The sequence below is a fragment of the Excalfactoria chinensis genome, chromosome 11 (assembly GCF_039878825.1).
Source record: "Excalfactoria chinensis isolate bCotChi1 chromosome 11, bCotChi1.hap2, whole genome shotgun sequence".
In the NCBI taxonomy this organism is placed as follows: Eukaryota; Metazoa; Chordata; class Aves; order Galliformes; family Phasianidae; genus Excalfactoria; species Excalfactoria chinensis.
In genome coordinates, this window is record NC_092835.1 from 15346181 (window position 1) to 15418269 (window position 72089).

General features: G+C 39.6%; 1 protein-coding gene across 1 annotated transcript; it reads left to right on the plus strand.

The window, feature by feature from the left end:
- Positions 1-25487: 25487 nt before the first annotated feature.
- MMP2 (matrix metallopeptidase 2) lies at positions 25488-57826 on the plus strand. Its single transcript, XM_072346272.1, has 13 exons — positions 25488-25808; positions 29831-30057; positions 31935-32083; positions 34165-34293; positions 35841-36014; positions 41746-41919; positions 43840-44013; positions 45079-45234; positions 46009-46162; positions 50826-50962; positions 52758-52917; positions 55382-55491; positions 56770-57826. Exons 1-13 carry the CDS (start codon positions 25665-25667, stop codon positions 56871-56873), a joined length of 1992 nt encoding a protein of 663 aa, XP_072202373.1. The 5' UTR covers positions 25488-25664; the 3' UTR covers positions 56874-57826.
- The last annotated feature ends 14263 nt before the right edge of the window (positions 57827-72089 follow it).

Below are 72089 nucleotides of genomic sequence, written 5' to 3' on the forward strand. Positions count from 1 at the left end.
ATTTTAATAATCTGGAACAATAGGAATTTTAACAATGTGTTGTACTGTTCAACCTCAATGAACTCCAAAATTTGAATGGGGACCAGTCAGTAAAAGTGACCAACACCAGCAAAACTGTACTGAGCAAATGAATAATCAACCCTGAAGAAGAACAGTTAATTGAAACTCAAAATAAATACAAGTATTTCATGGCTCAGTTTATGTGGCTTGTCATTTGAAGGAAAGCTGCTCATTTAATTGCCAATGTAAAATCTGATTGCCACTATTAAAACATGGTCACAATATTTTTCCTAAACTACATGAGGCTCTTTGTTTCAGCTGGTGTTGTTCTCAAGGCAATTAAATGTTAATATTTCCAAAATGCATGAAAAATGCATTGTAAAATGCTTAAACCTGGAAACAAGTTACAAGATGTAAACCTTTATTGCTTTCAAAACCCTGCAATTTTAGATGGCCAAGTCACCATTTGTGAATGATCTGGGTTGGCAATATCTACTTCACCACAATGTTTTGCGGTGCTGAGCAATAAGTCCCAGATTCATGCACCGTGGAGATAAGAGATGTGATCAAACTTCAGAGCAGAAAAGCTTCCTTAAGGATAGCTGGATGACTGCTCAGTATCTAACTTACAGAATGCACTCTTCCTAATGGTCCTTAGCAGTATATATATACATATGTAACTATATTAAGATTCACATCTACAACCTGCTGACTACCTGTCTTTAATCAAACTCTGAACCACTTCAGTGTCACACTTTATGATAGTGCCCCTTTGAATAAGCATAGCCTGATGACAAATAAAGACCAAAGAGCAAGGAACTGGGGACACCACACATCTGCCTCTTCTGCTCTTCTAGGGCAGAGGGCCCAAGGGCAGAGGCAGCTCAGGCAGTCACTGATCCCATGGCCCTGCAGGTCTGTATGTGAGGTCAAATGCATGGAACAGTGAAGGCCCCTTCATCTGAGATAACATCTGGAAACAGAAGGATCTCTTCTTTTTTCCCCTCACACAGATTATTTCTGGAGAAAATCTCTCTCTAAGCTCACAGCTCACCCATAAATGTTTGTTTCCTTGTGTTTTTGGTGTGCCCCACCTCACAACAGTGAACTCCTTGCACTGATGGCAGCCCATTGCTGCTAGTAAAAGAGACATTTCACACAGCCAGGAAATTCTTGCTGCTTCTCCATGTTTATGGGAATCACAGACTGCCTTGTTTATCAGCAAGGGCATCATAACATACCCCACTTCTAGTTCAGCTACAGGTGTTGGAGTTGAGTGAAGGCAAACGCTCTCACATTATCAAACAACAAACTCATGGGATGAAGCGGGCTAAGGGAGGCTGCTTGCCAGGACTAACATGGACACAGACGGTGTTGCTTCAGCTTCATCACATGCAGATTTTACTACAGACACTATAACAACGGTACTTTGCAACCCTACAGAGACTGGGTAGCCTTGCAGAAATCTTTACAACAGCAGAAGACACTTCGAGCATCACTGCACACATTTAAAGACACATCAGTTTCTTGGCCAAAGGCCCCAAACAAGACTTGTTAAGCATGGAGGAAATTACAGTTCTAGGAAAGACCCAAGCCAGTTTGTGCTCAGTCAGGTTTGTCTGAGCACCCTCAGACATCCACCCTCTGATGCAGAATCATTTCCTATTCAGCTCTACTAATCAGCTCCACTGTGCCCAAGTTTCTTCTTATTTTTCCTAAGTTTAGAAGAATATTTTATCAGACAATATTTAATCAATTGACCAGATAGACCTCACTAGATGTGCAAAGCCAAAACCACTACCTTTATGTATAAAAATAGCACTTCCAATGGGGAATTAAGAGCAGGGAGATACTTCCATACCACAATTCAGTGGAGCACAGCGTGTGAATTCTGAAGCAAGCTGGACACCCAGCCAGGTCTCCTGTACCACCAAATCCCTTTACAAGCCTGCTATGGAACACATTTTCAATGTGCATACAGATGCGATGCCCTGTAAGGAAGATTTTCATGATAGGAAATCCCCCACAGGCCAGTGAGAGCAGTATTGAGGCCAAATGACTTCTTCCCTCCCAGGTTATTTTAATTTCTATTTATTTCAGCACTTTCTGCATAAGGATTTTATGTCTTCTGTTCCCCCAGCTCCACTTAAGAGCCAAATTACGATTTATTTTAACAACATCTCTCAAAAGAAAATGCAATTTATCCATATTAGAAGCAGCAGAAACAATACTACAAATATCCCTTAAAGATTCCCAAGCATTCTGTTCTGAAGGTCAGGCAATTAAACTAGAGCAATAGCTCATTAATTTTACTCCAAAGGCTGACCACAGCTGTCCGTTTAATACTGTATATTCTGGGGTATGTGAACTCCTAGAGAACATGCAAGAAAGAAAAGGGGTTAATTAACAAAAAGTGAAACTTCCACAATTAACATTTGATGAGATGCTGAAAAAGCTCAATTTCATGATGCTGTCTGAGGAATTAGTGCACTTGACATCTGCACGCATCAAATTTTATTCCTTAAGTTGAATGACATAAATATTGAGTTTTAAAAATGTTGGGAAGAAAAAGTTATGCCATGCTTTCATGTATCTCTTTGTTACAATAAATTCCCTGGATTCATTCAGAAGACCTGCCCAATCGACCTGCCCCTTCATGGCATAGACAGTATTCCTCCAGAAGAGCAACTCAGTAAGTATTCTAGTGAAGAGTTTTCTCCCTTTTCTTCTCTATGTCTGGACACATGTAGTTGAGAATGGAAAGAAAGCCACATCCTGCTTCCTGCCTTCCTTTATTTCATTCAGGATAAAGCACATTTGTCAAACTGTAATGAAGCTTTCCACATAGCTTGGTTAACTAAGGCTAAAGCATAAACCCCGCAAAGAGAAAAGTAAGACCAATTCTAACATTCTCCCCGTGTTTATAAGCAGCTTTCAGACTTTTTGCCACAGTACACAGTAACTTAATGAGGGCCCCAACAGCTCTTTTAAGGATGAAAAGTACCAGCCAGCACCAACCCATGACAAAGCAAAATATCTCAACACATCTGCCCACACGCATTAGCCATGAGTGCTCTTTGGGTTTTTTGAGGTCACAGGCTCTGCCCCTTGTAGCAGAGCCACATGGGGTTACTGACTACCACAGCAAACACAAAGGCAAAAAAGATTTTGCTGCTATCTGTGAAGTCATGTATCTCACATAGAAGTGATGAGAAGAATGCGAAACACTCTACAAACCCTAATTCTGTTAAGAGGTGAAATCTCAGACATTTTTGGGACAGGAAAATGCTTATACACTTTTACACCAAAACACGACGCTGGACCACATTCATACTTTATATCAAAAGTTCTCCTAGAAGAGAGGCCAAAGAAGAACCAATGACTCACATGGAAGTTTCCCTATCGTCCTGGGGCTGGGACAGCTCCATCCTCCTGTCATCCCAGCCATACATAGAGGAGTAACTATCTCAGTGAGCCCAATCATTACAGCCACCTGCTAATTGTGGAAGTGATCAAACACTACTTCAAATGCAACGCCCAAATCAGGACATATAAGATTAATGAACACTTCCATCAGCTGTAGCCAGCTGGCATCTCGAAAGCTGCTCATACTGAGTTACTGCAGCCCCAGTGTAGGACCACATCACCATCACCGGGAGTGGGGATGAACTTTGGGCTACCAAGCTCTCTTAAAACCAGCCTTTGTTTTCCATGCTCATTCTGACAGAAGGTTTGTGAAATATCACTGCAGAGTTTACTGCAGGTATCTGACCTTGGAAAGGGCATTTTAGAGTGTCTATGATGTGCTAAGTAACACTGCACAGATCTGACAAGCCATAGTTTGGCTGTGCTATGCTAGAGAGGAACTCCAAGTCAAATGGCAAAGCACCAGCTCTGCTTCTTCCCCTCCCACCTGCCTGCAATTCTTACCAAGAGGCATGCAAAGCAGAAAGCAACCATCATGACGGGACCAAGGGAGAAACTGCTGCATTTCAACATTTCAAATATGGCGAGTTTGGTTTTTTTTTTTGCTTTTAAGCTGAGACCAAATACGCACAGAGGCTCTTTGCTTTTAAAGACAAAATAAACACTCACAAAGGCTCTTTGAAGGTCTCAGGAAAAGACCCAAACAGCAAACAACTTTGGATCATAAATATTGACTGAAATAACCCTGTGGCTATACAATGTCTTCAAGCCTGGAATTTGAAAGCACTGGTTCCAGTTGCAAGTATATTTACTGAGTTGTTTCTTGCCTAACAGCATCCTGTTTGGAGGTTCCCAGATTGCATCAAGAAGTACCTTTAGTTTAAGATGATCTCATACCTGCTTTCACAGTTAGGCTTTTTTTTTAATTGTTTGGGGTTTTTTTTCCTGGTTGTTTTTTAATAGGAGCATTGAAGTTATCACAGCTGCTCCAAGTAGCAGCTCAGGTACACAGCCCCATACATTTTTACTTTTATTGTAACTTTTTGACATTATTATGCCAAATCTTTTCCTCTGCACTGTAATAAAATATTTAAGGTTGGCCTGTGTTTAAAGTCAAGGGAGAGAAGTGTGTAAAATAATCCTGGAGATAAACTAAATGCCTCTATCCCATGATAGTTTTATGCCAGAAAAAGCCGCATCTGATTTGAGTTGTCTGAAAGACTAAAATGACAAATCCCAGAAGCCTAAAGACGGGCCAAATCACACAGTTCAGACTGATGTTAAACAGAGCCAAAGTTTCAGTGTCTGTTATGGGACCCTGAACTGTCAGGCGCTGACCTGTATCTCAGAGAAAAGAGCTGTGGTTGTACATCTGCAGTAATTGGCCAGTACAAGTATTCCAAGACACCTCAGTTCCTCCATCTCATCCATTTCAGGTGTGAACAGTCAAGGAAAAAGAGCCATTTAAATTCCTTTACACATTTTGAACACAAATTTTCCTTTTTAAAAGTAAATCTACAAGACCTGTCCCTGGATAGTATGGCCATGAACTCATCTAACATCAAAGCAATACTAAGGTACACTATAACATGCAGGTCAGTATGGCCTCCACAAAAAATAGAAATAAAAGTAACAAAAAATGGTAAGGCACAATACAGACAACAGAAATCTCACAGTGTAATAACTAGAACAACAACTATCATTCACCTCAGCAACAGTAATATAAGATGATAATCACTTATCTGTTCAACTTCCGAAACCATACTAACACTCACCTATAACCCAAAAAGCTACAAAATACCTTAAAAAAAATAGAGAAGTATTGTGGAAGAGCTGTTGTGGTTTTTTTTGTTTTTTTTTTTTTCCCCTTCTCAGATGAAAATTGAATTGCAGCATTATTAAACTGGGCTTGTTTAGCTTGGAGAAGAGAAGGCTTTTGGGAGACCTCATTGTGGCCTTAGAAAACTTGAAGGGTACATATAAACAGGAGGGGGAACAACAGCTTATGAGGGTGGATGGTGGTAGAAGAGGGGATGGTTTTAAACTGAGATGGGGAAGATTATGTTGGATATCAGGGAGAAGATTTTCACCCAGAGGGTGGTGACGCACTGGAACAGGCTGCCCAAGGAGGCTGTGGATGCCCCATCCCTGCAGGCATTCAAGGCCAGGCTGGATGTGGCTCTGGGCAGCCTGGGCTGCTGGTTGGTGACCCTACACACAGCAGGGGGTTGAAACTAGATGAACATTGTGGTCCTTTTCAACCCAGGCCATACTGTGATTCTCATGTGCTTCCTGTGGACTTTTGATGAACACTTTCAGAAAATTAATGCAGGGTTTTGGTAGATCAATGCTTCTAAACATGACCACTGTGTTCAAGGAATTGCACCATAATCTATGTCTAACATACAAGAGCACAGGTATATGCTAGGGAATGTTTTGTTAATTGAAATCAAATGTCCACACAACAAAGCTATAAATAATAGTCAGTAGGAAAAGTAATCACCAGCAGTTTGTGAATTTCACATTAAGGTATCTATAATTCCTCTGTGCTGGACTGTACCAAGTTTGTTGGGTGCAAGACACAGGTGACCACATGCACATAGGTCCTATTCAGACCTGAGTGATCACATACTGCCAAATAAATGAAGTAAAAACAACAACAAAACCTAACTAATGATTGACTTCACTGCTATGATGCTGGATCACTTACTGCCTTGAAAGACCTCCCAAGAAGCTTCCTCAGACTCAGTATACTCAGTTTGGAAATATCAGCATTCATTGCTTGGAAAACTCCATTTGCTAAATTCTCTCCCTCTCCATCAACCTACTTCCACAACTTCTAGTTTAAGAAAAAAATATTTTAAATGCCAGGTGAGCTGTGCGTCACCTCCTAGCACTCCTAATACATTTGGCATCCGCTATAGAGCCACACACAAAATACTCCTCAAATCATTCAGTTAAACTAAGCAATGTTCTATCACTGCATAGAAATCTGCTCCCCAAATTGAGCAGAAATTACTACTTGCACATTGTAAACAAGGTCAGTAGTAATGCAACTTCCAAGAAAGATTCCAAGGCAATGCCAGAAGTACTCTGAGCCAACATCAAAACATTTGTTTCAGCTCCGTAAAGCAGATGTACATTTACTGACAGTGGTGTAGGGGAAGCTACCTTCATGCATGTGCATTTCTTCCCTTGCAAAGATATCAAAAAACTGAAAATACAATCAGAAACTCTCTCAGCTTTGTTCACCTTGCAATGTCCATTTCATTTTGAGAATTTATGTACTCCATGCCATTAAGTAACCCACATTAAATTTATGCTTCTCAAAATCCTGAAGTAATTTATTACAGCTTTCTCCCAACAGAGATGCAATCCCAAAAAGCAGGATCCTAAAGACCCAATTGGCTTAAGGCAGAGGCATCTAATGCAAGGCTGGTAGCACTGGGGTAAAAAAAACATGAATCACACTTAAGTAGCAACATGCTTATATTGCTCACATAACCAACCTGGTAGTGATATGCCTACATAATTAAAGGTAGCCCAAATAAACTACCAAAAGAGCAGTAGGACCAATCTCAGATATACACAGCAAGAAAGTGTTACAAAAAAGGATGCTCACCTGTAGCTGAAGATCTAGGCTCACAGGAAAACTCCACAAAGGAGGAATCTCAAGCAAGAAAACCTTCCCCCATAGCTGTCAGCCCGTCAATGAGGTCTACAAGAGGTGCAGCCAGGTTCCACCCCCTCCAGTCACACAGCTGAACTGCCTTCACCTGTGCTCCCAGGGCCGAGTTTCCCCAGGTGCTCAATCAGCAGTTCAAACCCTGACTCAACAGTTACCATACAGTGCTATTGAGGAACTGAGTAATAATTGCTATTCAAAACACGCAGATTTAGAATCAGCTGCTTTGACAAGAGTCTGAACTTAGCATTAAGATTGATTACACCAATCCTGATAGAAGATATAATTTTTAAATAGTAAAAAAAACAACACTTGAGACATAACATTTTGTTGGGAAACATTCCATTCTACACATTTGTTTTCTTTTCAGATGCTGAGAAGCCCAGCGAGTGTCTGCAGCACCTCCAGGGCTCTTGGCAGAAGTGCAGTCTGTGATAACCATCAGCCCAGCCTCAACCGTATTTACAAAAAGAAAAAAGAAAGATTGAAAAATTTCTATTTTCAAGATCACCACGCCAGATTTCTTTCCTTATTTCCTGAGGTTTGTTTCATGTCACCCAATGGCCAGCGACCTGCCTCTTGTCTCACAGTTTTGCATAAGACCTGCTAGGTAAAAGAAAATGCAACATACCTACAAACTCAGCAACCCACAAACAAATGCTTCTTTTTGAAATAGTGACAATTGCTACCAGGTTCCCTAAAGTCACTAACATGGTTTATAGTCAGTAGCCTTAAATTAGTTACCATACACTTTATTTTATATCCTTTATCCATAACATGTATCACATCTCATTTAAAGAAACATGTACTTACTTCATTTCTGTATCTGTGGCACTCATTGGAGACTGGCATTTTAGCCGGTATAAAGTAGCCATTGCCATTAATGAAGGCATGCTAGATGGTTTCAATTTCATGATGATTTTGATTAAACAAGCCCAAATATAGAGAAAACATTTTTCCAAAACATTTTCCAACTGAAGACCTATTTTCTATTTAAAAGCAGAGACCAGAGATGAAGATTACTTCTGCTTAAAATGACATTTTATTTTAGAGATGTATAGAAGTTTTTTGTTATCTGATGGGAGGAACTTAGAGCGAAACCACTCTGAAAAATTCTGCATTAATCATGTCTTTGAAACACATAGGAGAAGTCACACTAAAAATAGCTATTATTAAGTTAAACTCCACAGCAGGCTTTTTTTTCCCAACAATGACTCCAAGGCACCACTGCAGTGTTCATAAGATCCAGCTCCACCCAAGCAAAAGCAATCTCTCCGGAGTAAAGGAAATCTTAGCTCTGCTAAGCTTATTACTTATCTGCTAAAACAATCCCTTAGATTTTCAGCTGCTTCAAATGTAGGTAGCTCAAGTCATTTCAATGTCCTTTGCCTTTAATTGAGCTCATTTTGAGTTATGCCAAATGAGGCCGTCCCTATAGATGCTCATGAAGGCCTACTGCGACAAGTCATTTAGAGAGTGATGGTCTTGTCTGATCAATATTGAGTCAGCTCTGCACCGCTGTTAGTCAGAACCTATCAGCTTCAATAGGGATGCTCAGGAACTGAAATCATTTGTGCAGTTCAGTTCTTGGTCGTGTTTCTATGATAGATGTAACTCCGAAGTGTTTGAGTTGCTTTATCAAACTGTTCTGCTGTCCTTTACGTGGAAAACAGATCTACTGTTTTCTTAAGATACTTGAATAATACCTAAAACATTGAGATGGACTTAACGACTATTTGAAAACTACAGTAATAAAGCTATCAGAGAGGCGTTCTGTTACATTCCAATGAATAAGAGCCATCCAAGGCTGAGCAATAAATTCTGCCTATGATTACCCTGATGTAAATGAAGAAGTGAGGATGTTTGTATGTTATGACTAAAAGCTAGCCTTGATCTCATCAGATGTAACTGAAAATATAATTTAGCCTGAAGCTACAAAATGTCCAAGTTACAAAAAATAACTTCAGTCTCAGAAGCAGTCTGCACTGCACAGACAAATGCAATAACACGTAGGTTTGGCAAAGTGTACTACTAGAGAGGGAAATGTCCCAGAGCAGCCCACAACAACAAATTGTCACTGTTCAGGCTAATAAGAACAAGCACTTAGCAAAGTTGATGCGGAGTACCGGAGTGATCTTTACATGGCAGCAAATGACTGCAGCGACAGAGGCGGTTATGAAATTTGGAACAGCACACAGAACAAGGGGACCGCCATCCTCCCACTGAGAGTGCCTTAGGCTGTACACAAAAGCATCAGGCTTTAATCTCCTCTGTAATGCTCAGAACTGAGACCATCAACAGTATTAGATAAAGAGGCATTTTCATATTTATGGATGTTCTGAATGGCATAGAAATGTATGTCATCATTTGAAGCCTTAGGAATCGGAGGTACTGGGGGTTTTGTTCATGTGTCACCAAGCATTAAAGAAAAGGATCGCTCACTAATTTACTAAAAGTTATGCTAGGCAGTTATAAAACAATTCATAATCTTCTGTTTCTGGTGACTGCTTTTTCTCCTTTTGATGTTGCAGCCCAGATAGTACCCGACAGCAGAATACCTACTGGGATCGTCATTCTGCTGCCTATTCAGAGCTTGTTTGCTTGCTTTACTCTTGCAGTTATTTATAAGCTGTAAGGCAAGCCTTTGTTTCATTCATTTCTTGTCTGGTTGGTGCAAAATGCCCCTGTCCTATTAATGTATTATTATATCTAGCCTCCCATGCCTGCTTCCAATTTACTGACTGGTACAACAGAAAATGATCTCAACCTGAAAAGATTAGAGTGGTGGATTTCTGCTAAGTTTGAGAAACTGAATCTCCCTCTGAAGTAGTGTCACTCCCAATGAATTCACCAGGATATATGCAAGAATGTTCCCAAGCTCATGCCAAGAGACATTTCCAGTTTCCCAACCCTTGTATTCACATCCCTTCTTGGACTTAAAGTTAAGTTGAGTGGGTGCCTTTAGCATAACAATGTAAGAAAGGCTATGATAGCTCAAAGAAAAAATCCCATTTATCTCTATGGTGCTCTCTGTTGGTCAAAAATACACATTTAGGAAATAATATATGAGATGAGAAATGTATAGGCTGATTTTTCCTTGTGTAAAACTTAAAAGCTTCTTAAAGTCAGAGCTTCAGGGGCTGCCAGAGGTAGAGAATTCATTTAGACTACTTTGACGGCAACTAATTGACCAGTTTTATATGAATACAATAAGTTTAGTACTGGAGTTAATATCATATCTGGCATTATTCATCTGGCTCTATGTATATTAATTAACACAAACATTTCTTACTTTATCTGCAGACTGTGAACACCAACCACAGAGGTTGTATTTCACTGCTCAGTGCAAGCGAATGACATACATTTAGCAAGCTCACCTTGACAACCTGATTTTGAGGTAGTTCATAATCCCACTCATAAAAGCTAGTGCCTAAGAACTGCAGTATGAGAGCTTTCATCATCACATATACTCCTAATGAGTGACTCAAGCACCTGAGAAAACAACCTACTTGGTAGTTCTCTACAGCCATACTTTTGCATTTTCTTCTCATAGTTCAGTGAAGCATTATTTGCATACTCACCGTAACACAAAGGAAAGAGAATTTTCAATGCAGTATTTGGATCACAAGAGAGCTTACAAAGCTGAGGGGCTGTACTAAGCCACTAGCTGCTCTCTAAATGCGCTCCCTTTGCCATGCACAGCCTACATATGAGACTGTTGTAAGTACTTTTGCTGCCAGTGTAAGTGGAGTACAGCTCTTGTTTGTTTTGGACTCATTTTGACTTTTTAATAAGGAGTAAAAGTTGCAATTTCCTTTTTTTACCCTACTCAGTTGTGTCACCATCTTATGTATGTTTGTTCACCCAGTCTGATAGCACTACCATGGTTCCTTTCTCCTGACACTTCAGCAAAGAACCTTTTCAGAAGAAAACCAGGCTCAGATACCTCCTAAGAGTGAAAGCATTCGTGTTTTTCCCTTACGCAGAGTTCCAGCTGATGTGCAGTACACAGGAGTTGGCAGAAGAGGTGACAGATGCCTGAAAGTGACCCACATTTGGCTGTAACAACGTGTGAGATGACAGTATCTCTCACTTCAGACGTTTGTGACTCCTTCATTAATTGCTGTCTGCAGAGTGAAAACTAAGTTGCACTGCTCAATATAGAGGATGCAAAGTAGATCACAACACCACATCTTTAGAACATCACTTCCTTTTTTCTGTATAGATGACCCTTGAGTAAATATATGTCTACAAAATGTATATTAACAGTAACTTTAGCAAATTCTGGTAAGAATGAACAAATTCACTTTTGCCTTTTTTTACTTGCCAACTAACTTCACCCATGGAAGTATTTAGACAAATGTAACATTCTTGAATTATTTGGGCTCCATATTCTTATAAATATTTATACTCAGTATGAATCCAAGACAGTGTCTCCATCTAAAAATAGTGCTCTGATTTGTGGTTTTACAAACATGAGATGAGAAGTAAGAGCATTACAAACTATGTACAGTAAGCATATGGGATTATGCTCATTAAAAAACTTTAAGTGGAAAACTTGTCATTACCCTGGGATACAAGAGAAGCAGGGCGGACACCCCCTGGATACTAGTTGCAAGCAAATTTTGCCAAGATCGTGTAATCCCTGTTTGCTTGGACTGTCAGGGACTTGCTTCAAGCCCTGAAGCTAGAGCCTGGCTACACAAAGCAGGGGCAGATGCACTGCCATTTCCTGACTAAATCCCTGTAAAATTATTCAGTGGGTTTCAGGAAAGCTGATGGGGGAATTCTGGTCTGAACTTGTAAGAGTTAGAGTTTGAGAAATGCTACGGAAAAGCTCTAAGCGGGACATTCTGAGACCCATTCTTTCAAGACTTCATTGTTTGCAAAGCAATTTGCTTGGCTGTAAATGGAGGGCTAGTATCTGAGTATTCAGAGTTGCCCCTCCATTTATTCTATCTATAAGAGCTTCTAGAAGCAGAAGTAAAACCAAAAACTTCACCATCTGATAATTGCTATCTGTCTGATATTCTACAACTGTCTTTCTTAGAACAGACATTTTGTTTTCATTCTACTGGTGTCTGGTTTAATTTTAAAGCATGTCATTTCAACATACAACTCCTCTCCCACATATTTAGACTTTCTCTTTACCCTCCTCCAAACACCTTCACGATCACCCAGTGATCCCAGTATGATTCTGCTCTACAGAACAAGGGGCATCATGAGCCTTTGTACTTCTCTAAAGCGTAGCAGGAAGAACTCCTGCAGCAGTGTTTACTCAGCTGTGAAACAGGCTTCCAAAGGAAGTAGCAGAATTGCTAACACCTGAGTCACTTTTATCACAGGGTGATTCAAAGTATTGCAGAATGCATGCTCTCTACTAGCAGGGGCAGAGCTGATCTTGTACAGTCAAAAAAACTTTGTGAAATCTGTAACCCCACACTCACTTGCCTGGAGAATGCAAAATAAGATACAAATCAATTTAAAAAGGTTGTGCATCAATTGTTCTTAGCGGGTAACAAATATTTTGTCAAGCTTTTGAGTCTTGTTCTTTTCCAGCTTGCATTGCACGGAAATGCATTCAGTTTAATGTCTTCTCTCTTGACAGGTGACTGTGCATAGCTAGCAGAAAATGGACACTGGAGAACGCATACTTACAGAGTGTTTTAGAATAATGTAGTGACTGGAATTTAACATTAAATTTAATCCCCCAACACACATTCCTTATAAGCGCTTAGTTAAAAACTTATTCCTCATGGTAAACTATTCTCTCTCCCATTTCTCAAGGTGTTAGATACATTTTCAGTACCTACTCATTCCATAGGCACAGGTAAGTATCTAGAGCAAATATGACATCTACAGTGAAAGCACTCATAGTCGTAGTACATGTGTTAAATATAGTGCTTCTGCTGTATCAAAGGTATAATTCTTTGGCCTGGAGCAGAAGCAGAGAGAAAAGATGGCAAATGAGGAACCAGATGGCTCCATACAGCCCCTTGGCAATTCGTTTCTCAAGGTCTCACTCATTTGCAGCACATGCGTGAAAGAAACGTGCACTGACTGGTCGACCCAAAGAAGATGATCCAACTTGCACTATTGGATCGCATTACCATAAAACATTTTAATTATCAAAATGCTTCTTTTTAATGCGTTTTATGTTGGTTTAAGTGCAAAAACTTTAGATTATGCCTGATTTTTCCAGTTTGAATCTTCAGAGGGAGAAACATCACCCACGCTTACAGAACCAATTCAAGCTCCAAATAGTTAACCACTTCCAATAGGGAAAACAAAACAAAACAAAAAGAAGTAAAAAAAAAAAAGAAAAGAAAAATGAAAAACAACCCTCTGGGCTTCCTCGCTACAGCAGAAACTGAAAACAGAAGCGTCAGAGTACCACAATAAAGGCTGATCTTACTGTATTTTTTAACTGACTGAAAGAGACGGGGGAAAACAAAAAAATCAAGAAACCCTATGAGAGATAATGAAAGACAAGCACTTGAAAACTGAATTGTGATGTGGCCACCAGAAATACCACTCTCAGAAGCAAAATTACTTGAAAGTGCATCCCCAGAGAACAGACTGGCAAGTCCTGGCTCAGCTGCTCTGCTCTTTTTTTGAGCTAGATTATGCAAGAATCTTCTGTGAGAGCCTGGAAGGAGAAAAGCAGCAGTGGCTTTTGTCAAGCAGCAAGCTATCAGGAAAATCTAGGAATTACCATATTAGATTAGGCTATGCCCCCTATCAAATTCCTCTTAGCAGTCATCAGCACCAGATGCTCCAGAGGAAGCTGAGACAGCTCTGGTATATCGTATTCCTGAGCAGACATTCCTCCTGATTCCTGTAGTCAGCATTTGGATACAGCACTGAAGCATCAGGGAAGGACTGCCTCCCTCTGTGCTCAAAAGAGCTCAGAGGAAATGCATATAACTTGGCCCCTGGCTGGTAGGTCTCTGGATCCTTTCAGAGTAATTCAGGGTTAGCTCTAGTCCAAAGAACATTTCATTTGTAAATGTTTTTAATAAAGCGATGGAAACCACCCACATTCTGCTGGGACAGTAGGGTTTGTGCTTCTGAGCTTCTGAAGCACCTCATTGCAGTGAGGTGCTTCTCTTGCCAAAAATGGGTGCACACTAGGATCCTTTTAAATGTTGTATCAAGCAGTAAGGGATATCTTGCAGGGCAAGCAAATACATTTTTGATAAAAAAGGAGCTACGTTTTTGCTACAGAAACACACAGCAGTAGCCCAAGCTCAAATGTTTATGCAGGATGAGTACACAGCCCACTTCTTTCCCTATTACCTTTTGAGAGGCAGCAAGACAGCCTCAGGCAGGCCCCTGTCTCCTTGGGAACGTCACTGGGGAGCTGTACCACTTCAGACTTCTTCAAAATAAGAAAACATTTCAAAACCAACCACATACTTTAATTACTGGCAATTAGAAATTCCTGTTTTGTGTGTTTACAGCTCAAAAATGTTAATGTGTGCCAGTTGTGTCAAAAAGTTTGATTAAGCTTTTTTAACTGAGCTTGAAAAACTTAAAACGCTCCAACCACTCTATGATCAGAGTATCTTGGGGGCCTTTCCAAAGTGACTTGTGGAACTCAGAACCACTTTAATAGTCTCTTCACTGCTCCCAGAGGACCACAGCTTGTCTTACAAAGACACACACCCAACAGATTTTGCAGAAGACATTTCTGTTTGACAGTTTTACAGAGACTGGGCAAAGCTTAATTGCTCTGAAGGCCACTTCTGAATGGCAAGCTGGAGTTACAACTGAGGTTTAAATGAATACGCCTCGTATGTAACAAGAGATAAGCTGCTAGCCAATATGATAAAAGTAGGCTGTAAGGGTTAGTTACTTCTTTTACTAATCCTAGAAAATCAAAGTTTGGAAGAAACAGCATCAAAAAGAAATTGATGCTAGACTAAGTTCATAAGCAAAATACAAAGAGAACACAAGGTGCTTTTTCTGGCCTAATAGAGATGCTATTTCCACAGATAGGTAAAGGTTGACAATGAATGCTTGCTGAAGAGTTCTCTGTGTGTCACAAAATATGAGCAATAAAATTCAGTCAAAGAATTGAAAAGACAAATGACAAGCCTATGTGCATCATTAATGAATGATGAGAGTAGAAAGACAAAAGATAACCCTCCATGCATACAATAATGATGTCTTTGACTGGTGGTGCTTCTCTATGCTCACACATTTAATAAGATGTGTTAGAGTTAAAAATTTAAACATGAAGTCCATGTGCTCCATAAAATATGAGGAAAGCAGCAACTCTACCCTAAGTTAAGATCTTTGCATTCCACACTTTATTAATGAGTGAGATGTGTTGATTTATGCAAATACTCATAAGTGAAGCATGGCAGTATCCTATGCTGGTAACAGAACAAGCCACAAAGTCAATGACCTCACATCTCATCACAGGAAGAATGCTTGCTGATACACAGCAAAGAGTTGAGAGTTCACAGGAGCCCATGCTTTGTCCTATCCACTGACATTTTGCCAGCTGCTTTATACCTAAAGCTGCTACAGACATCTGGCTAACTACCAGGGTGCCTATTTTTTCCTGAATATCATGCATCATAGAAAGGCCACTAAGAGCTCACATTTTCACTGTGGCACTATACATTGCAAAGGAACTGAACATACTTGATTTCACAAGTAAAACCAAATGGCGCAACTCTTTTGATATCACACATACTTCCTAGAGGACAAAGGAAAGCAATGAGTGGCAGCTCACTTTTTTCACAACTTGAGGCAGTGTTTTAATGCTGTGCTCTATACCAACCCAAATTACAACATTTCTCAACTTGGAGTCAGCACTGCATTTTGAGCTATCTCCAGGATTAATGACATATTCCTTATGTTCCCATTGGCACCCTCAGACAGATAGCTATACACAGAATAGCTTTCTGCTTGTCAATGTTTTGAAGACTTCTGAAAAGTAAGCCCCAGAATGGAAATGCCAACAAACTGGCAGAGCAACAAATGGACCCCTCAGCCTCAAGCCTCAAAAAACAAGCAGACATCTGCCATGGGAGACATGCAGGGGCTCCTAGTAAGTGCCACTCTGTGCTACTGGCTGCAAGGGATCCAAAGATGCAGTCATGTTGCATCTGGATCAGATCACAGCTCGGTAAAAGGGATAAAGACCTGCCCACTTGCCTGCATTTTGTCTATCACAGGGAGGAAACAGAAGTATGTTTGAGTCATAGAGCCTATAAAATTGTGGTTTTAGCAGGATAATTGTACCTCTGTAAGATCCAGTTTGAGGGTGGTCACCAGCAGTCACTATTCCATGCCGCAATACTGGAGCTGTTCACTCCACAACTCACAAAGGGAGTGGAACAATCTCTGACACATGAAACACACCACACGAGTGCAAAATTATTCTATCAACCAATTAACCACATATTTAGTTTACCCAAATTTTGTTCATTAGACCAAACCAAACTATACCTGATATTATCCTAATCACATCTGGACTATGCTATGTTGTTTCTGAAAAATCCAGCACCATTGTATGTGGGTTTTTTTCCTTGTTATTATTATTATGGGTCTGTTCACAGATGTTGGGTTTCACAATCTCTTGTTCACTTCCTCACACTGCTGGAGAGCTATCTCCTATCTTTGCTGTCTGTCATATTACTACCCTCCCTGTGCCTTCATTCAACTACTGAAAGTCCAGGAATAGGCAGCAATCTCCAGGAAAAAATGCAGTGCTCCCTGTATTGTATAGGGACACAAATAAGGGTGGCAGTATTGCTCTCTGGGACAGACATCGCCAGCCTTGGCTTCTCCATCACCATAACCTCAGCTGAACTGGCTGACTAAACAGCGCTGACAATTGTTTTGCATTATAAAGCAGGAAAAGAAAAACAAAACCAAAAACCTTCCAGCTCTAGCTCTGTAATAGCTCTGTATATTTAAAGTCGTGCTGAACAGCAAACAGCAGCAAATGGCAGATATTTCATGTTCAAATGCTCAGAATGGCTCAGCTCAAAGTTCATTCGATGCTATGTTTTCAGACATAGCAAGCTTATATTGCAAAGCACTGCAGCAGTGTTGGCTTCCTGGAGTTGGGTCCTCCAAGTAACATTTGAGGAACAAGATAGGGATGTGGCTAAACCATGGAGTGGGAGGATCCTGATTCACCTTAACAACCATTTAGCAAGTGTGTTTGTATTGAGTCACCAACAACCCCGTGGTTAAGCCACAACAGCTTGGGTTTATTACAGCTGGTGCAAAGCATTCTTACCAAACTCTCTGAAACAACCAATTACTTGCTGAAAAGTGCTGCTAGTAGAAGTCTCCTGTATTAACACAACCAGAAGTAGGCACTGCATGACCACGGTGCTCAGAGATATCACTACACTGAGTTTCACACTGAATGCCAACCATGAGCTGTGCCTCTATATAGTATGCTGAAGGGGCAAAAGGAACAGCAACTTTATGCAGCCAGATGACTGGATGAGGCTGAAGTCCTAGAAAGACACATCACAGAATTGGTCACAGAGTAAGAGCATTTTTCCTTGAGCAATAAAAATTGCAGTTTACTACATGATGAGAAGAGTATTTCTAGTAGTATATTCTACATGTGAAGAACTGTTAAAAATCCATTCTCAGACATAGAGAAGGGAGAGAGGACAGCTAGCATCTTTAGCACACAGGGTCAGGGAAAGGAGTGTCCCTGATCTGCATGACCGAAGGTCCTGTCCATGCTTCGGGGGAGAACTGCATGTCTGTTATAGAAATGTGGCTGCATAACTCTCAGAATGGGAAGCAAGTAACAGAATTCACAGCTATTATTATACACCAGTAAGAAAGAAATGACTTTCCCAAGTCACAGATTTGTTTTAGCAGTGTACCACTACTGAACAAGTTGACTTGGCCTGCCCCATTCAACCAAAGTTAAGACTAGAATTAATGCAATAAAAATTAAATCCACAGCTTGGTGTCATAGGAGAGGAAAAGACAAGCTCATTTTAAAACAAAAAAACAACCAGCAACAATCAAAACTGGAAAATGATGAGAATTGTACAGAAATAATACTTAAAAATTACCCAGCTGAAAGGCAGAGTATGTCACTTCTATATAGCATAGATGATGTAGTTGGGATGAGCAATGATACCATGGCAGGTTGAGCCAAGCCACAGTTTGATTCTTAGTTCTGCTACCAATTCATGCAGATAAATCATTCAGTCTTTGTGCTTTGACTTTCCCATCTGAGAAAGGAGATACTGAGCTTAGTTCACAGAGCTGTTGAAATGTTGATCATTTTTATTCACACTGCAGTGTGAACTCACTGGGTGAAAGGTGCTTTGAAGGTATTAAGTATTTGCCTTGCTATTATGCCTGCTTTCCTCTTCACACTGTTTATGAGTAGTACTATTCTTTTGACTGAACTTCAGCACATTAGAAGTTGATACTACAGGATTTACATTATTTGCAATGCTAAATGCATTTAATTTTTTTCCCCACAATACATTCTAATCCATCATTTAAACATATGAATAATCTCTTTAGTTTTATGTCACTTTCCAGTAAAAGCAAGTGCTTAAGCACATTGTCAAACTGAGGCCACAAGAATAAGCTGCCTTTGGCAGTTGAACCCTAATATTTGAAAACAATTCTCTTTCAAAATTTGAGTAAACTATTAATAATTTGGTTACCACTCCACAGGAACCGCCATGTTGAACTTTCTTGCACATATAGGTTAAAAAATACAAAGATAAGTCAAGTCAATCACAGTCTTGATCCGTCCCCTAGAACTGCAACATTCCCTGTTACAGACTGTTCCAACTTCAGAAGTAAGAGAAGCACTGACTGCACTAACAGCGTAAGGAAGTTTGAGGCAACAGACAGACTCTTCCCCCCGTTACCCTTACAGTGACTGGGTTTTCTTTCACAGTTATCTAAGGTGTAGTGCATTTTGTGAAACCAGGAGAATCAAATACACCAATTGTTTGGGTTTTTTTTGCCAGCTCCATTCCTGAGAGCTCTGTGATGGACCAATGATCTTGTACATCTCTTTAAAGAAAAGCTGACCTTGACATCTACTAATACAAAGAAGGTAAGCTGCTCATAAAAGTCATGAGACTGATGTACTTTAGCAGCCTTTTCAAACAGCTCCTGCAGCACATGCACTGCCTGTAACCAGCAGAACTGCCTTGGTACAGACACTAAGCATACTCCTGCAGATCTGATCTTGAAAGTACTCCGAAGATTTTCTAATAGGATGCCACAAAATACTGTTCAATATGACTATGTTGAAAAACAGTGTTACTGTGCTCTTTGTATCTGTTATAGTTTCCATGGAGATAAATAGGAGGCGTTACTTTCAGAGCAACAATCACAAACTGTCCTCCATATGCATGATGGGGAAATTCAGCAATCCCAAACAATCAACTGTTGCCACAGAAAGGAACACCCACCTCTCAGTAGATCAGACAGCAATTCTTAAAATACATTGCACAGATGTAAAATCAAAGCCACAAGCATCCTCAAAGCCTTTACTCTAGGGAGGCAGAGCGAGCAGCAAGACAAAAGTCCGTTCAGAGGACTTTGGGAAGTAGGTGCAATAACAGCACAAGACCCCTAGATAAAAATGTACTTAAGAAGAAAGGTAGGTGGCTCAGGGGATACAGTAAGACCAACCTGAAACAATAAAACCACATTCCCTGGTACTACATGTTACTCTATGAGCAATGTACTGTTACATATTTGCTTAAGTTCAGCTAACATAACATAGTTGAGAAAAAGATTGATTACTGCACCACCCTAAATTCTTCAAAAATACATTAATTTCCCCTTCCCTGCCTGAAAGCAGTGCATTAGGTTCCTTTGGTGTGAAATAAGAATTTGGCTACTGCCTTGACAAGTCTTTGAGTACCTGATACATACACAGCATTTCACACTGCATAGTCTGTATAAATAATTAGTATGTAAACACACCAATTTCTATCCTTTTATCTTTTTTCTACTAATGCAGACATTTTAGAAGAAGAGAGACAGGAGGAGGAATCAAATGACTACCGGCCTTTTGGCCTTAGCATTTTCCAGAGTCTATAACAACAGGGACCAATCTGTTTCAAAAAAAGCCCATTCTGTTCTCTGACTCTGCTGTAATGAAATGGAATTCGCATTCAGCATACAGCTCTGGTGGTCAGAGGGAATCACTTTCTCTATCAAAGATTGTGCACTTTAAATCCTTTGCTAGTTCAACTGCTGTATATTTGATTTTAATTAAAGTTCTGTCATGAATTATAAAAGACCAGATCTTCAAAGTCATTAATTAAAGCCCCTTGGTGTCTGAATACTAACATTATAATGACAAGCGAGATGTACAGGGCCTATCAACAGGCAGCTGCTGAGCAGCAGCAGCAAAGCAAGCAGAATTATTCTGACATGCTTGGGACTGCACTAGCTGGTGGTTCCAACAAAGGTATTTCCCATGAAGACAAACAGCAGAGCAGTGGGAGAAGCCCAGCTTTGGCATGGCCCTGTTTGCAAGCACTGTGCATCCTCCCAGCGCTCAATAAATGGGTCACTCAGTGAGGTACTCCTTCTGAAATCTGAAAAGCTGAATTTATGTAGCTTGCTACCATGTGTCTTTGGAGCCCATCATACAAACTCAGCTCTCGCTCTTATTAATGTGTGCAGTAATATTAAGGCTACCTTACCAGCTATGGGCTGGGCAACATCATGCTTCCTCACATCCTTCACAGCAAAGTACCTTGATAAGATCAACAGGGTCGCTGACAAAATATGATGCAAGCCAACATCAATATAGATGGCAGGATCCACCCCCAGTGCTACTTATGACCATGCTGAGTTTACCAAGCTTAAGCAAATACAGCAGCATCAGGACTTCCTTCTTCTGTCAAGCCCCCAGTGATGTGGAGTTTTAAAGGCAAGATCATTCTGCATGCTTTATCCATAAGATGCAGTACATTTTCAAATAGAGAGGGGTCCTTCTCTCTTCACGTATTTATTTTTGAGACACTTCACAAAATAAAATGCAAACGAACACGCAATTACTAGCTGTTACAAATCATAAACTCCCTAGTAATTGTATGATTAGATGCTTGAGAATAGAGGAAGAGCTAATTGGTAAAAATGAAGAAATAGAAGCGTAGCATCAGGTACTAATAGTCAAGAAGGTTTGCTTTGAAACACTACAATAATGCCAGCAGAGTGCCTGTGAGTACATTGGAAATAACTCAGCTTTTCTCTGCACTTCACAGATGCACTGCCTTCAGAGAATCCCGATAACTCAAAACTAAGCCAAAAAAATCCTTACACAAAACCAGCTTGACTCGCTTTCCAAAATGAGGTTTCCTCATACTCCTCTGCAACTGAAAGCTTGACACTAATACTTTGTTCTTGTCTCACTGCTGAGGAGCAGCTGAACTCTGTTTTCTCTTTACACACCAGAAGGTGCAGGGACAGGCCAGACCCGCAGGAGCTGGCAAACAAGGCTCTCGAGAAAGCCAGAGACAACTTGGGTTGGCTTTCCTTGAGCAGCTTATCTTGACCAATCTGATTTTATTTACATTCAACATCTCTACAAGCTACAAGGGAATTACTTGAGCATGTGCTAAAATGATATCAACGCACTGTTTTACAGTAAGCCAGTATCTAAACAAACACACCTGAAATTCAAGGGGAATAAGCAGGTAACAACCAGCTTCTAGCAGAAGTGATTGAAATTCTATAGGTTCTAACTAAATTCACGAAGGCTTTCAAAATTCTGAACTAACTATCTAGCAGAACGTTCAACAACAGAGTAATTGTAATGCCTCGAATTCAAGTTGAAAAAAGAAACCCAAAAACCAAACCTCACCAAATGTCAATTTATACAACCAAATATTTGAAACAAATATAGTTTAAGTGGGTCAGAATTGCACTGAGCCAGTACGTCTGGATAAGAGAAATTATCCAACAAGTTGGTGTTTTAAACCTGAACATCTGGCAGCGTTAAGCAGGCACGAGGAAGTTTCTAGCAGGAACACATGCAAACATGGGCTGGGGTTTGATTGAAGTTGTTCAGCGTATTTCCGCTGAACTAATTCACCTAATAGAAGCACTGCAATGTCAATTAACACCAGCTGAGGACACAAGCAGGCAATTCTGGGTTGGACAGAAATACAACGAACAAATGCAGTGAAAAGTACCTTGTCAAGAGATAACAGACTTACTAAAAATTCATTTCTAATTCAGTAGTGAGCTAACAAACAAACTCCATGAGTCAAAGGAACTTCACATCTTTGGAACCTAACTTCCTAAAATGGAAGGCATGAGAGAAACAAAGGTAAGAATGTAGTTGCCACCTTAAATGCTGAAACTCATAACTCCTACCAACTGCTGACCATTCATATATTTTTCATCCCTCTCTCCTCTGCACACACACACACATGCATGCAGCAATTTCCAAAGTTTAAAGACTCCCTTATGTGGTGGTCAGACATGGTGAGTGGTACCACAGGAGTCTGAGCAAGCTGCTGAGAATGCTGAGAGCATATCCAGATAACAAGTTATATGAATATTTAAGGCTTATGCTATGTTAGGATCAACTTTTGACCATATTGTAGATCAGCTCTCTTGACTGCCATGCAAATGATTTCTTGCTAAAGTTATTAATCCTCCTAAACTCAAACGGGCACTGCTATGAGCAGTCATTGCTTTCTGAAGATGAGTTTACTAAAACACATACATTGCTAATATTTGCCTTTCTCTGTCCCTACAGAGGCATTCACCTCCATCAGACCACAGCAGCAAACACCCACTTCTTCTCTTACAGGTGCAGAATGACAGACACTTGGAGCTTAGTGTCTTGCCAGCACAAAACACCAGAAAGAATCTATTCCTCTAGTCTACTAATACAATTACTTGCATAGACATCTTCAGCAGAGGTGCCATTAGGAAACAGCAGTGAGTAGCTAATCGAGTCATACGCTCTCAGGTTCAGTGGAGCTTCAGTCTGGAACCAGTATGGGAGCTTTCTATTCTCTACTGCAGCACCCTACAAGTCAAACATATGGCAAAAAGCAATTTAAAACATAAAACCCCGCTGTTAATAAAAAAAACTAAGAATAAATCCATCATCTTCCTACAGACTGCGTTCACTGACATTTTGCCTAATATATTTCTCTGGAACCACCAGGAAATCATCCGTTTTTGATATAACTTTGGAATTGACAGTATGAATGACAGCAGGAATTGCTATAGTATATTTCTGGAGGGTTGACTACTGTGTCAGCAAATTGCCCAGGATGCCGTCTGAAGTCTAATCCAGAAACTGCTGCGTGTTCCTCAATCATTTTAAAATAATTTTCTGAAAACATAATAATCCTTTGATAAAAACAGCATGTTAATACATACTCATGTGTCTCTTATCACAGCCAGACCTCCTAAGAAACGTAGCTCATGGCTTAATAACACAAAACTTCACGATTCCCTTTTTATTGTTATTACTGAAGTATGTCTCAAAAAGAGGCATCTACCATCTCAGAATGTTTCTGGCATACAGTTCTTATTAATGCATGAAGATAGGCAGTTGAAATGCAAATCTGGCATCATACTTCTTGAAATAGATGGTTTTAAAGCCTCAGTATAGAGTGATTCTTACCTGAAACTAACATGATAACCAGAGAGCAACTTCCTATGATTCAGGAGAGATAATTTAATATACATATTACACAAATATCTTAAATTATATAGAGCTTATGTGCAACTTTGAAGTATTTTTTCCACAAATAGACAAAAGATGTAGCTGTGGCTACAACTGCGTTCACTCTATGTGGCTAATCCAAAGGTAGCAACTGTTTGTAGAGACAAAAGCTGAACCATGAGGAGAAAGCTGTCCACTGTAACTCAAGTGACTCAATGTAACATACAGGGAAGGACTGGAGAGTTACTTGCTTGCAAAGAAAGCCCTGCTCACACACAAATTACTGCAACCCTTATTTTTTTCTCAGACACTGAGGGCTGCTCCCCATGGCTGTTCAGCCAGTGGCTAAGCATACAGCTGCTGTGCTTTTCAGTCAAGCTCTATGGGCAGTAAAAACCCCTGTGAATGTTTTTTTTCCTGAATGTCTTGGCCCACGGTTTGCAACCCTTGTCTTTATATAACGTTCTTCAGTTCACAGGTATAGGCTTTAGTTAGCAAAACAACTCAATATTAGCGTAGGGCAATGAACTGTCAATACCAAATATTTCCAATTAAATATCAAAGTACTTTGAATAAATACCAAACACCAGCAAAGTATTTACTTTTCATTAACAACACTATTTGGTAACAGGAGTTATACCCAGAAACCCTTCGTTTAGAAACATGCAGTGGAAAGCTGTCACAGTCTCACTGCTGATGTACAGCTCAGAGGAACCCTGACGGCTGGACTCACCTTGAATAGAAACTGTTCTGTGACACATTTGGCTGGCCAGAACACAGTTTGCATTCATGCAGAATTGCCAGTCTCCTGTCTTAAAAAACCATGAGCCAAGCCCCTAGATTAAGGCTATTCAGCTAAAATAATATTCAGCTTGTATTAACACCTCAAAGCTGGCAGTATTATGAAGGAATAAAAAGGCCAGCCATGATGAAGGCAGTATTTGCAACAGAATTTCAGACATACAGCTGCACCAATGGGTCAAACCCATGGTGCAAGCAGACCTGGAGTTCTGTACAAAATCACCCTACCAACCGCTGGGCACAGTTCCTACTTGCTGCATCTGCCAGATTCTCTCTAACTTCATAGAAAACCAAAAGTGACCCACCACGCCTATTGGTGGCAAAGCTTTAAGCTGTCATAAAAGCTGCACCAAGCTCTCAGGGATCCTGTTCAGAGCTCTGGTTATTCTCCAGAGCAGGACTGGAGTGCTGGTGAGCCCCATACACAGGGACCAAGTTGTGCAGCCCAGGCAGGAGATGGACAAGAAGCCTTTGCTGCTGCTTCAGCCCATGCAGGGTCTGCCTCCAACTATGCCATCAAAATGGTTACCAAGAGGCGCTGTATAGGACTGTAACCACATCTGGCTAAAGCAATATGTGGCAAGAAAATAGGCTAAAGAATAACACAAATACTTAGGAAGGAGAAAATAATGTTTAGGGGTTGCTGTTTTGTTGTTATTTGTTTTAATTTAGAAAACACAAGAGACGCTTCATCTTCAGTATTAAGTCATGTCTTGCCCTTTGCTGCTCTCTGGCATAACTAAATGCTTCAGTGTATGCAAATAAGGAGAAAATGTGGCTTCTTTCAGCAGTAATAAGTATCTGCTCGTTGCTACCTTAAAATCACAGCAATCACATCTGGTAACTGCCCTTTTCTCATGTTTCCACTAGTTTTCAGACTTCCTCTTGTGGTAGCTTGAGACTGCGCATCTGGATGTTTTAAACATACAAAGGAATTGCTAGAGCAAGCAAAAGAGAAAACGGTGCAGAGAGTTAAGATGTGCAGATAAGCAACTAGTGCACTGTGCAGCTCAAGTAACTGACAGCCAGATAGAAAGATCTTTTTGCAGAGAGGATTGCAAAAATATAGGCAGAATGAAGACTCACAGCATATTTGGCTTCGTTTTTAAAGTACTATTAATCCAAGTCTATCTTTTTAACAAAACTTTAGCTGCACCGTCACCAATCATTAAGTTCCCTGGAGACAGCACTCCAAAAACAGACAAAGAGCTAGCAGTGGTAAGTGTTGGTTTCATCTTTGCTTCAGATTTGTTTTGTTTTTCTTTCATAAGCAGCTGTTTCTTTCTTCTTTCAGCTGAGGCTAGGAAATGACTGCAGCATTCTCTCTATAGTCTCTGGAAGTGCTCGCTAGCTAGCAAAGGTATCAGCTTTCAGAAGTAAAAGCTAGAGCCAAGTAATGTTTTTCCTCTCTGAAATATTTAAAGGCAGCAAAAATCTTCTTTTTCCTTAAGTCTGAGCGAACAAAATAGTTTCATTAAATCACTGCAACTGTAATCAACAGATTCCAATGGTAAGAGAGGAAAATGTCTAATTTTTGACTTATATCAAATAGAACTGTGAGCTATCGAGATTCACTTACAGAAATCTGGGCTTAATGCATGTATCACACAGCTTTCAGGATCTTGTTTTCCAGACTGTTTACTGTGCATTGCATAAACACAGCTTTAAGGGGCAATTACAATTGAAAGCTGGCTCGAGTTTCAGAAGCCATCGTGACTAGTTCTGACTTCAAAAAAAACCCTCAGAGGTTTAAAGAAATATTCTTTTCAAATTAAGAAAAAAAAAAAAAAAAAAAAAAAAAACAACCAAAAACCAAAACAGTTTGGATTTCTGAATGTGACATCAGCAAATTATAGCTATAATTCTACAGCATTTTATTCTAACCTCGTTTTAAGCCCTGTGAACCTTCATAAAAATGACTTTCAATGGGGAAGTCCATTTAAGGGGAGATGGATCATACTAATTTTATCATGTAAATTATAGATATTTCTCTTCTTCAGCAGTAACTCTATTTTAAGGAAGATTGAGATAACTTATTCTTATTTTAGAATATAGAGGGTTGGAAGTTGGTTGCTGTTCTTTAGGAGCTGGTGTGCATCTTGGGAAAGCTTGCCAGGCTAACAGTCTGGGGGAGGGTAGGGAGAGAAATTCCAGATGGGAGCTGAAAGTTGAGGAAAAACAGATAAACTGACCCCAAAAGGGCATTCCCCAGCCTTTAACAAGACAAATTCACCAGAGCTTTTGTCTTGGCAGCACAGCAGCCAGGGGGTGGGGGCAGCATGTATGGGAAAGGAAAGGGGACTCATACTTGTCTAATGGTAATTTAACCATCCTTAAACAATCTATTTTTTTTAGACACAGTTAGGATTTTACTAAATAGCAGCAATCCGCATCTCCCCTCATCTCTGCTTCTTTAGAACAACCTATTTATTATGTGTGCTCAGAGGAAAATTACAAGCTGATTTAACACTGCAGTTCTTCTTTGTCTCTCTGGTAGTATTCTTGGGCAAGGCTAACTGGCTGCTTTTCTCTCACACTCTCTGTCTGCACAGACCAACACTCAGAATCAGAACACAAATTGCTATGTTGCAGCTGGACCCTGTTTCATTAATGGGCTGGATCAAAATTCCAGATCACCACAGCTCCCTGCTGACTCTGGGGAAACTGAATTTTGCAGTCTAGGCCAAGATGTGGTTTACACAGACACTGCATTTTCTTCAAGATTCTCTCCTCATAGAACAGCTGGTTATGTTCATTTCTCATCTTCAGTAAAATCTCCATTTTAGGGAGAACTGACAGGAGGGTTAACTTTTACTTAGAAACATACCAAATACAATTCTTGATTGTGCCTCATTTTCTGTTTGTTTGGTTTTATTTCCACTGTCTATCATAAACCTAAAATGGCAAGAGCAGCATCCTCTTTCCTCAGTAAAGTTCAGTTCTGATGTATAGTCTATGTTATACCATGGTGCACCACTGGCAGATACAAACAAAAGTGTAAGACAATAATCAAGCTACATGAAAATTACAATTAGGATAACAACAGATTCTCCAGACTGTCTTGTTTATGTTCTTAGTGCCTTTCACATTAAGCCCTAGGCCCCATTTCCTCTGAGTACACAGAAACTTATTGACAGCAAAGGTGAAACCATTGCCTGCTCATTACTTGCCAGTGTTGCATTCTCCTCAGGAGAAATACCACATCAGAATATGATGTTACAACAACTAAGCAAAGTCTGTGCTTAGTCAGTAGGTTGATGGAGAACCTCCTGAAGAAAATGGTGTAACATCCTGATTAAATCTTTCATGATTCAACAATGAACTATTTCCTATGCAGGGTAAAATGAGGCACTCCTGGACTTCATGTTGATGAAATCCAGGTCCAGACAAACTGCAGTCATCAAATGACATTTCCTATGTTTTGCTGATGTAGTGGTCTTTTCCCTCTTCTTTTGGGTGAAATTCAGTTAACTGATTAGGTACACAAAGTAAGGTTTCCCTCAGGAATATTTAATGGCACAAGGACTTAAATGCACACTCATTTTGTCAAGCTTCTTAGAATCTTTGGTAAAAAACAATTCTCTGATATTTCTGATATGCTTTACCTTTACCTTATTTATTTGCGTTTCTTACCTTGGATTTGTAGCTAATACTTTGGATACAATACCTGAAGGACTTTCCTCCCCATGCTAAAGACAGTTTTGCCATAAAAATCAGTAATCTACAGCATTTCCATTTACCAGAATCAGTGGGAATGGCATCTCTCAGCTTTGTGCCATGCTACACCAGTCCAGATGGTCTACACATCAGTTTGGGGACACTTGCTGTTTGTTGTGGCTTTATCTACTCTTCATAAAGAATGTAAATTTAGCAATCCAGAGCTGTACCTAGTCTAAACAGTGCAACTGAACCTACCTTTCTCATAGTCCAAGCTAAGGCAGCAGCTTGAAAAAATTCTCAAATTCAGTTTAGATCCAAACACTGAATCCAAATGTTCAAAATAGCCAGCTGTCTTTGTTTTGGATCTGTTAATTCCCAGATAGGAATTGAGTTGATTAAGACTTTACACAGCTGAAGATACAACTGAAAGTTTTATCGTCTGACTCTTATGAGAGGTCACACTTTCCCTTTGACAACAATGTTGTCGTGACAGGTTTCACCACATGTTACAGACTGCCAGACTACCAGACATTCTCAGAGGGTCGGCGTCTGCCCAAAAGACATTCAGTTATTCTGGCACTCAACACTGAATTTATGAGGAAAGAAAAAAAAACTAAATCCTAAACTGTTCATGCGAGCTTAGTGTGTTCTGCACAGAAGATGGAGACCATGAACAGATACTTAGGACCACAGCTATGAATCTACAGTTTAGAATAGCATAAATATACAACTTATTAACACACATTTGAAAGACAAGTTGCTTAACTGTAACAATTGCCAGGGAACAGGCAAACCCACTGGTCCCCTGGGACAGAGGGAGCAGATCAGAGCAGGCTGATTTAATACACTTAAGTGGAACCACAATGGTGCGTCTGCAAATTTCATCCAGTGGGTCAAAGGTATGAACTGACGATGTGTCACATGCTCTTTGCCTCATTTATTCCTTTTTTTCTCTCCTTTTTTTTTTTTTTTTTTTTTTTTTCCAATTGGGCTTTTAAGTATATACACACTGTTCAGATCCAGTGTTTGGCCAACTGAGATATATTCTAAGACTCTTCCTCAGGTCTTTGCAGTGGTTGACTCAAAAAACAAACACACGTGACACTCAAATAGCTGTTTGTGGTATGAATTAATGATTTTGTGTGTGTGTGGTTGCTTTGATACTCTAACTTGACAAGTTTCTCAATAATCCACAGAGGCTTCCGGGAAAAAAAGTACATGCAATCTAAGACTGTAAGCAGATTTACACATCATAAAGAAAGCAAAATGATAAACTCATTTGCACTTTGTAGTTCAACATTAAAGCTCTTTGCTCTACTTATTAATAAAGCAATTCCTCAACCAAAGGTGATAGCGAATAGTCGAAATGACTGCTTAATTAGTAATGTGTAAACAAGGATGTTTTGTGTCAATCGAGGAGATTCTGCTGCTCCCTGAGCTACTAATAACAGTAATTTTGAAAAGAAAACTTGCAAATTTCAGATGGAAAGCTAACATGGAATTGCAGTATTTATTTGTAATGATTATTTATCTCTTTTATGAATTTTAAAGTCTTTGTTCTGTGCTTTATTTTTCCCAAGCAATACCTAAATAAATATTATGGATGCCCCAAAGACAACTGCAACTTATTTGTACTGAAAGATACTTTGAAGAAAATGCAGAAGTTTTTTGGGCTGCCTGAAACAGGAGATTTGGATCAAAACACAATCGAGACAATGAAGAAACCCCGCTGTGGTAACCCAGATGTGGCCAATTACAACTTCTTTCCAAGAAAGCCAAAATGGGAAAAGAACCATATAACGTACAGGTACTGTCTGGGTTTTGCTCATACATAACCTGAACACTTTTAAGGACCAACCAAACAAGGCACCTCAAAGTGGAGTAGGTGCTCAGTGGGTTAGACAGTATTTCTTCCATTACAGTCTCTTTGTGTCTGGATGACTACTGTTTGTTTAAACAAACATAAGAAATTTCTGATAAAAAGTTTCAGGAATAATTATCTAAAGCTCACTTTTAGGATTTTGGTTGGGCCCAAAGAGATTTTGGCTTTGTTCTTTCTCTGATGCATTACTTGCCCATCTCCATGATGGAGTCCAAAGGACTTACTGGCTGCAGAAGACAGGTAGGAAGGCAGAGCCCTCTGCAGTCAGCAGTCATTATCAAGTAAAACAAATAAACCTATTTATTATTTATCAGCTTATAATCTTCAACAATCAGGAACCCAATGAAATAAAATTCAGCTTCAGTAGACAGTGAGAAAAAAGGGAGCAAACTACTAAACAAGGTGCGGGATGAGCATCTATCCATGTTAAACAGGTGATTTAATAACATAAGGAACATGAAAACTTAAAAATATATTAAATAATATGTCCATTTGTGTACTGTTTCTAACAGTTTAAGAACACTTATTTACGACCACAGAATTTTCTAATGGCTAAGGTGCAATCAAGTTACCACGGTTTGATAAAGCACCACACTTTTCTGTTTCCATACCTTCGACAGTCCACAAACTCAAGAGATTTCAGCCCTCATGAAAGAAGGCTGCAGTATCCTGCAATTGTTTGGGCATCTAAGCTGCTTCAAAGTTACCCCACAGCAGTCACAGAGCAAGCACACACAAATGACCAGCAGCTACTGTCAGGAAAAACAATTTAAAGCAAGACTATTTCAATAGGTTTGGCATATTTTCATTTTTCACTCTTACTTTAAAGAATTATGAACCAATATAGTTAAATTCAATAATAGAAACAACCCAGTGGATCATGTGGTCTGGGACAAAACACTTACAAACAGCAAGAAAAAATAGCAGATATGTCTTAAGTGCTTGGCTTGGCCTGCTGCTCCCTCACTAGTTACAATTACTGTTGAGATTGTTATAGAGTTGTTTTACCTGTTATGCACATCAACAGCAACAAAATAAATGGAAATTTTCTTTATGAAGAAGATGGTTGTAATGCAAAGCACTGAGAAATTCAATTAGAATATACAAACAAAACAAACAAAAAAAAAAACAAACAAACAAGAAAACCAACAACATTCGAGGTCTAAGGCTTTATTCTACATGCTTTCATTCTGTGCATTCCTAAATATCCTATCCTACTCCCAGTGTAACCAACACACAGCAAGAACTATCATTAAATTTGCATAAAACAATATGTAGCTAATTACCAAAGTGAGAGAGAAGGGCTGCTTTTTTCTTGTTATTAAAGAGCGAAATAATCCGGTCCTGAGACTGTCAGAATTCTAGCGAGCTCCTTTTCTGGCAAGTCTTACAAAACAGGGATGCATTGGCATGTTCAGGTCTAAACTGACAGCATGACTTGCAAGCTCTTTAAGTAGTTTACAAAAACACAAATCTTAAATGTAATGAAGGGAAAGAATATAAGGTGTTGTCCTGACAGCAACCCAGCACTGGTGCAAAACTGAGTATCTTATTGCAAGGCCCACCACCATGCAAGTTTTACAGCCTCTGACTACATAGTTAATGATGATGAGTCAATTCCAAAGAAAAACTTAGTAGTAACTCCACCTCTGAATGCACTTGAATCAGCATAAAGTCTGTACCTCATGTGGAGCAGTGTTACTTCTTAACCCGTTTCAAAGTGTTTTCAGCATTTTGATCAGTAAGCAACATATAGTGGGCAGGAAGGTATGTGTTTCTTAATTCTTCTTTTTATGTCTAAGGATTATAGGCTATACCCCGGATTTGGATCCTGAGACGGTAGATGATGCCTTTGCCCGAGCCTTTAAAGTCTGGAGTGACGTCACACCACTGAGATTTAACCGAATAAACGATGGAGAGGCAGACATTATGATTAATTTTGGCCGATGGGGTATATTTTCTATTTTTACATACGTTTCTGGTTTTGTTCCTTTCATTAATGCTTCATGTTGGAATGACTTAACCTCAATAAGTAGACTCATGAGCCTTTCTGGCAAATCTTGTCCTGGCTTGCACTTGGCTCATGCAGGCTATGATCTAATTTCACTAAGATTTCTTTTTTCTTATATATAGATAGATAGATATGTTAGAGAGAGAGAACTACTTGTAAGGTATCTATATTCTATATTTATCTTTGCAAAAGAGAATCAATAGGAGTAACATTTTAATTTTTAAATTTACAAACGAGAAATAGAAATGGGAAATACTGAGACAGATCTTCAGATGCAAGATGGCTTCTCGCAATGGAAGACCATGTAATGCCACCATCACCTTCATTTACACTTCCATGACTGTTTTGCCAGAGGTAGTGGCAGAGGTCCTAATGTATGGGGGAGGCCTTAAAAAAGGATTTGAGACTTTCAGTTTATCTCCACAATTGGTCTACGTTCTTTAGCATAGCAGACGAGAGGCTTTCAACACATTCTTTGGTCTTGAAGAATTTCTAAGTGTGGCTCTTGAGCTGAATTCTGGTTTTAGTCCTGCTGACGATAAGCAACTTGATTCATTTCAGTTGCGCATGCCTTCTCAATTAATTTTGGTTTCCTCTAAGAGAACACAATTTTCAGTGTATAACTGGAGCATTTTAATTTCTTACGGTCCAAGAATTTTTAATACTAATGAAGACATTTCTGATGCCAGTTACTTGGGAGGTAGACTTTGGAAGTGAAGCAAACAGTTTAAAGAATAACTGAGCTCTTTGTAAAGGCCTTAATTTCAAGTTGGGTTTCTTTGCTTTAGCTACTGATGAGTTGACTTCAAAAGCTTCACAGATTCTGTACAGAACCCAAAACTTCAGATCCTCATCCAGGCTGGCTTGGTTCACAAGACAAGCCTTACAAAAGCAGAAGTGCTCCTGCTGATTTTAGTACTTGCAGATCACACTCAGCTTAGAAATAGTGGGAGAATTCTTCCCACATTCATTCATTCTCATCACCTTGTTGCCTACAAGTTCACAGGAGTTGGGACATCCACAAAGTTGTTCATTTTTCAGCTTCTCTTAAGCAAAGAATGGGAGTAAAGCTCCTAAGTTCACCTCAAACTCTCGCTCCCTGAACAACTGACACACTAGCCTTCAGAAATGAATGAACTGAACTAGTATTAAGAGTCTGACAGCAGCATGAAATCAGAGCAACAGAGCAGAGATTCAGGCCTGTGTATTGAGGGTTTCTGTTAAATGGAAATACATCAGACTGAAAAGCTTGAAATGATGCAACTGGAGATGCTGGCAGCCAGCTTTGCTTCACAGGTCAGTGTGGTGGGAAAGCTATGAATACCAGAGTTATGCCCTTGCCAGCCTGCCTTACCCACACACAGAGTACTTCCAAGAAAAGCCTACAGTGCAATAACAGGAGAGTTACTTAAAGTGCCGTTGCCCTGTGAGCAGCCCGCATCTCAGAGTGGTTGATGTGGAGAAGGGATAGGCTCATTCACAGGCATTGAATAAGAGCTAGCTTTCTAGAGATTCTCCACTGAGAAACACTCAGATGATTTGCTTTCCCAGTATCCTATGCAATCTGAAGTGTAACAGACAAAAGAATCCTGCAAAAAAGAAATCCACCTTTACTTTCAAATCCACGTTTTGGACTGATGCAAATTCTCTGAAAAACACCTCTCATTTGCAATGTTTATTTCACAGCTCCTGCTAGTCTCCATTGAGAAATAACAGCATGTATGCAGTCATACAGCCAGTGTACAACATTTCACTGCTCTTCAAAGTCTGATTTGCTTTCACAACACTTTTGGTATATAAAATAACATGCTGTCACAACTGAAAGACTGTCACTTGAAGATCTTTGTAAGAATTGGCTTTCTCTTTTCCACTTCAGTCTTGCCAGCCCAGCCCATACCACTCACTAGAATATCTGTTGCTGTCTTGGATGAGAAAGTGTATTTAATCATCATAATTCGTGTATCCATTCTGACAGCTGAGATCATTAGAAACTGCTTTTTTTTGTCTGATTTCTCCTGCAGAACATGGTGATGGCTATCCATTTGATGGCAAAGACGGTCTCCTGGCTCACGCCTTTGCACCAGGGCCAGGAATTGGAGGAGACTCCCATTTTGATGATGATGAACTGTGGACTCTTGGAGAAGGGCAAGGTACCAAACTTTATAATGTTTCAGAACATATGGTCTGCTAACTGCTTCAGGATGTTGCTTCGGGAGCTGCACTAAATGTTTTCATTGACTGTCAATAGATTTTAGGGGAAAATATTACTACAAATGAAAATCAGTTCAAACAATTTTAATTGTTCTCAACAAAATGTTTGTGTAATTCCTAAATGTTCTGTAGAATTTCCATTCCTGTTCCTCTACCATTACCCCTTGAAAAACTGAACTAACAAGCCTGACCCCTCAGAGCCTTGCTGAAGGGTGGGAGAAGTACAGAGCTGTGACTGATTTTGAATGCTTCAGTTCTCAGGTGTCCAAGATGCAATATTATTACTAAGAAGCAGAGTGTTGGGTGCTTTTCTACTGCCATTCTCTTTTAACAGGACCTAAGCTATCATTCCAGTCTTTAAAAACCGAATCATCCACCTGAATTAGAATTTAGGTACTGATGGTATCCGTCAAAAACAAATGAAACATAAACCCCTCATGCATAGTGGGTTAATAACAACTTTACTGCCTACTAAAGATTTGTGATCTTTATAAGGAAGCAACCAAAGAGACTACTGGGTGACCTTAGACAAGAAAGACCAAGCAATAGTAGTGTGGAACATGTTTTATCCTCTTAAGCTTCACCAAAATCATATATTACTAACTATACTTCTTTCACTGTAAAACAAATTGGAAAACTAGGAATAAGAATACAAACTTACGTTAGCTTTTCATTTCAAAATCTAATTCTCTCTGTCCTCCCAGTCAAAGGAAATAATTAAACTTCAATATCAAAATAGCCCAAACCCTTCACTTCGGCTTTATTTTATCTCTGGCACAAGCACTGACACGTAGCTGTATAGCTGGTAAGCATCCCTGCCCAAGAGCAACAACAGTGAACAGGAGGAAACTGTTTTCCATATATGTAGATATCCTACACAAGCATCCTATTACTCACTGCCATTCAAAGAAATACTATGGAAACAGAAGTTGTTTGTACAGAAGCGTGTCTCAGAGCACCAGTACTGCAGACTTAAGAGAAGTGTTTACGTGTGACAAACAGAAATAAAACCCAGGATCAGTGCCTGCCTGCATTACCACCAAATCGCTCAGTGCAGCAGCAGATCTCATTCAAGTCAAACTGCAAATACCAAAGTCATTTATGAGGCATGAGCTAAGCTGAATCTGATGCTCCACATGAACACGCTGCCTGGAAACTTTCAAAATATACTGAACATTTTAGACCACATTACCAAAGAAACTCAATTACTAAACATATTAACAGCATGTATATAAGTCTGCATTGCCAAAGCAACAACACATTTATTTTTCTGGGCTGATTTTAAAGACTGTTCATTCTAACACTTCACCCTGAGTAATATCTATGTAATTCTTTCAAAATTACCAGTTATTACTTCAGCTCTGATCACCTTGCCAATAGAGAGACCAATAACGTATAGAATTTCAAAGCAGAAATCCACACTACATTTACACCAATATCCTCCAGTCAGTGACTCATTTCAGCATTGCATCTGTTCTCTTTGCAGTGGTTAGAGTAAAGTATGGAAATGCAGATGGTGAATACTGCAAATTTCCCTTTTGGTTCAATGGTAAGGAATACAACAGCTGCACAGATGCAGGACGTAATGATGGATTCCTCTGGTGTTCCACAACCAAAGACTTTGATGCAGATGGCAAATATGGCTTTTGTCCCCATGAGTGTAAGTAAAATATTGTTTCTAGTGTTCCTCTTCCTCCTAGACTGCTCCCTTACTTGATTAATCTATCCATTCTCTTTGCACTTTTTTCCACTTCCCTTCTGCTGGATTCAGATCTATTGGTCTTTAATATCTCCACTGTAACTAAGCAGAATCCATTGGTGTAAAAGAGAATGTAATAGATAATGACCTAGGCCAAATCCCTTCTCTAAACACAAGAACATACTGAAAATATACCTGAAGTAACACAGGCTCCATTTGTACATCAAAGATACAAAGGCTCAATCTCACAATCCAGGAACAAACTACATGTTAGCATAAGGAGAAGGTCAAATTCAGAGAAAGAGTACAGTAAATGACAGAAATCTCTCCCTAAATTGCAGGCCATCTCCTTCAAGAGCAGCAACTGCTCAAGTCTGGCAGTTAGGTATGAAGCCCATTAAGGCAAATTTCTAACTTCACATATCAGTTTACTTATTTTAGCAACTGGTAGCTCAGGTCAGCTCAATTTGGAAGCCCTTTTCATGCACTATCACATCATAAATTATCCTCTAAATTCCCTGTTACTGCCTTTCAAAATAAAAACAATTGAATTTCAAGCTGTTATCAATGCAGGTATGAAGTTATTTCTATATTAGTGCATTACAAATTACTAGCCAAGATAGGACAGCTAGGATCATACTTGATTTCTAGCTTTTCAGAGAATCCTTGGCTGTGCAAGTAATTTAGTTCATGTCTGGACTTTTAGGATACAATCATTAATAGATAGGACACTTTGTATCATGCTGTCATGCTGCCATTACTTTTTCTACAATACACATCGCGTGACTATGAGATTTAAAATGAAATTATCTGACAGCTTGATCCCCAGTAAACATTGGGAATGCATTCATGTTCTTGAAATTCTTGATTCATCTACTGGATACAAGATTTCAGACAATTCATTACTGTACAAGTGTTAATTTTATCTCCCCTATATCACACAGCAGGGAAACCTCAGAGAAGCAATTGAGTATAACTGGCTGTAGCCTTCATAAATCAATGCCATAAGAGAAGAGGACAGAGAAAATAAGGAGCTTTTAACCACTCGCTCTGTTCCAGTACTGCAGTTTCCCATGCTCATTTCTGCCCTGAACCAATTGCTGTCAACTTTTGGGAGCAGGCAGTGTTTCATCATTCCTGTTACCTGACATCTGAGCAGTGAGCACACATCACCACTATAACTGCTACTGCTGTGACACAGCAAATAATGGCAGCTATGAAAGAGAACAAAACAGAAAATATTGGAACTTTTGCTGGACTGATGATAATCCTGCTTGGAACAACAGCACTACGTTTATTTTCAAGGCTGCACACTTTCCAATAGAAGATAATATTTCTTTATAAGCAAGCTAACAGCTGTCAGAGAAAATCTGTTGCAGAATATAAACAGTCCTTTAGCATTTATCCATTAAAAAAAAGTATGCTCTTCTCTCCTAATTGCCCATTCTATACCAAATCTAGAGCTGGGATCTACCATGGTCACAACTATTTGTATGGGCATAGCAGATGAAGAAAGAAGAGTATGAACTCTTAACAGATTTCAGTTAGTTAATGAAGAGATATTACAATTAGCTACATTCCTTTCAGAACTAGCCTCTTCATTTACTTCAGTAAATGGCACATGCACACATGTACACAACTGCACAATCATTCTTTCCTCAAACTTTGCCTTCTCTTTTACTCTTTCTCTGCCTGCTCTCCCTCAAATTTCCCCTCTCAGAGGTTAATCCTTCCAGCTGGAAAAGAGCAGAATTGAGCTTATTTTTTTTAAGATAGCTGAAATGCTCAGAGACTGTTTGAATTAGGCCTATATTGCAGGAAGCTGGACAAACAGACATCTGCATACCATGACCAATACCTTTGTAAAATGCTAAAACCATACAAGACAGAAAATGGGAGCAGTGAAGCACTCTCAGTAGGAGTTGGTTCTGCAATTTGGTGTTCCTGGAAATGCTTGCATCAAGGTTTCTGAAACGGAACAGAACGATTTCAGTCTTTTGTTTCTGATGTAATTGTTTTGCAAGATCCTTGAGCAGTTCTGCACAGATGTTTCTTATTAAATTCAGAGCAGCATTGTTCACTCATTATTCCAAGGCTCCATTTGCTAAACCCTGCTATTAAATTCAGATAGAGGATTTACATCATACAGCTTATGTTGGAGTCGATATTCCTAATTGTAGGTGTTTGTTTCTGTCTTTTAATTCACCAAAGTTAGGTTCAATTCACCTCAATATGCCACAGTGCTCATTTGGAAACATACTCCTTAAAGCTGTGATATTGCACTACGCCTTTCTAAAGTTCATCTCAGATCTGTACCCTCATTTGTAGGCTAAGAAATCATTTTTAAAGGAAAGTAAGGGAAAGCAGAAAGTTGTCTATGAACTGCACAAATGTTATACAACTGTGTAAAACCTCTCCTTTGCCTTATGGGATCAAGGGATGTTAAATCACTCTCTCTACCAAAGTCCACTTACCCTACAGGGAGTTAAGACTCCAAATCTTGGCCCTCCAACACCTAACATTACTGCTATCTGACTTACTCCAGAGCTTTGTACACCAATGAAATACACGTATGCTAACCAGATGGTCACATCACAGTTTGTAGGCTTAGACTTTAAGCCAACGGGGTTCTCCCTGTTATTCCATTTTTAATATCAAGATCTTGATTCAAGGCAGCAGGTTGTATCAGACCAACTTAGAAAACTGAACAATGTCCTGAACAGGAAAAAACAGAAAAAAAACAGGTTTCCTCTGCAAGTCCTACAGGCCAAATACTTCTTGCTCCAGTCACCAATCCTGTAGGCTGTCACTGCAGCTTGACTGTTTTCTCAGGCTGCATCCTCATCTCCTGAAGCTGCAGCCACCTCCACCTTGGGCCCGTGCCACATGGTTTTAGCAGCCTTCCAGCCTGAGGTTTCCTAACATCACCAGTGGCTGATTTTTCTGGGAAGAACTAACAGCACATTGCAGCTCACAGATCAGTTATGTCCAGCCTAAATCTACTGTTGCAGATGTAGAACTTCACAAATTTTAAACTATTGAATTTACTATGATGCAGAATGAGAGATAGGCCCTTCTAAGATCTTACAATCCACTAAGCTCCTTGCTAGTTTATTTTAGGGAAACTAGTCCCGTTACTTTTCATTCACATCCAAGCAAAGACTTTTCTAGTAATTGTTGGGGATGGAGGGAGGGAATCCTTGAAAACTTAAAGCTCTGATGTTACCATCACATGATGTTACATCAAACAAAATGAAAAACTCTTCTGACAGTGACTCAGAAGCACTCCATGGAAAGCTGTACAAGACTGACTTTACTTATGTTTTCTGCAATTAAGGCATGTTTTAACCGTTTTTGTTATTTTTTAAAAATAATAATAATAATAACTATTAAATTAGAATTTGCCAGATCTAGATTTGGAAGCAGCCCATGTGGTAAATGAGTCATCTCAAAAGCTTAGCTTTCCAAATCTATCTTTTAAAAAATAAAAAGGATTTCTCCCATCAGGGCAGACATAGTCCTAGCTAATATGTTTCCTATTTACTGCAGAATATTAAAAAAAACCAAACGTTTGCAGCTTGCTCTTTTGGGAGGCACAGTCTATGTTGTCATTACATCAATGAGAACCTTTTGCCTAGAGATAAGAACTCTGTCTGCCTCCATGTCAAAGATGCAGAAGGACCTAGAGAAAAGCTTGGCCAGATCTGAAGTTCAGAACACCCTCCCACATAAGCCAGGCCTATAAGATCCAAGTCATCTCTGTACTGGGACAGGAATCCACTTCAGTAATGTAGTTGTTCATACCCTGATTCTGTGGCCAATTGCTGATTTAAGTGGAAAAAGCAAAATGAATCATTTGTGTCACAATATCCCATCGTCAGAACCCTTCTCAGCTGCCCTTCTGACACAAGAAAAAATATTGGCTTTTTATTTATTCCTACTCTAAAAAGTAAAGCTTGCTCATAAACACTGTCTCTTCCCAGCTGCATATCAGACTAAGCAAAGACATAAACCCTCAAAACCTACACAAAGACACCGGGGCTACAAGAGCTATCTGGTCATCAGAAATGATAGCAACAAAGTTATAAGCAACTTGGTAAGCCTTCCTGCATAACATTTGGGTTTTAGGTTTGGATTTATAGTGGGGGGGGAGGAGAAAGATGTCCTCCTCGTGATCTTAAAAAGGCCAAATCATGCATTCTTCACACTGGCAATTCACACAGTTCGTGGAATCATAGAATGGCTTGTGTTGAAAGGGACCTCGCGGACCATCAAGCTCCAACCCCCCTGCTGCCAACCTCCACATTTAATACCAGACCAGGCTGCCCATGGCCCCATCTAACATGGCTTTGAACCCCTCCAGGGACAGGGCATCCACAGTCTCTCTGGGCAGCCTGTTCCAGCATCTTACCATTCTCAGAGTAAAGAACTTCCCCCAGTAGCCAACCTAAACATACCCTCCTTCAACTTAAAACCATTCCTCCTTGTCCTTCTATTATCTACCCTTGTAAAGAGTTGACTTGCCTCCTGTTTATAGACTCCCTTTAGGTACTGGAAGGCTGCAATGAGTTCACCCATCAGCATTCTCCAGGCTGAACAAGTCCACTCCCTCAGCCTGTCTTCAGAGTTTCATTCTGATGTGCCATGCTTAAATCTCAAGGAGAAACAGTATATGGCAGCTTAGAGGATGTTTAACTCTCAGTTCAGTGCAAGCCTAGCCTAGCCTGTTGCTCTGAGGTTTCCTCCCACCAACACATGGCACTCACAGGGACAGTCATACCACTAAGAATTCCTGCCCATAGAGTGGCCCAGAGAAAAGACAGGCAGATTCAAATCTTCTGAATGCTCTGAGCCATCTGTATTTTCATGCAATTCAGCTTGGATGCAATTCCAGAAATTTTACTCAAATCCTAAAACAGGTCCCAGGACTTTTGACTTTGTTTAACCTACTCCATCTGCATGAGAGACTTGCAGTTCTCACAGATGCGCCATGGGGACCTGCTTGTGTATGTGCACAAACAATGAGTCCCTACAAGATCAGCCTGGGAGCACTGACAAAGCAAAAGGCGGGAGGATCTCCCAGCATTCAGATTTGTTGTCTTGCTTGTCTAGGGAGCACTTGAACACAGCTGTGTGGATGCTTGGAAATGAGAAGCAAAGCCTAAGGGAAATGCCTCCAGGACATATCATTTAACTAACTACCACAAGCTAGCATCTTGAAGTATGAAGCTTAAGCAAAAAGCTTTTAGGAAAACAGTCCAAGGCTCTGTACAAAGTTGACCATCCAAGCTAACAATTTTGATGAAAGGTAATCAGCAAAGCACTAAGGAATGTGAATCATCTATCAGATTGGTTTTTAGAAACATTGTTTGAAGAAGATACATTAAATGCTTCAGGTAATGGAAGGCTACAAAGGATTCATGCAATCCTCACTGCATTTCAACAGCTTAGTACAGTTTTCTTCAATCCCACTTAATCCTTTTCTGTTCCTTATTTCCCCACTAGTGAGACTGTAACACATCCATCTCTCTTATCAAAGTATTTTTGGTGTAAAATAGAGGCTTTAAGCGAACACTGCACACAATGTCTACCTAATCAATGTCAAGACCTTAAACATCACCAGTGGCACATTATGATTTCTCATGGATTCTGAGCATTGTTTTAACATTTTCCTCTTCTGGTTTCCCAACAGCACTCTTTACAATGGGTGGCAATGGTGATGGACAGCCATGCAAGTTTCCCTTTAAATTTCAAGGCCAGTCCTATGACCAGTGTACAACAGAAGGCAGGACAGATGGATACAGATGGTGTGGAACCACTGAGGACTATGACAGAGATAAGAAATATGGATTCTGCCCAGAAACTGGTATGAGGAACGCAGTATGCATAACAGTACAATTTGTCATTGCTTTAAGTGACAAAAATATTCTTCACACCTTTACCAGAACATATAGAAGTCATTGAGCCAGGTACAATTTCAGTATTGGTGGCCAAGGAAGTAACTAAAATGAGCAATCTGTGTAAGGGATACTGTATGTGGCACACAGTACTACAGCAGATTTATCCAGGATACACAAAAGTCATTGAACCGTAGGACTAAATGTCTACCACTGCATGATAATTATGAGTAGATTACAATTTGCTAATGGTCCTGAAAGAGAAGACTCGGGACAGAAGAAAGCATGAACAAAATTTTAACTCATATCTCTCAATAAGTAATATTTTAACATTTCCACATGGGGAAAAATAAATCCTGTTTAGTACGGTAAGCTTGAGCTAATGGATCTTTTTAGCAGATCAGGTGAACTGAAGGAAATGTTTTAAGCAGGAAAATAAATCCCTGCTTTCTTTACAATTTTTTTATTATTATTTATTTTATTATTATATAATTTAATTATATAATTAAATTATTATTATTATTAACTTGAATTACACGAATTTTATTACACTAAACAACAAGAAGCTTTTTGTAGCTTGGCATGTTTTCAGTTTTAGGATACAGGCTACAGACACAATTACTGAGACTTAATAAGTTAGTAGTTGCAGTTCTAAAATCTCAGCCTGCTGCCAGAGGTGAAGCTGTGCTCACACACAGTGGGCCATAAGCCTCTGTTCACAACCAGCACAACTGCCAGCTGGGAGCACACAGGTGTACCCTGCTTTGCCACTCTTGTGAAAATGCCCTACTCATCTGAAATACGGATTTGTACCAGTGTTTGGTTTCCTGATACTTCTGATATCCGGGTGCAACTCTTCAATTTTACCTTAGAAATGATTATAAAAGAAAAAATTAAAGTAAGGGTCAAATTCTTTGTATCATGATACATAGTTAAGATAAAAATCTGAAGCATAGCTCAACAGGAAAAAGAAGCAATAGGATCCACAGCTTAACAAGTAGAAGAACCTGAAGCCAATAAATCAAAACTCCTAAAGAGTTTCCATTACTGAAACAATGAAATGCATGTAAGATTAAGCTTTTCAGCTATTTGTTTATATGTTATTACACACTGTCATATACTTCAGGGCTGTGAAATATTTTAGGGGAAATTTTTGCATCAGTATTGTAAAAATAAAATAACTCACTCAATTAGAGAAAGTTTAAAACCGCATGCTTTCAAAATGCATCCCGCTGCCAACATAAAGCAATTCCTCAATCTATGAGATATGACCTTTAGACTTCTCCACCGGACCTTTTCTCATGGAAAGCTGTCATAGGTTACCGCTGTGTTTATTTTCTTTTTCCCTGTTTTCTTTTCCTTTTGGGATAGTGGCCCTGCAGGCTGTCTATACCCCTGTCATGGGTGCCGGTAAATTTTAGGGTAACTTATGACAAAAGCTTATATTTCAGTGGGACAACTAAGAACCGGGTGATGCTCAATGGCCCTTTGACTTTTCTGACACTAAGCCTACTGTGGATCTTCCTAGATACAGTAAGACAGGAAACACATTATCAAAATGACAACAAAAGATATTTGCTATGCAATCTTCTTCCACAAAACACTGCTACCCATTTCTTTCTCAAAGCTGTACACACAGGGCCAGCACTTCTTCGCATCAAAACTAATGACATGTTCATAGCCATGGCAATAGCTAGACCTTTCCCTCTTTTCTGTGTCAGAAGATTTTCTTCCTTAATATTACTTTTAATCTTATTCTTGACATTGTTAAGAGTATTTCAGACTTTTTGCTCGCTTTGCCTTTTTAATGTTTAGCTTCAGAAAAGATTCATCAGATTAAGCTTGCTAATGAGATTCCCTTCTCACTGTTTCTCTACCACTTTTCACAGCCATGTCAACAGTTGGTGGAAATTCAGAAGGAGCTCCTTGTGTATTCCCCTTCATCTTCCTTGGGAATAAATATGACTCCTGTACAAGCGCAGGTCGCAATGATGGCAAGCTGTGGTGTGCTTCTACCAGCAGCTATGATGATGACCGCAAGTGGGGCTTCTGTCCAGATCAAGGTAACACGGTGTCAGAGCACCAACCATGGTAACAACATTCTGAGCAGGTGGCACTGTGAAGATTTCATTCTCATACATCACTCCTGTCTGCTTAGAGTGCTTCCTCCCCACCCAGAATCTGAGCAAAGCCCCTATGTTGGAATCTGAGAAAAATCTTAGAAGTTCCAGAGTAGGGCAGCCTGACACACTGATCTTCTAAAATTGCAATGAGAAAGTATTTGTTGAAAATATAACAAAAAACATTTAAAAAATCCCAACACTGAAGTTTTTCTTCCATGACTAAATTTCCCCATCAAATTTAATACGCACATGTACTATAGAATTTATCTCATTACACGGGAATGAGACTCCAGTGCTAGTCAAATCAGGAACAAACACTAAGTGTAAAAAATGAATCCATTTGGAACACATACTGCCAGAGATGAAAGGAAAACAAAGGGCACGGGGAGTTGGAGAGCCCTGCTAAGTTTATATACACAAGTATTTAAAGTTAGTTTAGCTAATAACCAATAAAATTAAATCATGTAAAAAGCATTTTAGCTAGATTCGGGTTTTTTTATTATTTTCCCTTTTTTCGTTTAGAAGGAAAACAAATGCTGTATTTTAGAGACTGTTTGGACATAAGTGATACAAAATGTTCCTATGACAGAAAAGTTTTAAGAGTCAACAGTGCTGGTTCAGGCTTTGTTTAGGGTCACAGCTATTCAGACCTGTTTAACACTTCAATGATTTGAAATCTAGACGGCAAGTTCAATTCTTCTCTACTTAAAAAATATCTATGACTTAATTTATTACACTTTCTTGTTTCACGTAAGTATTAAGACTGACTTTGTTATGTGTGAGACTGCAGGAACATCAGCTAGAAAAGAGGTTTCACATTCTCTAATGAGATACTATTCTGGATCTGTGTATGACATATGTAATTGAAGGCTGTAAATACTAATTATTTTGCTTAGGATTGGGAAACTTTTGACAAATGTCGATGAAATGAAACCGCAACTAACCTGCATGGTGGCCTTTTATTGAGATACAATGCAGCTGATACTAACTTGCTGTGTTATCCAGGATACAGTCTCTTCTTGGTTGCTGCCCATGAATTTGGCCATGCTATGGGATTAGAGCACTCTGAGGACCCAGGAGCTCTCATGGCCCCGATCTACACCTACACCAAGAACTTCCGCCTTTCTCAGGATGACATTAAGGGGATCCAGGAGTTATATGGTAAAGTTGTCCCTCATGGGCAGAATTCATCAGAAATGTAGGGAGCACAGCTTGAGCTTTGGGACTTAGAACCCGCAGTAGATGTCATAACACACAATATCACAAATGCCAGAAACATCCTGTTCCTTTCCCTAGTTGCTCCATGTTACTGCCAGGAGTCTTACTTTAAAGACACATCTTAAGGATGAGGACCTAGTAAATTTATTGCAACAAGAGCCTCCAAACCCCCCTGACAAATGCCAAGCAAAGAGCATGTTCTGAAAAGCGCATTTGGATTAAAGACACAAGGACCATACACAAATTGCTCATAATTCATCTTTATAATCCGTAAAATACTAGCACTTGTAAAAAGAAGAAAAGTCCATTCTGATGTCTCTGTCAGCTGAGTTGCAGAGAATTCTGAATAGGACTTCAAAGTGCATTTCTCTTCATTCTACAAATCACTATAGTAAAAACTGTAATGTTAACATTCAAACCCAGTATAGTCAACCCTGAATCTTACACTTAAATAGACAGCTAAACACAACAGACACAGCTAGGTGCACTATCTCCAATGCTGTCACAGCAGATTTGGGCAGGACTGGAAGCTAAGGCCCTCTCAGCTGGACACAGCCACCCTTCCTTGTAAGACTTCATTAGAATTTTTTACTCTTCAAAACCTTTTTCAAAGCTATTCCCTTGTATTAATTATGATCAGTTATGATCTCAGTTATGGATGCAGCACTGCATTACAGCATAATAGAACACCCAGAATCCCTCTGTTTGCTCTTACAGAAGTATCACCTGATGTGGAACCCGGACCAGGGCCAGGACCAGGGCCAGGACCACGTCCTACCCTTGGCCCTGTCACTCCAGAGCTCTGCAAGCACGACATTGTATTTGATGGAGTCGCACAAATTCGAGGAGAAATATTTTTCTTCAAAGACAGGTAAGTGAGATAAATTGTTTACTGATGGGGTCTGAAGTATCAAACCTGTTCAGTGGAGTCTAGGAAGTTACAATCAAGTACAAACTGTTATTTCTTTTGCATGCTCAGAGATAGCAATATGTCCTAACCAACTCCTAGGAGAAAGAAATGGCACCTTCTCTTGTTATGGTTAGATAACACAGCCTCCTGCACACTGCTGGCTCACTGTCAGACCAGTGTTCACCAGGACTTCACCTCACCAGTAAGTAGTGGTGCTTGGGGCTGTTACACCTTCCAGTGTGCAGGACTTCCCAGCCCACTGTGTAGTTTCATGGTGATTTTTAACTTCTGGCTTCTGTCTGCACTGGGAATGTTCATGCCAAGATGTTACGGCAGCTGGACGGTACTAGTTATAACCAAAATCTGAGCAAAATGCAAGTAACCTCAAGAAAGAAAAAACTTGTTCTCATGGTATCTTCAGCCCAATTTTACAGACTGGAGGCTAATATTAATCTTGGTGCCTCTGCAGGCTTCTACAGAGCTGTAATCAGCTCTAAAGTGTCAAGTAGCTGGGAAACGTATCCCAACTTCTATACTTCTATATGTTTACACAAATATCCGACTCCCCTCCCGCATTCTTAAGAGATTTACCAGTCCGTAATGTGAATGAGAAAATTAGCAATGGAAGAGATGCATTATGCAGTCTATTACCTGCCAAAGAAGGATTCGCTCCCTATAAAATATTTCCCAATGTTTCTACAAGGATAGTAACAGCACTGGAAATCCCATTACTTTCAGCTGAGTACAGTTCTGGCGGCACTATCCTTCCTTGTTTCATTCCACATAATCTGCACTCCAGAGGAAAGATTCAAATCTGACTCTGGGAAAATTTCCAACCTGAACCCATCTCAACAGAAATACTCTATCCAGAACTGGTGACAATAATCTCCAGTGCCTCCTCTTTCACAGAGACAATGTCAAGCAAAACTTGAGTGTAAGCATTACAATGGCCTGGTCCAAAGAGGATCTGTTTTTCTCTCATGTGAGCAAAGACACAGCTACGGAAACATGCCAGCAAATCTGTCCTTGAATGGTTTTATCTAGGTTTAGTTCAAAATCAATAAATAATAGTATTATGTGGCACACAGCTGCCATAATTACACATCAAAGACACTGATGATTACAACAGGCCGCATGAGTGCAAAGGCTCCAAAGCAGAAGACACAAGAGGCCTTTTTGGTCCAAAAGAACACATTCCTGATAAAACAAGGCAGCTGCACAGCTGCAGCTTCCACTGCCTTTGCCAGGCCCTGTATTACCCAGCTGCTCAGCAATGAAGAGCATCTCCTAAAGACTATGAGACTTGGCATCACCGTGCTTGAGATACTCTAAAGCTCTATTTTCCCTTCCATAAATCAATGCCTGGTTTATCCATTCATCCTCAGTTACTGTGAACATTCTTCCAAAGCAACTGAAGATCTAGGACCACGTATTTTCAGCGTGTATGCCCAAATCAAACATCATCTCCTAGCATATATAAACATACAAGTATACCAATCTGACATATTGAAACTCACTTTTTCTTTGCTCCTTGACAGATTGTCAACAAATCAAAAATAATCTTTATTGAATGCTTTAAGTTTCAGCAATGCAGAGGCTGTGATTATATTATTGTAACTGGGAATTTCTAATGTTCCCCATTTGGATTACAACTACTACAAGCAAAAAGGATTTGTCCAGTATGTCCAGGAGGCAGAGTGTAATACTGTTCCTCTGCCCCAACAGGAGCAGGCTCAGACTCCTTATAAGCCAATCATCTGTAATGGCTAGAAATAGGCCCTGCTTGGCCAAGAAATGGTCCCTCTCTACCAACAGGCCAGCTTCACATAAAGCCTGCTCTGGACCCTTCCTCCAGTAAACTGCAGAGCTGGCCTCAGCACTGTGGCCTAACAAGTTTGCCAAAAACAGCCTTCACTTCTGCTAGCATAATCAGAGAGCTGCAATATTCACCTCATCTCAGTGCTTTCAAAAAGAAAAACACATTCTCAGAGCAGTAAACATCCTTACAAGTTCCACAGTGTTCACAGCATCCTTACTGTCTTTGGCTCACCTGTGGGTGTTGGCTTTCAGCCAGGACTTCCACCTCACTTCTGCTTTTGTGAAGCAGCAACCACACAGGGCTTGATTCAGCAAGGAACCATTTTAAATCAGCTTCAAAATCAGCAGAGCAACTCACTGCTCTTTGTAATCTGAACAAAATAGAAGTATTTTGCATTCAGATCCAGTCGGTCAAAGAACTATGCAAATACAAGACAATCTGTTCATCTGCCTCACTCCTTATCTAACATTCAGCAAAAGCAGACAATTGTTTAATTGTTTCGCTCTGGAACAGATTTGCCTGTCAGTCTTGCAGCTTTCAAAATACCAGGCAAGCAACATTATGATTCACTTTTGGAATTCAAGAAACAAACTGTCTATTTTGTTGTGTGACTTCTATGATTCATGAAAATGATCCCAGCTGTCACATTACATAGCCATAAGGGGCAAGTAGCAAAAAAAGGAGGTCAGATCAGGCAAGTTCTCTCAAAAAATAATCTTTCCTTTTCCTTCGAACCACATCTGAAACCAAATAAATAAATGGGAATACACAGGGAACCACTGAGCCTTTTACTGGGTCAGTGTTTCCAAAACAACCAAAATGTTTGACTGCAACCCAGCAATTCGGTCCCTGTATGTAACTGCATATAGTTGTAATATTACAAACAATAATGGCAAATATTATGCTAAAATATAATGTACAACACCGAGCATAAAGATGTATGAAATCTCTATATATCTAATATTAAAATTTATCCTGTTTAAACATTTCAACATTTTCAAAGAGAAATGAGAAAGCCAAGTATTGCCACCATTTCCTCAATAAGAAGAGCAGAAATAAAAGCACTTCTTACTCAATCCAGAAACAAAAGGAAATACAACTTCGGCAAAGATTCCCTTTCCAAGAGAAAACCTCACCATTTCATCAAGTCCCTCAAAATGTGTGCTTTAATAAAAACTCCTCTATTCAAGACTCCATTGGCTCTAAAAAGTTTGGAACTCATGCAGATAGCAATTATTAGTGCTGACTCAGCCATAAATCAGTTCCAAATTTGACCAAGAATCCTATAACCTGCATTTTTAAAGGAGCTACTTTTATGAGTGCAGTGTTGGAAAGATTTCATATATGGATTTCCATTTTACATCATATTAAATCTACTTTGCTGCCTAAAACAAGATAGAATATGTTTTATCATTATCTTTTACTGTATTTTGCATGCACTTTAAAACTGTCCTAAGAGTAATTAGCTAAACACCTCATTTTTCTCCTCTTTCCTAAAGAGAAGATATATGCTGATATATTTTTGTACACATTAAAAATACGTTTGTGCTTGCAAAATGAGAGCAAATTAACTTACCACTACATTAATTATTAGTACCATATGTCTGATTTAATGAATACATATTTTTAATGGAGAGAGAAAAAACAATGTGCTTTGCCAGTTGCACTGCTCTTCATTTCAAACACCACCTTAATTCACTACATGGCAACTAATTATACCTGCAAATGCATTTCAAAATGATTTATTTGTCCTAGCTAATACTGTCTGTTCACAGTCAAACGTCTGTTAATAAAAACGCAGGAATTTATCATATGACATTAAAACTGATTCTCCACGTTTTGGATTAAAATATATGAACAAATCACATTCAGCTCCTAGGTTTCTGAAAGGTTTAATTATTCTGGATAGGAAGGGGTAATGATAACTTATTCTCTGCAAAAAAATCATATGCCAGTAGCACCTTGATCTCCAGCAACATAATAATGGTGAAAGCTGCTTGACCTGAGAACACAATAGCAACAGGTTTGGTGCAAGAATGATTCCAATAGCCTGCTGCTGATCCTTCATTTTATGGCAATGGCAAAACTTCTATTTTGTGGAGGAAAAAAGTTGCTTGTTCTGTGGAGGAGGAAATAGCAGTGTCATTTTCAGTGCCATAGGCCCTCAGCACAAAGCTTTGCCATTTGAAGATAATTACAGCTTTTTAAACTTTATGTCAAATGATGATTCTACTCACACATAAAATACCCAATAAATTATCCTTTGCATTTCTCTAATGAGCATTTTTAGAGCTAGCAGTTTCCTTTACAGCTAAGCTCACTTCCAAGCAGACTGATACACCATTGTTAAATTTGAACCTCTAGTCACTACAATAGTAATTGCAAGAGCAATCCGTGGAATACCCATCTCTGCTTCCGTCAAACGTTCATCCATCTGCTCTACACACAACAGCAGGAGAGCTCTAATAGTTTAAATGCTCTGTAAATGAGTTCATTTGTGTAATCAAATCGCAGAATACATTTTGTTCTGATGCAAAAAGCAACATGAACTCAAAAGCAATCAGCATAAGCAATTTAACCTGCAGTCCAGCATGCAACTTCTTATGCATCTGTTTTAGCAATACATTTCTAAATGATTTGGTTTTGCAGTCACTGTAGGAAAACAATTAGAAGTGTGTGCTGCTGCTAACGTGTGTGCATGTACGTGTATACATGCACATGTGGCCTTTGCCAGAAATGATTAGAAACAGATGTGCTGGTGAATTAGTTCATTGTAAACCTTGTACTATTTTGTGTTCTGCTCAGATTCATGTGGAGGACTGTAAACCCACGAGGAAAACCCACAGGTCCTCTTCTTGTTGCTACATTCTGGCCTGATCTGCCGGAGAAAATTGATGCTGTCTACGAGTCCCCTCAGGACGAGAAGGCTGTATTTTTTGCAGGTACTGCTTTTAGTTCTAAAATGTAATTATGCATTTGCATAAATACTGCACTCAAGCTCAGGTTCCTCTGAGTTGTAACTGGGTCAGGGAACAGCCTGCCTGAGAGTAAGCATAGCCAGTGGGTATGAGTGGCAGATGTCAAGTATCCCACGTTGAGGACACTGCAACAAAGGCTGAATCTGAAAGGCTCTGAACAGTATACAGCACCTACTACAGCAAAAGGGAGCCAGTAGCACCAAGAAAGAAGCATTCAACAACAAGAAGGACTAAACAAGAGTTATTACCTAATATGCAAAGCAAACCAACATTTGTTCCTGCATTATTTCCTTCTGCTTCCTCTCATGATAAGGTACTGTCTCTGTGCCTGCTGCTTGGGAATATTACATCTTTTGTTCCCATGCCTCTCCTGCTCTTCTCCTTTGCCAAAGACTGACTTCTACTCTGGCATCCAAGGACCTGCCGTGGTAGCTCACCAGCAGAGGACAAAGGGGCCATGCTCACTGCCTGCACCAGAGGGAGGATTTTAGGCAGCGCTGCTCTGGCCATCCGGAGTCACACATATGGTTCAGCTGCACCAGCCAACTTAGCAGAGCTGGGAGGCTGTTTCCAACATGAAAAACTGAGCCAGCAAAAACTAGGCTCCAGTATCTACCAAAAACATGACTAAACATCTCCAATCATATAAAAACCACATGGCCCGTGCTCCTGTACATTTTCTGTACAGGATGGAAAAGAGTAATGGTAATCTATTCCATATGTCTCAAAGGCTATTTCCTTTAGTTTACATGGGAGAAAAAAAAGCTTTAAGATGTTTTATTTCAGCCAAGTCAAAACACTTCAGAAGTTGCATATACTATAGATAATCCTATTACATGTGCATCACTCTCCTTTTCTTTATATTTTCCAGAACAAAATATAACTAACCCACTTTAAATAAGAACTATTCAGACCATCAAGGACTGGTTTGAAAGTTGCCCGTAACTATTTGTGAGTGAGAACCACCCTTTCCTTATGAACGGTGAAGTGGTAACTTCTCAGGAGCTCAAGTGCTACATTTTATGGCTCTCTTATATTAAAAATACTTTCCTTCCCACTATCTGTATCACAGAATCCAGGAAATATTCTTTCATGAACAAGTCTTTCCATGGCTTTCAGTGAAGCCCATTAGGTGTTTACTAAGTAAGTTACAAATCCATGTAAGGAATGTAGAAACAGACCTCTTCCACAACAGCGCATTTGGAGAGAAACTAGAAAGTGTCATATGACAAAGATGACAACACAAATATGAATTCTGGGCAAAAACTCCCTGCTAACAGCTCAATAAAGTTGCTGAGGGAAACAAACCAAGGAGACAAACTGCTGAATAAAACAAATAAAGGGCAACCCATGTTGATCTCTATCTTGTTTCAGACCACCTTTATCACAGAGAGGATTACCAAATAGTAACTATTTGCTATTAGTTTTACAATACCTAAACTATACTTCTTTCTTCCTGTCTTCTGTACATTTGGCAATCTCTTTGGCTCAGAGCTCAGAAAAATGAAGCAGACATATATATATATGTCATATATATATATATCAGAAATGATATATTTTACTGAGAGGTAAAAACAGAAATTGTGATCTCAGTACAGCTGCACTCTAATTTAGTATATCGCAGACAGAAAAATGCTAGCAAGACCAATAGTACAATTAGTACAATAAAAACTGCCATATCCAAGTATAAAAGAAGAAATATGTCTATGTGCCTGATTAATAAGCAGTTTGGTGTTTTTTTTTTTCCCACCTTTCTTAGGAAATGAGTACTGGGTTTATACAGCCAGCAATCTGGATAGGGGCTATCCAAAGAAACTAACAAGCCTGGGACTACCCCCTGATGTGCAGCGCGTTGATGCAGTCTTCAACTGGGGCAGAAACAAGAAGACATATATTTTCTCTGGAGACAGATACTGGAAGTAAGAGACATGGAAGAGGCGGTATACTGTTAGACAGGCTCATATCTTTAGTGCTGAATGCACATTTAGGTTTGGGAGGCGAGAATTAAGCTCAAAACGAAGGCTGCTGGGACAGCACTAGAGGTGATGAGCAAGGATGGTAAGAGAGGATGCTGACCTGAGAGATATGGCCAAGAGACAGCTTCCATACAGTAGCAGGACATTAGCATGTAATTGAGGTAACAGCTTCCAAGGCAAGAGGAGAACTGGGTATCCATATCAGACTGCCCACCACTAACAACTCTTCCCCCCGAAGCCCTGAGTCTGAGCTACTATCCCAGTCAGTCCCAGGCTCTTAAGAGGAGCACGTTGGCTCTACTGTCAGCTCAAATCTAGTGGGAGAAAGCTCTGACAGGACTTCCTAAACACTGGGGTGATCACCAGCCATCTGAAGCTAAAAACTGGATTGCCCCTGAAATTCTTGTAGTAAGCCAACAGGTTTCAAGGTGCTCCATGCAAAAGAAACAACAACCTGTGACTAATAAAACACACTGCAGATGACTGCAATCCCATTGGCAGTTGATGTACCAGTCGCTAACACGTTTGTTTACTAATAGAGTTGGCACTGAGGTGATCTGAACAAACAACAAAAAGTCTACCAGTACTTTGGGGAAAACCTAGACTTCTATTTGTTTTGACCATCTTTGAAATACTTGTCACGTTTCCAGTATCTCGCAGGGAAGTTTTGTCATAAGTAAAACCACAAATATCCACAAAAGTCTGTATGTGTGTAGTTGGGGTAGGGTTCCTGTTTAAAAGAGTGTCTAAGATGCAAAATATGATGTAACAATCAACTAAACTCATATGCCATTCTATTATCAAAAGAATTCTTAGACTGCAATGGAGACTAAACACCCTAATCAGTATGGAATCTAATTGTGTTAGTATAACCATCAACAATTTGACCAGAGGCTTTATGTTTTAGGTAAGTAAGACTAGCAAGGGCCTATTCTTAAGGAAGGAAATAAGATGCATGGACTTGCCTAAGGTTATACAGCAACCTGTGGCAGAGCTGTGTATTGAACTACATTTATCTAAGTTACTTTTCAGGGCAATCAGACTGTAATCAAGCTGGCCAGTAACCTGCTGCAAAAACACACTGTGCAGGAAAGATATCAGACAGATCAGGAAAGAAATGTCTCGAAAATGTGCAAAGATGAATGTGTTTGGAATAAACATCCTAGATTGTGCCAGACAAAGTGTGTACTAAACGTATCTAATAGAATTTCAGTATCTTAACCACTAGGAAGATGTGGCACAAAAGATAATTTTAAAAAGCAGACACTTTGGTGCTTTGAGGAACTGGGTGCTGCCTATCAGAACAGGGTGAGACGAGAACAGAAACATTAACTGCAGCTTTCACTGCCAGAGATCTCTTCCTGGAACAAGACTTCACTCTAGGAATGCAGCCATTAAGCAATGGGCTGAAAGTTGAACGTTGTCAATTTATGAGTGAAGTTAAAAATCAGAAACATCAACCATGAAAAGATTCACCAGGACATAAATCCCTTCCGAGACACAGTCTATATAAAAACATAAGAGAAAGTATAACTGAATCAATTTTACATGAATATTGATCTCATATTATCATCAAATTGTATTACAGTCTTTTCTATAGCCTAATGGCTGGAGATTCCTGTAAGTAAATAACACATCATTTCACAGCTGCTCATTAATCATAATATTATGACAGAGCACTGGAACAGGTGGTGATTCCTACTAAAAGCTACAGACTATGAGTTAGCAAAACTGCTGGTCTGTACCAAGCACTGGTTTGATTAACTGCACTCCGAGGCCCCCAAGTAATTCATCATTCCAGCCACAGGCTGTATTCCTATCAAAGTACCTTATCAACTGCAGTCACTGCAAAATTCATCATTTCTTAAGATATAAGAACAATCTGAGGTGGTTTTTATCTGTTCAAAGATGAAATCAAAATATTTGAGGAAAAAAATACATGTAACAGATGCGACGACATTTGAGTCTGTTTTATTTTATACAAGGACTCTGCCACAGAATCGAAATAGTTACATACCAGAATAGTCTCCTTGCTATTATCACACCTGTTTTAAATGGATTTTCTGGAAGCCTTCTCCTCTCCCTTCCTTCAGCCCTAAAATCCACATTAAAATCTAACCTTCATATGTCGTCTGCTGCTTGAAAAGTTGCCTTTCCTAGAATTTGGAAGCTACACTCGTGAAAAACATTTTGCTAATCAACAGAACAGCGAGAACTGCATTTCCAGAAGCAGAGATTTCACAGGGTATAAAATGTATCAGGAATAAGAATGACATGGAAACAATGTTACAATCTCAGTTAATCTTTTCTGTTTGGTTGATTCACACAATCACAGAATCCCCAAGAAATTAAGTTAAATTTTTACATTAAGTACAGATTTGTAATGCATGGGCATAATTCACTTCAGGTACAATGAAGAAAAGAAGAAAATGGAGCTTGCATCCCCAAAATTCATTGCGGATTCTTGGAATGGAGTTCCAGATAACCTCGATGCTGTCCTGGGTCTCACTGACAGTGGTAAGCTACAATCTGATTTAAGTCAGTAACTCTTTTATTTGTCTCCTGTAACACTTACTGGATACTTTAACTTCTTGTGGTCCATTAATGACAGCCAAATTGCCATTCAGATTTGCAGGCTACTCGTTCAAACAAACTTATTTATATCTTTCCACTGAACATTAGTTGATAACTACACCCTACTCATCACAGCTTAAGCTTTTTGAAATGAAACATTTACAGAACACAACTTCTACAATATTTTTATCCAAGCAAACAATAATAGTTTCCCTGCTATCTCTTCGCAGAGCTTATTTAATTTCAGTTTGCTTTGTATCAGTTACTTCCATTATACTGAGCACTGTGCTAATATTGACAAGAAACAGTCTTAGTAGAATTTTACCCCTTTGCTTTCCTTCTATTTTCTTAACAAAAGTAACTGCCATAATAAGGCCATATATGGCTCTTAAGGTGTCTAACACATCTTAGTGCTTTCTATTCGCATGTTGTATTGCTCTAGAAACCTGCTACACAAATGTCAGGCTGTTACATAAATGAAGAAGAGTTATCCATGACAGATTCACTTTGAAAAACTAAAGAAAACCTGCATTTGAATCTGTGACAGTTTCACATCAGTTCTGGCATGGGGAAAATCAACTTGCTAGAGAACTCATCACACACAGCTAGACAAAGCAAATGAGTGGCTCCTGCCATCCAGCATCTAAGGCACAAGATGCCTTAATGCCAAAGGCCATAATCAGGCCAGGTTCAGTTGCTTGAAAGCTTCCCAACTTCTTGACTACCCTTCAGGTATGCAGATACAGCAAAATTTCTGTATCATCCTCTTCTGGCACAGCCAGAACAAGAGCTTGATATTCCCTTGATCACAGGCACAAACAAGTGGTATTTCCCTCCCCCCACTTCCCAATCTTAAATTATTCATTTATTTTATCCTAGCAACTGCAGCTGAGAGCTTGGCCCAAGGTTTCCCATGGCCTCTTATATTGCTCAGTTAAGTGTAAATATCTGGAAACATCACTAACGTCACATGAGTCCCAACTTGAGTACAGTTTCAACATCCATTTCACCACCACACATTTCTGCCTGGAAAGTTCTGACTCACAGAATGGTTTTAATAAGAAACTACAAAATAAAACACATTTTTAGTGTGTGTAAATATTTCAGGAAATAACTCTCATAGTTCATTAAGATTTGTGAAATTAAACAAAAAAAAAAGCTCTGATCAGAGATTTTGTGCTCTATAACTGACCAAGTCTATCATTCTGTTTACCTTCACAGGGTACACCTACTTTTTCAAAGACCAGTACTATCTACAAATGGAAGACAAGAGTTTGAAGATTGTTAAAATTGGCAAGATAAGTTCCGACTGGTTGGGTTGCTGAACTGTAGAATATATTAATAACCAAATATTTACTTTTTTTGTTATATACCTTATCTGCAATTAGAAATAGATATGAATGTCAATTTCTGGACCAGTCTGGTACTGGCACCCAAACATTAAGTACCAGTACTGTACACATCTGATAATTTAAAAGTGTTTGCCTCCTCAACATACAAAAGATGTTTACGTATATATTCTGGTACAAGTTTTCAGTTTTTGTGCTAGTCATAGCAATGCTAGTAACAGAACACGCACGGTTCTTTATTTCCTTGGTGCTTGAAGAAAGCATTGAAATCATTGGAGACTGGATCAGGCCCCTGTGTTTTATACATCTCAAATAGCCTCAAGTAAGATGTACCAGCAGTGCACTTTGATTTTTTTTTTTAATTTTTTTTTGTTTTTTTTAAATACAGCTCTTTTATAAATAGAAGGTTTGTCTTAATGTTTTTAACCCTCTTGCGAGTTTGATCATTATTCCATTTATTTACATAATGATACAGAAAGACTGTCAAAGGCACAGGTTGCCTCGGGATTTGATTTGTATTGATGCATGATGGAATCATGGCAAGAAACTGTATTAAAGTATTGTTTTAAAGTACTTTCTATTTTAAAACCTTAGTTCAACTTAGCAATTTGCTTCCTGCACTTTGTTACTACTCTATAACTTGTCTATACAGACAGAATGACTCAGATTTATTTTTTTTTAAGTCAATGCATTATACACAGAAGTCAAGTATTACTGTTTACCTTGTTTTAATTTTCTGTTCTTTAGAATATCGAGTTTTTGTTTGGTTAGGCTTCCTGCTTATGCATTGGGCAACAGAAAGTGTTCTTTTCACATCTGATGAAATGTTTCTCATTAAAAAAAAAAAAAAAAAGTAAATAAAAAAATCCAGAAAACAATGTCCCAAACATGAAATGCCAATGATACAAATAAAATTGAATTACACTGTCAACGCTTCTCGTGGCTGTGCTTCCTTGTGTCATTTGGAATTAGAAATGAATATACCTGTGAAATACCTGTCGAGGGACGGTCAGTATTACTCCAGGGTATAACTGTGTACCAGATTTAGTCAGAAATCTGGGTTAACTTTTCTATCACTTCCATTATAGAACTGCAACAACTTACATTAAAGAGATGTTGCACCTCATGCTCCTACAGAGGCCACCGCCTTTTCAGAACAGTTTACAGCCTAATATCCACACTTTTCTTATCAGCAGGCTATCCCACCACAACGTAGAAAAATACCATCGGAATACAAACTGTATACATAACTTACAGTGAACATAAATTTGAGAAACAGAAACTTAAACCTTTACTCCTGCACATGGACCCAACGCTGTTTGGCCAAGGAGCTTATTTAGCTTCATGAACACGAAGAACTTCACGCAGCTAATGGCTGCATCATTCATGTGGTCAACTCAGATCCTTCTCAACATGTCGCTCACTGAGTTCACAGCTCATAAAACTGGCTAGTAATCAGCTAATACTTGAACCAATAATCAGCTGATAGCTGATGCCCTCTTCACACTCAGTGGGGTATTTCTGTTGTTATTTCGTGGGTGAGTTTTATTCTGTTTTTTGGGGGGGTTGTTTGTTGTTGGTTGTTTTTTGTTTTTTTCTGGGGGGAGGAGGTGGTTCCAACAGTATTCTGAGAATACTGCTTCTGAAGTGGCTGCATTTCCAAACAATCTGCACTGCATGCTATCCAGACATAAATCTACTTACAGAGAACTATCACGAGAATGAAGCAGTGCTATTTTCACCTCTGCCAAAAGCAAAGATGGCTACCTCCTGAGAATCCTTGCTCTCTGCAGCAGCCACTGCCTTCCCAATTAGTCCTGCACCAAAGTCAACAGCTCTTTGCCCTTGAGCTGAAGGAAATTTCCTACCAGTTACTCCCAGGACAGGCTCCGGGCACTCAGTAGCACAGCTCCAGTTCAGGGCAATCATTTAGTAACTGCTCTGTCACAGCGCATAAAAGGCAGCCAGTGCTTCAAAGAAGTGCCACCATTTAAATGGCAGTCTGAATTAAGAATCACACCTAACATTTTGCATCTCACTAACACTGGTTTTGTTTAAAATGCATTTTCTTCCTGCTGTTTTTTCTAGACTTAACCAGGAAACAGTTACCTAAGAATTTAAGCACTCAACAGAAACTGTGCTGTTCTGTAAGCCAGGACAACGTAAATCCTTTGGGTTGATTTTAGACAAATTATTTCTACTTACAAACATAAACATGCATGTTTTTAGCAGCAGAGAGAATGAATGAACATCCTTCTGAGCTCGGAAGAGGCTAAGCCAACAAATGTCCAGGCACTGGGCACTGTGCCATCTCTGCAAGTGCAGAAACTTCTATTTGCAGAAGCAGCCCGCTCCAAACTGGCTGTGTAGAAAGCTCTGAGCACTAAGGTATTTCAAGGCAGCAAATTGTAGTAATGACAGAAATATTGAATTGAAACAATCCTCCCAAACCAATAAAAACCAATGAGTCTGAGATTGACAGAAATATAAGGCAGGGTCGAGCAGAACTGGAAGAATCTCAAAAGCTGTCAAGAAAGTTTCTTCAATAGCACAGCTTGCCTCATATGCTGTTACTTACAATATATCTCCCTCTGGCACTGCCATTTAAAACACAAGTAAGAGCAAAAACGGTGGGGAAAAAAAATAACTGAATGCCAATCACCTTTAGTAACCTGCTTAGCACAAAACAGTTTTAACTCTTCTTCCTAAAATACACCATATTCTGTGCAAAAGAAGTGTATTCCTAAAATCTGAAGTATATGGTCTGCAGCAAGGTGCTCTTCCTTGGGCTGCTGGAGATAACAACCAAGAATTCAAGATTTCAAGGCTCAGGAGTTTATTTGTCCATAGCCACAACAGCTGAATATGCAAGCATTCAACAGGTCACAGCAGCCTAACGAACACTAGGAAAGCTTTATTCTTGTTGCCTGCTGATAGAACCTCTGGACCATCCTTTCCCAGATTCCTGTTACTCTTCTAACACTTCAGCCAACTTGCCCATGCCCATGCTCAGACTGACAACCAACAAATCACTCTGAAAAGGATACAATTCCAAGATTGCACATCACTACAGCTCCACGTTTCCTTTGCTAACCCTGCTGCAGACTGTGCACAATGAACTGGAGGACAACAAAACAGAAATCTCATGAGCTTCCTGCTCAGTGTTATTGCCCAGTACTTTCCTCTAGGCCTTCTCAGAATTACTCCTGGTGACTAACTCACTTGGCAGTTAAAATCTTCAGAATACTGCCAAAATAAACTTAAAAAATTAAGAGGATAATTGTTTTAATCTGTATTAGCCTGGAGCTTGGCAACATGTTCCTGGAGTTATTTGGAGGTGGTCTGCCATTCTACCAGACAGGAATTCACAATTATTTTGGGGGTTTGTAAACACTGCTTTAAGCATGGACTGTCCCACAGCTTTATTCTGTCTTCCTCATGTCCATCACAACCACCATAACACTACTGCCAAAAGGGCTGAAGCTAGAAAGCAGCTCTGCATTCTGTATTTGGAGACTAGACAACAATGCAGAGTGGGTGTCTCTATTGCAACAAGTTCCTGATCTCTGTCAGCCAAGAAATTAGGAAATTCAACCACAGGTTTTCCACCCATTGTCACATCACGTCACAGAAACGTTATTTCTTCCATGGCTGAATTTATAAGAGATAATTCTGGCCACTGTCTCCCTCCACTGTTCTCCTTTCTAAGTTCTTCATTTGTCCTACACTGAATTTCAACACACTGGCCCAAGCCAAAGTATTTTACAGAGAGGCTCGATCCACTTTCTCGCTGTGGTCAATGCGCTGACCATTAAAAATCTTTTAAAGAAAGAGATTTCTCACTATTTAAGGACTAGACAAGGCTCATTAAATTCTCCCATCCTGCATTTTCATGAGTTGTTGCTTTGTGTTTTTTTTCCCCCATTACAAAACATGCCCTTTTCAAGACCACTGATATTTCTCCATAACAGCTCAAAAATAAGAAATAGGACAGCCTACCTTCTGCTGATTCCCCTATGGTCAAAGAGGTTTGTTTTCATGTCCTTTTAAAAACCCCATTGCTACTATGTATCACTCTTTTTCTTTCTGAATAATTATTCAGGAAACATAATAATAATTTCATTCATTTTTACAATTAAATGTCTTCCCTTTCTTATATCACTGATAATGAATGCATAATTAAGACTTACTTCTATGGTCAGATAATTAAGTTCCAGTTCCTCTCACTTTCACAAAGCATTTTTGAACCTAGGAACATCCTGAAGCTAGTTTTGAACCCAAAGGTAGGACAGCAACATATCCTCAGTTTCCAGGTGTTGCTTTGGCTCTTGTTTTAAACAAATCCTCTGAGGAAATACATAATATATCAAAGCGCTCCTTCCCTTCACAGACTTTATTTGGGTTTCACTGTACTTTTAACTCCTCTTTACTTGTTTGCTCTTTCAGCTTTGTTTCTCAAGTAAACAACTAAACACACAGACCAAAAAGAAAAGATGGCAGAGAGAAGGAGTTCACCATTACCTGCAACTGATGAGTTCAGACTCGCTCTAGACAACACTACTACCTCACTACAGGGAACAAGGCACGTCACCTCCAAGAACTGTTTACATATACTCTATTTTTACATGGATATCCTGTATTATGAACAGAAAATAAGGGAAATTTATAGCAAGGCTTGTAGGGTCTGTGCTTTATTTGCTGTATTTATAACTTAAGTGAAATCACAGCATTATTAAATAGGGCTTTTTCATTTCAATCTCAGTAATCCTTTAGCTATCAATAAATGCTACTCAGTCTCTTCTACCTTTCAGTGATAGTTCAGTATAAGGGAGGTTTACCTAGAAGCATTTGAGCTGGAAAGCCACATAATCATTTTAATTATAACTTCATTTATTACATATTTCTCTTAGTACATATACATAGGCATTTATAGAAATATTTGATATATGCAGTATTAATTTAAATACTGTGTAATTGTATTAAGCAGAAGTTCAGGTTTATAAGTGGACATGAATTAAACAGACAGCAAGAAATGTCAGTGTGTCCAAAATATGAGCATCTCAAATAACCATGACAGCATTGGAGATAAAATTACTGTACTTAATTTCTCTGTTATCTCAATCTCACAGAAAATCTGCTACAGGTATAGGAGAAATCAATAGCACATCAGGATCTCGGTCACATGTTCTAAAATACTTAGGAGCCAAAAACCTGCAGATTAGTCTAAACCAAACAACATAATCACTTCCTGCTTAACCCCATAGAACAACTTATAAGACACCCAGCAGACACCTATCCACATTATTTTGTCACACTATTTTTGGCTAGTTTTATACATCATCACACATACTGATGTGGTTATAGTAAACTGAAGATTTCTAAGTAAGTCTATGTTAAATCCTTTTTCTCTTCAGCATACACCGATGCTTTTCACCATAGAGTCATACTCCCAATAGGTACTCATCACTCCATCTGCAGTAAACACAGTGGATCATACAAATGACTTTGAGGCAAACTTGCTTTTCTAAAACATAACCAAGCAACATTTAAGCTCTGAAATCTACAAGATCATCGTATGAAATCACAGATTAAGTCACCAACAAACTGACAACTTCTGAGCCCATTCAAGATCTGAATCTGCATTTCTTCTTCACGTTACAATCCCGACTAACTTCTAGATGTGATAACATCATAAAGAGCTGGATTCACCATTCCTTATGTTTGGGATCTGAAGAGGAGCGAACAGTTCCATATAAGGATGAAAACAGTAAGTATGAGCTGATTTTAGCAGGGAAGTGCAAAGCAAGTTCTCTTTTCCTAGTAAATTATAAAAAACTTGGAGCAATATGAACATAAATCTTTTTATTTGGGATCTCTGTAATCACAGATAATAACTATGCAGCGGTCTCACAGACACCTGCAGATGGCATTCTTATCAGATTACCCTCAGTACAATAAGCACAATTGATTTTTCTACTGTGTTAGCAATCCTTCGCATTACGTTATTGAATCCAGAAAGCTATTAAACATGGACTGGTGATAATTCTATCAGATCTTTATTCTCCCATGAAATAAACACTGCGGTGGATTTTAATCTGTTGAAGACTTCAGCAATTCAAGGCTAACAACCAAGCCACGAAAAAGCATTTCAAGAGATTAAAATAGGAAACAGAACTGGACATGCAGGGTAAAACTCTGCAGGCAAACTCCTGTCCACAGTGGGAAGCTTGACTGGAAAATGTGACATCGCTCTGTGCACTTGTCTGTACCGTCATTCTTCCAGCTGATAGCTCCTTACTGAACAGCCTTCAGTGAAGGCAACACCAACAGTTCTGAGCACAACTGGTTTTACAGCTGTGCAATACTAACCTCCCACAATGTAGAAGAAACATTTTTTTTCCCTCTTTGAGAAGAGTTTTTCTACCAAGTCAGGCTTGAGACCGCACATTTGAAGTCCACTTATCTTAAAACAGGAGGAAATCAAACAAACAAAACCAAACAATACACTGGTAGCCGTGAAACTGGCCCATAAAACTGACCAAGGAATGCTCGGAAGAACAATGATGTCAAGCAACACAAGCAGCCATGGCTTCCCCAGGCTGCACAGGCAAAACAATCCTATCATGCTACAAAGAAAGAAAGGGGCTCCCATTTAACTTGTTCCCAGCCTCCCAGAGGGAACATGTCCCCAAGATATCCTTCCTCACCAGAGATCCCCAGAGAACAGGCCCCAAGCACCCAAGACTGCCTTGGTCCAGTCACAGCTTCTGCCAGCACTGAGTTGTCTACTAGGAGCCACGCAATGGGGAACCCCAAGAAAGAAAAGCTACACAATTAATTCTGTTGCAAAACCACCATTCAAAAAGCAACCTGAAAAACAGTTAAGCTGAACTGCTGACTGATACTTTGCAATTAGCAATGGAGCATTTATTGGAAATGTTGACTTTCTTGAAAAACTTAGAAATATGAAAGTCCCAGCACCCTTTGCTTGAGAATGACAAAATACACTGGAAACACAGCGCTACAGACAGTGCTAAATAAAACGATTTGCACTCACTAAGTAACTTCAGAGAACTTATCTGCACTAACTGACAAAATGCATAACTCCAGAGTTAAGTCTGGATTCAATTAGGAAGAAAATCCCGTAACTGGATTCAGGAATGTGAAAAGCTCTTGCAAACACAGGAAATAATACTCCCCAAATTGAAAGGTTTGTGGATTCTGTAACCTCACAGGGCCTCTGTGTGTGAAAAATGAAAATATTTCTTTTTAAATAATCCTAGTCCTTGAAAAGTTCTGCTTCATAAATTCCAGCCATGCAAAACTAGATGCGGCCTCTGGAAATTAAAACTATAATCATAACAAATATTGCCTAAATATATTATGTTTCTGGGGCACAATGGAAGTTTTTAGTGTTGCTGAGCAAACTCTATGTCTGTTCAAAGGCTGTTGCACGCAGGCAGTGATGTTCTGAATCCACGGGGATTTTTTCTTTCCTTTTATGAAGCTGAAATGATCAAGAGTCAAGGGAACGCATCCCTTCTCACCTTTTTAAACCTTACAAGTAAACACTAAGACTAACTCACCTTTCCTCATCTCTCTTTGGAATACTGAATTCCTACTCACTAGTACTTTAATCACTGATGATAAAGGTTATGCTTTACAGAACCTGAAGGGCTTAAAAACATACATCTTACAACATCCAATTAGTTGTTCATTATTGAAATTAACCACTCCTTCTCACACGTTGAATTGGTCCTAATTTCCCTACTTCAGAAATTAAAGATAATGATTAATACCTTCTGTGTAAGTATACAATGAATCCTAACTAAATACTTTGCTAGCTACATGCAGAGGTCTCCCAGTGCAGTAAAAGAATTCAGACTGCAAGCTCCATATTCCTCCCTCTGCATAATACAGCCTCATAGGAAAACCACTTTCCCACACTTCCTAATCAAAATTTTATAAGAAAAAAGGACAGGACCCTCCTGAATTTCACACTGTTTGTGGGAATAACTTTTAATATTGCAAAAATGAAAATCACCTCAAGCAGACCAACGAGAAAATGTACTGCTGCTTTCAGGTATATGTGGAATGCAATATATACACCATACATGGTTAGCAAACTACTCAAAGCTTCTCCTTAACTTTCTCTTAGAGAAGATCAACCAGTAAAATAACTGCAGCAGGTAAAGAAGTAGCCCCCAGAAACAGCCACAATAATCTAATACCTGTATCCTTACAGATAATGTAGCTCCCTTGCTTGCCAATGCTAAAATTCTTAAGACGCATATTTAAGTAACAGTATAACCTGAATAACTGTGGCATGAGCTGACCTTAATGTAGCCACCACACAACCCACAGAGCAAATACCATAGGAACATCTGCAGTAGTTACTGAGGAAAGAATATAACTGACATTCATCCAACTGAAAGAGCCCTACTTTTTCTTAAGCTTGGAAATAGCTAGTATTGCCCTAGAGCCCTACATATAGCCCCAAGGCCGGCAGCTCACTCAGAAGGGCACTTATGAAGCATATATGTAAACTGGAAGCGTTCATGAAGTTCAATGAGAGAAAAGCTTTTGCAGCGCAAAGAAGCATCTTCACAACAATTGATGTGTTTAGAGCAAACCAACGGAGAGTCACTGCAGCTGACACAGCATCACTTCTAGCTTGACTTTATATCCAGAGTCAGCACTCAGGTTATCACATACAAACATTCGGAAAAAATCAAGAGTGATGCTGAAACACTTCAGTTCACAGGCGGCTTCCAGCTAAGCCGGACCCCGAGGCCGGTACCCGGGCGAACGCTGCCGCTCGCAGGCTGCAGCGGGTCATTGCGGCAGGCGCGGCGCGAAGCCGCTTGCAGCTCGGCCAGCCCCACCGCACGGAGCGCAGCGACAGCGCTCAGAGCTCGGGAAACGGCGCGTCCCACCGACACCTCCTGCACTACGACGGGCTGCCAAGGAGGCTTGCCGGATTTTGTTCTCTTTGTGTCAGTGATTTTGGGGTAGTACCAAGCTATTGAGGAAGATAAAGGGTATTCCGAACATCAAAAGGAAAGCATATTTTGTTGGGAGTAAGTGTGAAAAGGCATTTACAAAGACATCGCTTTAAAGAGAGGGGAAACGGTCACACGACGCTCTCATGCACCCCCATACACACTCCATACCCCTGCAGGGGAAGCGTTTCCCCGAGCTCGCTCCCCTCCCCTGCTCATTTTAGCGACCAGCCGCTCACGCCAAAGCAGGAACGGCATCCAAAGCCGCGCAGCCTCCAGCCAGGGGAGGGCGGGGAGAGGCCGACAGCGGCTGAAGGCATTTCCTCCTTGTAGGAGGTACAGCCCCGCAGCACCGCCTGCCAGCTGAGGAGCAGCACAGTGTGCTGCCAGTAAACCTCTGCGCTGGCCCACGTCTCAGCAGTGTCTCAGCCATACACCATTTATATTCCAACCCATTATCTCTAGTTGTTCTTCCAAACGTGCGTGCTCTTAAACTAAGTTTTAAACAGACACTACTACCTAAACATAATTTTAACTGGTCATCTACCCCAGCATAATTCAACACATGAAACTGATTAGTTCACTCCAGAATTGGCCTTCCAAAGCTTGCCGGGTTTTGGTTTCTGTTTGTTTGTTTCAATAGATATTTTGGCACGTGACTAGTGTGACCAATTCTCAGCCTGGAGAAGAGAGAATTAAGCAGGCCATGCCTTGGAATGGAGCTGCAGCAATGTGATGACTGCTGCACACTCACTCACACCCCAACACACATCCTGGAGAACAGATGAGGACAGGTAGTGCCAATACGGTTTGGGATTAACAACAGAACTCCAGAGCTACAGGCCAGTCGCTTCACAGGATTAACCAAAAATGTACAGAGCCTGTAAGTGAGGATACTGTAAATGGCAGAGTTAATCGGGGTCCTAGAGAAAGAGGCACGTGGTGCATCTCCATAGAGATTATGGCTGTTTCATCTTTGGGAAGCCAGTATTGGCCTCATCTTCCCAGTGTCACCCATCACCCCAGCCCATACATCGCTCAGCACTCATCCATGATCCTGTGGGGAAGCAGCTCTTCCTCTGAAACCAGACAGCTGTCCCTACACTTAGGTAGACTGCAACACCAAGATGAATGAATTACTGACAGGATAACAAATACTCAAGCAGCTCAAAACTTCCAGATGAACTACCTTATCGTCAGGGTGGAAATGCAAAGGTCATCTTTCTGCTTTTTATAAAAGAAAGTGACCAGAAGAAACATCACAGACGAGGTAACAAATAACATACTACAGACTGAACTACTGAATTCCACTCCAGCATTTGAGCACGTTTCATGCTGCTATGGAAAATTACCATGATAGAAAATTTGCATAGCACTTTAAAACAACTCAGTTTTCACAATGACTTCGGGGAAGGAAGGCTTAGAGTGAAGGCATTCCCCCCACCAAGTCGTTTGGAATAGCACATACCCATTTCAACATAAGTGTGCTTCATGAAATTCTACTTGTGCTGAGTATTGGTTTTATAGCTTTTGCTCATGAAGGAATGTTGAGATAATTTAGCCTGAACTCCTTCACCGAGTCCTCAAATTTCAGCCACTGATTACTACACTGTTGTCACTTTTAGATAAGGGATAACTCTTGATTTAAAGCCTATAAAACATCAAGAATTTACCACATCCCATGACTGTTCTTTTAAGTAGCTCTGTTTCCACAATGCCACGAACAACAGCTTATTTTTTTATCCAACATAAAGGATATGAAGAAACCACAGGACATGACTGGGTTCCAAATCATGCTGTTTATGAAGTATGTGTAAACATACAAACCCTGGTAGCTGAGCATCTATCCAAAGCCCTGTATCAAATCTCAGCAGCTTAAGAGTTATGCTGCTTATACAGAATTTCATTTCCAGTTTAGACTTTGCTCCCAATGAATTCTTCTATAACACCCTTTTTACCCTTCCATATAACTGTCAGCAGATGCATCTCAAAACACACTTCACATTAGTTGGTTGTTGGCAACTTTATTTTATAGAATTGGCTAACTCAGGTTCTCAGTGGTGCCTTAAGCAGAAGCTACGTCTTCCTGGAACCAAAGGCTGAACAAAGCTAACTTCACATTCTCAGCTCAGGGAATGGGGGGAGAAAAGAGGGACGAAAAGAACACTTCTACAAATCATCACCACAATTACCAAACTACAGTGCTTCTTTCTTCCCTTTATGTGCAGCTTAACTTCTGGCTGCCGAGCTGTGCTCTCAGACCACAAAGTAATTGCATTTTGGTGCATTACATACATGTTAGATAGACAGGCTACAGCACAGCATTATGTTTTATGGCATCGTGCTTTCTGTTATTCAGATTTAATTTATGCTAACTTAACAATACTACCACTGAACTAATTAATCCTCAGGGCATATCTGGGGAGTTCACTGTGGACCTGAGGAGTCTGAGCCATCTGATAATTTTGAAGACTTGTGTGGCAAGCCATGAGCAGGGCATGGTAGAAGGGCTCCCAATCATAAACTCTCCAGAAAATAATGGGAACTTCAGCATCTATGGCAGTATGTTCTAACTTATTACTCAAGACATTCCCCTAGTGGATAACAAGCCAGCATGCAACAGTGCAGCTCATGACAGCAGTCAGTTTCTTTATTTCAGTAAGAATTCTACCCATTCGGTACCACAGAAAAACTTGGTGGCATTTGATCAGCCTGCTGCATCACAGAACATCAGCAATTATTCACATTGCTTTTTTTTCTTAAATGAAGCACAATAAGCTGGAATTTCAGTGCATGACTGCATGCTAAGATCCCTGACTTTTCTTGTAAACATGATTAGTTTCCCCTCCTTGATATTTTAAACTTGGCCAGAAACCTCGGGTTCCACTTTGCTATGACAGAGGAATTTCCTTATACTTGAGAGAAGCTCAGCAGTTCAGGCTAACCAGGCATATTTAGAGGTCCTGACACTTCAATTCATACATGCAGACAGAATGTTTACTTTCAGATAAACAAGAAGCTGAAATCTCAAAAAACAACCTGAGACTTCTCCAGTGTCTCCATTTCTCCTTCACTAAACTTCATTCTTCTACAGTACATGCAATCTGCCTTAGGTCTGTGCAAAACCAAGTCACTTGGCTTTCATGGGTAGGCACTGCCACAATGAAATAGATTTGCTAAGCCAGCTTGGGAATCAATCCAACCTCCTTGAAAAAACACCATCAGATTTTAGAAAATGACTACTCCAGGCTTTTTCAGTCCCCGAATAACCAAGCCATCAACGCAAATCCAAACATAACACAGGTAGCAATGTTGTTATTATTATTATATTAGCTTAGTGTTTTTCTTTGGACAGAATAAGAAGGGGAAAAGAGCTTGGCTTAATAGATGAAGGTTGTCTCACCTGCAGAATTACACAAAAGCTCTCAGATGCCATGCAGAGGAGGGCAGCGCAAAAGCACAAGCTGAATATAAAGCTAGAATTGCAACCATGCCCTTCATTCTATAAGTATTATTTAAGTGATATTTCTGCAAAGGAAGGCATCACAAATTAGCTCTGTAAAGCTCTGTCCTCTTGTCATCCCACTTGCTCCCTTCAATTGACCCTTAAGAGATCTAAGTGAAGCATATGGAGATGACCGCCAGAGAAAACTGGTTATATTCGCAAACATTTAAAATATATCTGCAACTGTTCTACAGATGTTCCAAGGCTGTAAGCCCGACTTCTTGGGAAAACAAAAGCTGTGACTGAGAAAGTTCAGTAGAGTTATTGAGGGAGGTTTCAGACAAGGACAATGCTGGCCTTGCATTTAGAAAAGGAAGTCCTTTGACACCAGAGATAGTGAGTGCTGAAACACAACTGGCAGCAAAGCATTAACACCTCCAGCACCCAACGTGAATGCATTAATGATTACGCTAACCCTCGCCACCCTCTGAGCAGTGTTCTAAGTGATACTTCGCGTAAAGCAAGCGGATAAAAATGCTATCAAGGAACACGTGAATAGAAAGCATTCTAATGGAAAAGCTTAAATGCCTTCTACTAAGGTGTGATAAGCACTCAGACATAAATCTTCTGCCATACCACATCTGCTAAAAGTGAAGCTATAAAATCTAGAGTAAGACATACAAAAACAACAAAAAACAACAAAAAAAAAGATGAGGCTAAATGAGCTTATTGGTGTCCTTTAGAAGGTACTGGCTTCCTCCCTTCTCTCAATGTCAAACCTTGAGGGTACATAAAAACTTTACTGAAGATACTTCTCTATGGCCACGAACGGCAACCCAACAAGCACAGAGAGAGATTCCAGATACTGAATTCCATAACTTGTGGCCTAAACTGCTTTAGTTTGCTTGTAGGGATTTACCATAATTCCCTGCCTCCTGAAATGCAAGCTCTTAAGAAAAGTGTTTATTGAAATCTGAATCTATAGGGCAGGAGTTCAGTAGATTGCAGATATTCGTGGCAACATGCTTTCCTTGAGAAGTTCATTGTTTTGCCTTGCAGTTTTTGACATTTCATATAGCAATTTATGAGCTTTTGCAGAAGAACACCACTTATACCGGAGCAGCACAAATCACAGGGGAAGGGGAAGTTTGTGCTAAACATTATCAAAAGATCTTCCTTTCCAAAATAAGAAATGAATGCAAAGGTATAAAACCATCTGGAGACACAAATCCTTTAAAAAACATTAGAAACGAGGGATACTCTGATGTTTAGTAAGAAAGTCATCTGTGCACCAGTCCAAGTCCTACTTATTAGATGGTAGACATAATGATCAAATGAGACGCTGCACCCTGATTTAACAAGACAGTACACAGAGTTTAGAAAAACTTCCTGGATTTGTCAGTCATTTGTATGTCAAAAGAATCCAGCTGACATTGTTAAAGTACAGCTTCACAGGTCTAATTCTGGGGAGTTGGAAGCCCCCATACCCAAATCAAAATCAGATTTTAAATATTTACATTAATATTCACTTTCATAGCAACACTGAGATTAACATTACTTTTAAATCATGATAAAGGCAGCTTCTGGAAGTGATTTGTTGCTCTGCCTCTCCAGCCCATTTGGTGACTGCTTTGATATATAAATTGTTTGCAGATCTACATACCCTGAAATTCTTCAGAGCGAAAGCCACACTTCTTGTTTAACTTCACTGTCAGAGACATACCCCAATTATCAATACACATTCAACTGCACTTATGGTGGGATAAATTCCTACAGATTGTTTTGTTGTTTTTGTTCTTATTATTTCCTCTCCACTTTTCTTTCTGTTGAGGTTCTCTTCATCTACCAGTGCTTTCAATTTCTACATCAATGATGCACAGTATTTGTAACTCCTTTCATGGATCAAATGATCTATTTTAACTGCGTACATCCTTTTAAATTACCTTTTCCTTTGCTCAATTAACATACTTCTATCTTACGTTCACTTACTGCCAAAATCTCTATAGGCTGTTCCAGTGTTCTTCACTTTGTGTGTCTGTATTTAGAAACAGCACTAAAGATAGCAGTCTCCTTCAAATTCTGGCATAATAAAACCCTGAGTAATTAACTAAGATATTGAGCTCTACTGCATCATTGGACTGGAGTGAGGACTGGCACTGCATAATGTAGCTTTTCAGAAATCCTAGATGTCTTGGTTTGGAAACTCTTTTATTTACCTAAAGCTTCCTGATAAACGGCTGGATTATCTTCAAGCTGAGATCAGTGACAGAATTGCTTCTGACTGCACTAAGAACAGGGTTCCAACACCACCAACCCAAGGCTGTATGATTTTCAATGGTTTCTGTATAAATCACAGGCATTAAGAAATGTGTCTCCACCTCAAAATTAAATCCTTTGGGTGTGCAGCAGTAGATAAAACCACTTTGCACTGAGATAGCACTTTCTATTTCAATGCATTTTACAATTGATTATGCCTTTGAATCCCTTCTGCAAGATAGCCACATCGTACTGGAAAACCAGCACAGAGATGCTGTCATTTGCCCAGTGAAGCATGGGTGAAATTCCAACACCCAGCCCCTGTGGGTCCATGCCCCTTTGCTGCTGGGAAGAAGTAAGCTCGCAAGTCTCTGTAACTAATCACCATTTTTCCTTATGACACCAGAGCTACAGCTCCATAATCCTTCATTAACATCCACATTTGTGATCTAATTCTACTGCAGTTGAAGTTGTTGCGTTATTGTTCAA

What these genes read in the sequence shown, in the direction of transcription:
- MMP2 (XM_072346272.1), top strand. Translation starts at nt 25,665, where the DNA reads ATGAAGACTCACAGCATATTTGGCTTCGTTTTTAAAGTACTATTAATC. An exon ending in TGGCTTTTGTCCCCATGAGT is followed by an intron (nt 36,015 to 41,745) that starts GTAAGTAAAATA and finishes GTTTCCCAACAG; the next exon opens with CACTCTTTACAATGGGTGGC. An exon ending in TGGATTCTGCCCAGAAACTG is followed by an intron (nt 41,920 to 43,839) that starts GTATGAGGAACG and finishes CACTTTTCACAG; the next exon opens with CCATGTCAACAGTTGGTGGA.